This window comes from Phacochoerus africanus, chromosome 1 (assembly GCF_016906955.1).
Source record: "Phacochoerus africanus isolate WHEZ1 chromosome 1, ROS_Pafr_v1, whole genome shotgun sequence".
Classification (NCBI taxonomy): domain Eukaryota; kingdom Metazoa; phylum Chordata; class Mammalia; order Artiodactyla; family Suidae; genus Phacochoerus; species Phacochoerus africanus.
In genome coordinates this window covers 263651101-263723189 of record NC_062544.1, presented here as the reverse complement: position 1 = coordinate 263723189, position 72089 = coordinate 263651101, and the positions used below count along the sequence as shown (strand labels likewise).

Sequence of the window (72089 nt, the reverse complement as noted above, 5' to 3'; positions counted from 1 at the left end):
CCTTTGCCATATACCAGGAAAATTGTATTTCATACTGTGTGTCACTATTATCTTATGCTATCTCAATTTATCAAAATGTTGACACCTTAAGGCAGAACTGTGTCTTTGTTCATTGATGTATTGCCAACACATGTAACAGAGTCTATCACAAAATAAACTCTAAATATGTATATATTAACTGATTATTTACTGATTCGCTATTTTGTGCTTTATAGCAGTTATTGCTATTGCTTTCCTGAAGCAATGAGAGAGATGATGATACTTGATTTTTCCAAGGCATTTCAGGTTTATTTTAAGTCACGTTTGGAATTAAATGAATCATCTTCGAGTAAACATCTCATTAAAACTAAATATGTTAGAAATGCTTTATAGAGTTTTAGAAAGACCAGTTGCAAGTATTAACTTGCATATTTAGGAGTAAAGAGGGATAAGTTCAGGCATACAAATCCCCACTCCCCAACCTCCCACTCAAGGAAAAAGGAACATTACTTGTTATCCCTCTTCCTGGTCCTTCCAGCTTTCTTATTCTATTGGGATATAAGAAGAGGGAGAGTACAAAAAAACAGTCAGGATAAAATTTAGTAGAAAAAGGAAGAAGAGATAATATGTTCTCCATTTTAGCACATAGATTTGGCACTGAGGTAAAATTTGCTGACAGTAGTGCTTGATGCTGGGGACAAATGGGAAGGAAGGGGTTGACTTTGCCAAGAAATGTACCAGGCAATCCGAGCAGAGTACAAACATTTTCCCATTCGGGGGAGTGTCAACTGCAAAGTCAAAGTATAATCCTATTTCCTATTTATCAGCCTTTGAGATTTTATAATAAAGCAAGCACTGGAGTTGCCAAACGTTTAAAAGACCTTTGTGACTTACATCTTAGGAACCAAAAGCAGTAGCATTTTTCTCAGTGCTTGAGTCCTTCTTAGGTACCAGTGAATCCAGTTTTTATAATGGAGAGGAAAGAGTAGCCATTTTAATGTTGTATTTTATTCTTCAGTACACAGTTGGTGATTCCTCAATATTACTTTTCCTTTCCTTTTTTTGGTCTGGCTGCATACTGTTCCTAGTATAATTTTCATAATTAGCATTACTCATTCTATGCAATGAGTGAGAATGCATACATAGTTTTAAAAAATATATTCCCCTTTAAAAAACCTAACAAAATTCCTCATTTCTCCTACTCCCCCAACTTCTGCAGATTTCCAGATGTCATAAAGAGTGGATTTTTTTCTTTTTTCATGATAAATCTTTTATATTTCACTCCCACTTATAATATTGTGATGTTCATGAAATAATCAGTTATCTGTATTTTACTTTCACACTGATGTGTTAATATCTCTTTTTTAAGTATACCTGCCATTGATCAAAATCAGATATTCACTAAACCCTGAGATGTATTTAATTTCTCTTTTTTTGTTTTGTCAGTAAACAGTAAGATCCAGGCTACATTGGAACTATGGAGAACACAAATATCTAAAATTTAAAAAAATACATAAAGTTAAATAGTCTTTGCAAGGACAGCAGTCCTTGCAAAAAAAAATCATTTTATTTTTTCTAAAACTGATAATTTTTTAGTGTTATTTTACTATGAAAATATTTTGTATAAACCAATAATTCTCTTAAATCTCTAGTACAAACATATAGCTTCTCTATTTGAAGTGGGAAAGGAGTCCCTAAAATGCCACCCAGAGGTCTCTTTCCTTCCCTTTCCTGGAGGCACATTGGAAAAAGCTAGAAAATATTGTTTACTGGGCAATTCTCCATGGTGTTTTTGTACATCTATGAGTCTATGACAGTTCCTGTTCAAGACAATCTTTTCAAGGATATTTTGAAATAGCAAAACCCTTGGGAGATAAAGCCTTGTGTGTAATGTAAAAACCCTTATAAGACAGAGGGTCAGAGGGCATAATTATTTCCTAAGGTAGTAAGGACAATGTTAGGTGCATTTGCTTGTAGTTCTCTTTATAAAATCTGGGTGTTCTTAAACTCAGTTTCTCAATGATGACACAGACCCACTAACTACAGCACCTACCTGTGCCCATCTCTGCACATTTTTCTTGGGATTTGTGGAACAAAGGGAACCAAACAAACCTGAAGCTGATACTGACCCAGGAGTCTCAAGTCTCTGCCAATACCTATAAAATGGTGATAGTCTAACTTGCTTGTAAGTAAAGTAAAAATGTCAGACCATTTGTGATGTTTGGGAGACAATTGGAGGGTGAGATGCTAACAGAGACATGAGTTTCTAAAAGAGGAAAATAAAAGTATCTTATGTGCCCAGGTTAAGGGATATGAGCATAATTTCCAGAACAAGCAAATGGTGCTCTCTTTACAAATGCTCAGTGAACAAATGATCTCAGGTTGTGGTGGGGTGTAGTTAGGGGCCATCCCCTACTCTCCTTTTTATTGATGTTGAAGGATGGGGAATAAGCTACACAAATGAATTTTTGCTTGTTTAGTCCTCTAGGAAGGAAGTGGTTGACTCAAGGAGTCCCAATGCTGGTACACAGGGCTTTGGGTAAACCTGAAAATAGTGGAAATTTGATAGAGTTTTTTGCCCGAAATGGAACGTAAGTGTGACTGACTTACTGGTAGAAAGCTGTTCTCTCTTTTCATGCCTCCAATCTTGTTCCTCCACTCTGAGGCTTTGAGAAAAGAGGTTGAGTATCCTGTGGATTTAGTTTGGGAAAAGAGTTTGGGGGAAGAGGAACTCAAACTTTTTGGCTCTGTTAGATGCCGATGCCCAAATCTCCATCCTACCCAGACATCTGATTCACCAGATGGGATTCAGCAAGGTTCAACTATGGAAAAAGAAAGCTAAAGTGACCTTGTATATGGGGCCGTTTGGCCAATTCATTGCACTGTTTTTGGTTTTTGTTTTCTTTTTTTTGGGGGGGGGTCTTTTTGGCTGCTCCAGGGCATATGGAGTTCCAGGCCAGGGATCAGACTGAGCACCTGCAACAACACTGGATTCTTAACCCATAGCACCAGGTCAGGGATTGAACCTGCATTCTTGGAGCTGCAGGGACGATCCCATTGTGCCACAGTGGGAACTCCTGCACTGTTTTCTGTTTGTTTGTTTGTTTTGCTTTTACATGTGCATATGTGGTAGGAATTGGTGGGTTGCTTGAACTTCCTTATCCACAAGTGCCAGACAACCTGATTAAAGAAGAACTGCAAGTTGAGAGAGACTAGTGAGACAAACTTCCTTGCATTTGTCACCAGTGGGTGGGTCATGATTTAACATGAAATCCTTTGCCATCTGATGTCTAATGCTTTCCTTATACAGATGAGGTCTGTGTATGGTGGCTCAGAAGCAGGAGTCTCTGTTGTTTTAACTTTGAATGTTATCATATCTCTGTCAGCAGAGGTAGCCGAGAAAACCCATCCCTTTGATAAAGTATCAACATTTCTTCAGGTGATGCACAATTACCATCATCCAGCAGTCAAGGAAAATTTTCTGTATCTTCAGACCTCTGCCACCAAACAAAAACAAAAACAAAAACAAAAAACCAAAACCAAACAAACAAAAAATACCCATAAAAAGCCTAGTCCCTTGCTGGCAATTTTGGGCAAAAAGATAGAACAGGCACTGAGTGATGATTTATTGATTGGAACCTCTGGAAAAGGGAGGCAGCCTATATCCAGAGGTGCTCTTTAGAGTTTTGGACTTGGAGTCTCCTTGATCCAGCTACCAGGTATACCTCTTTGAAAAGTAGCTATTAGCTTGCTACTGAGTTCTTGTCGAAAGTGAATATCTGACCCAGGGTGCCCATGTGACTCTCTTGCCTGATATATACATTTGGTGGTGGGTCTAGTGGGACTCAATGATTAACAAGGTATGAAGAGACACAAATGGAAGTGGCATGTTTTCAAACACACAGCTGCTGGCCCCAGTTGCATCTTGGCTTTACACAAAAAAATTCCCACAAGTATATCTCAAGTTTATGAGGGCTTTCTGCCCTACCCCACCTCTTGAAGCAAAACTACTCTCATAAGGATGTGTGATTCACAGAAGGTCCCCTAAACAACCTGGGACTGGCTCACCAATGGTTAGTTTTTTAGGCTAAGCAAAAACTTCATGTCTGCTAGGATGCTGCAGCTGTTTTGCCTCATTCTCAGCTCTGCAGAACCAACATCAGATGAGCTCATTCTCTTTACAAGTCAGAACTCTGACTCTGGTTCTTTTGTCTATGACCTAGATATTTGGTCCCTCCAGTGGAAAACTGCTGATTAAAAGTTATCCCTCTTTGTGGTCACCAACTGTGGAAACAGATTACAAGCACTGGCGGAGCTATCTGGATCATTCATGTACATTCTCATGAAGAATAAAGGCCCATTTTCTGATAAGCTCCACCGTAATCAAACCATTGGTTGCAGCTGAATCTGATAGTGACACCGAACCCAAGTTGCTCTGCTTGCCACATGACAGGACAATAAATTCGGAGATGAGTTGTTGGGTCGAGACATAGTGATTTTAATCAGAAAGCTAGCAGATTGAGAAGTTGCAAACCAGTGTCTCAAAAAACCACCTTGCCTCTGTCGGAATTTAAGCTTCTTTTATACAGGGGGATGGGGAGGGGCCAGTGGTCACTCACTAACTGTCACTTGCTTGGGAGAAGGGCTCTCTGCAACACTGACCAGTGGCTGAGCAGGTCCACTAAAGGTTGCTCACCAACAGTTACTCACTTACAGTATTAACAATAATACCTATTTCATAGGGTTATTTGAATATCAAATGGAAAAATATGCATTAAAAAATTTTAACAGTCCAGGGATACGGTTAGTCCATAAGAAGTTATCTCTTCTTGGAATTCCCATCGTGGCTCAGCACAAACAAGTCTGACTAGCTTCGATGAGGACACACTCACTTAGTGGGTTAAAGATCCTACGTTGCCATGAGCTGTGGTGTAGGTCAAAGATGCGGCTCAGATCTGGCATTGCTGTTGCTGCAGTGGAGGCCAGCAGCTTTAGCTCGGATTCGACCCCTAGTCTGGGAACCTCCATATGCCATGGCTGCGGCCCTAAAAAGACAAAAAAAAAAAAGTTAGCTCTTAATATTTTCATTAGACTTCTTATCATAGTTGCTTCTGTATTTTCTTCCTCACCATTGTTGATAGTCTTTAAGCTATGAACTTTATTCCTTATTCTAAAAATGTGACCTTAATTGCATGTTGTAGCTCATCAAAATAGTAGGTATTGTATTTCTGCCAACATCTGCTCTCCTTAAAGTAAGGGAAATGGTGGGCTCTCTTATTATTGTTTTTCCTCCACTGAGGTTTGTTTGTACTGTACTTATCTCAAATTCCTCCAAATTTGATGCACGTAGATTACTTGATTTTTTTTATTGCACTCATAAAATTTCTTCTATATTCTATATTAACCCTTTCACAATCTTAGGACAATTCTGGAAGATTATTTATTTTAACTTTTACATTTAAACTGTTAGTACTAAAGAAGTGATATCTTTAAATTTCTCTACCAATTTTATATCAAAGATAGTGTTAATTATGAAAAGTGTAGGTTCATTAAAATATAGTAATTCACAAAGTACAAAGACCTATATTTAAAATGTATTACTTTTTGTAGAAATATATAGAAATTTATCTGCACAGACATGGCTGCACAAAGCAAGAGACATCACAATATATTTCCATTTGGGGGAGTTATCTCCTACTTTGACCAAGTCTTTATAAAGATGGAAAGCTGCTGCTAACATTCTCTGAAAGCAGCAATTATTTAACAGGCCTAAGATCCAACCTCTCAGCCGTCCTTTGGGGTAAGGAGGGATAAAGAAGAGGAGGGAGCAAAAAAAAAAAAAAAAAAAGCTAAATAAATAATGATCAAGTTTCTAAATGTTATGAAAATTATAAATTTGTGTATATCAAATTGATCCTCAAGCTCAAAAAACATGAGATTAAACTATACCACGTTACACTGTAAACTAATTGCTAAGAACCATGATAAACAGAGAAATTTAGAGAAATAATATGCATTGCTTATGAGGAACAGAGGTCAGAGTAATATGGTTACACATTGGCACAATACAGCCTGAAAACTGGTCTTGTAATACCTTATAAGTATTTATAAAAAGGAGTCACCTCTGTATTGAATAGCTAATGAAAATATTTTCAATATTGAAAGCAAAATAATGTCTTTTTGAAACATAAAATAAAACAATGAATTTATGACCCCAATCCATGAAGAAATGTTAAAGGAAGAAAGAAAAAGATTGAAATCTGTAATGAAGCAAAAGAATAAAGAACACTGCAAATATAAGCATGTGGGTAAATACAGAATAGCATTTTTATTTACTTGCAACCACTGAGAGATAACTGACAATTTAAAATGAAAGTAACAGGAGTTCCCTTGTGGTACAGTAGGTTAAGGAATAGGCATTGTCACTGCTGTGGCTTGGGTTGCAGCTGTGGCACAGGTTAGACCCCTGGCCCTGGAAACTTCCACATACTGCAGAGGCAACCAAAAAGAGAGGAAAAATAACAAAAACGAATTGCAAGTTTTATAAAATGGAAAGAAAGAAAATATAAAACAGCAATAGCCTCAGTGCTGAGATAAGGGAAATGGCTGTATACTGCTCTGATTTTATGTTATAAGTGAAATGGTATATCACTTTAAAGTAGAAATTGATAGATTAAAGATGCTTACTATAAACACTGAAGCAACCATCAAATTAAAAGCTGTTATAGTTAAAAAGCCAACAGAAGACATAAAATGAGATCATATAAAATATTCAATGAATCCAAAAGGAGGCAGAAAAATGGAAAAGAGTACAAAGAACAGTTAGGGCAAATAGAAGACAAATGATCAATTTAAACTTAAAGATATCAATAATCATAGTAAAAGAAATTGGTCTAAAACTCTCCTGTTTATAGGCCATTTCCAAGAGGACTTAGAGATGTAACCACTCTTTCCTTTTTGTCCTCTCAGTGTATCTCTTCTTTATGATGATGACTTTGCTTCATTCATTTCTTTGCCTCATTCCTAATAAAGAGACCCAAAGCTCTATTAGACTCCACTTCTTCCATTTGATGTTTGACATAGAAACAAATTAAAACTAGACACTCAATAAACACACATCAAATAAAATATTTGAGGTATTGTGAGACATGGAGTAAAGCCAGAATAACCATGTGAATCTCTTTTTTTTTTTTTTGTCTTTTTGCCATTTCTTGGGCCGCTCCTGCGACATATGGAGGTTCTCGGGCTAGGGGTCGAATCGGAGCTGTAGCTGCCAGCTTACGCCAGAGCCACAGCAACGCAGGATCCGAGCCGCGTCTGCGACCTACACCACAGCTCACGGCAATGCCAGATCGTTAACCCACTGAGCAAGGGCAGGGATCGAACCCGCAACCTCATGGTTCCTAGTCGGATTCGTTAACCACTGCGCCACGACGGGAACTCCCCATGTGAATCTCTTAAGTTCACGGTTGGGGAATTCCCATTATCACTCAGTGGAAATGAATCCGACCAGCATCCATGAGGACGCAGGGTAGATCCCTGGCCTCACTCACTGGGTTAAGGATCTGGCGTTGCCGTGAGCTGTGGTGTAGGTCTCAAATGCGGCTTGGATCTGACATTGTTGTGGCTGTGGTGTAGTCCAGTAGTTACAGCTCCCATTTGACCCCTAGCCGGGGAATCTCCATATACCTCGGGTGCAGTCCTAAAAAGACAAAACATCAAAAAAATTTAAAAAGTGAAAGCTTACGCTTGGTTCTAGACTGGACAAGCTGGTAGTAAAACAGATTCTAATGTTCTTGAGAATTTGACCTGAAAATAGAAGTGAAGAAAATAGAAGCATTGGAGAGTGATATAGATCTGTAATATCTTCAATAAAATGTAATTTTTCATCAAATTTGGCAATTAACGAGTTGGAAGAACATGGGGAGCAGGGGGATGAATGGAAATAAGGTTTTGGCAATAAAAGAATGTCCAGTGAAGAATGTTGCAGACGTGCATGTTAGTGCACTGCATGTGTAGTGAAATAGTTCCGAAATATTTAGAGATAGACTATCAATTTGGAGAATTTCTTTTGGATCTGTTGTTACTTTCAAATGAAGACTTGTCTTTCATTTTACGTGAGATAAACACAGAGGTCAGTATGAGTAGATAGAAGTCAATAAAGCATTGTCCCTGTCTGTCTCTCAATAGCTGGAGGCTTCCTTAGATAGTCTTCTTTCATGTCAAGAAGTTCCCTGGTATCTTAGCTCAAGTGGAAAATGATTGTCTCCTTTATGGTCATGGAACACTTTTTGTTTGTTTGCTTTTATTTCTTTTAAGATCATACAAGCAACCCTCTCAACTAAAGTGCAGAGCCTGAATATTGCTGGGCTAGAGCAAGTGGCTTCCATAGTCAAAAAATGCCACTTAAAAATCATTATACACACACACCTCCCATGCTATGTTTTATAGCTTACTATATCATACCATTATTCTTTAAGGAGATAACTAATTTAAAAAATAAAAAGTGTAACTGCACATAGCGCAACTAGGCAGTTCAAATTCTCTGGAATAAATGGCTGTGTGAAAAGCCATGCTCAGGAACATTTGGAAAGGAAAAGATAAGCAAAATGGCTGGCAAATAAACTTGCTTTGTAATACCACAGTTCATGCATACAGGTTAAGCTATGTTTATAGCAAGCATGAAAGCTTACATCCATATTTAATATTAGTTTTAGAAATCAGAGACCTATGTTAATCTCTGTAGATTATAACCAAAAATGAAAAAAAAGTACTAGCTATATAAAGAAAAAATGAACAAATTCATTAGTTGAATAAAACGAAAAAGCACAATATTAATAGTTTTTGTTTTGTTATTTAAGATTATTTTAATTGCATCCTAAATTTTCCAATTTTAAGTGCTATAGTGATCAAAAGTTCAAAATAAAATAATTTGAAATGGAACAGTCTGTATCTAGAAATGAATTTATAGCAAGGGATTAGACTTTAATATTTTATTTGTTTTTAAATATATAATTTCATATAATTAACCAGAGAGTCTTACTCTCTTTTGATAGTTAAAAAAAGAAATTTTCATGTGATTCTTTGGTAATCTATTTACTCTCAGAGAAATATAATTTTTTAGTTTGATAATTTCAGATTTATTGTATTAGTCATAAGGTTAAGTGTATGAGTACTTACAGAGGTTGTATGCTGTCTGTGGAGCTATTTAATTTAAGCTCATAAATAAATGCTTTAATAATCAATATCTACCTAATGCACTGCTTAAGTTGTACATATTTCATTAATTTTGCATTAGTTCAACTATCTTAGTGGTCCTGGCCAGTATTGAAAGTGAAAGAATCCTTGATAATGAATGATTTATCACAAACCTAATTTACAAAGAAAACACTCACTTGCCTATTTGCCAGGTTGTAAAAAAGTGAAATACCATTGATAATATTTACATGAATTTATATAAATCCCTTAACTCTCTTTCACTGTATTTCTAAAGCTATCATCCTACTCAGATATGTTTTCTTCTATTTTCTCTGATGCTATCTCACTATCTTTTTAATCTGCTGGTTCTTTGTGGTTTTAGGGACCGTCGCCAACCATTTTATTTTATGGTCTATATGTTACTCTCTGCTCTTTTCCTGTGCATCTCAAACAATAAATTTTCTGGAAGATCTGAGAGCCCCCAAACAACATGATAAACTTTTCCCTATCTTCTTTCTGTCCCAATGCAGTTAATGAAAGAGATTCAATATGTGAGCTCTGTAGAAAAGAATTCCTTGGTATAAAGCCTGATTCCAACATTTTCTTGTTGTGTGATCTCTGTTTTTTAGCAATCTCATCTGTAAAATGGTGAGAAAAACAATATCGACTTCATAAGGTTTGTAGCTTACATGAAGAAACAATGCATCAGGCTTGACGCTATGCTAACACTTGTTATCATTACTCTTATTACCAACATCTTCAACATGGGAAGCCACTCTCACTATTTGGCCTCCAACCTCTATTTATACCTAAACCTGTTTCAATCCAAGTTCTGCACTATTTTCTTAGATTATTTTTTTACAATCACTGATTTTAGACAACGAACCGGAAGATGTGTTTGATCTTTCTGTGGCATAATTTAACATTACATAGGAAAGGCTTTTTAAAAGTTTGTAAGCCTAATATCCCTACAGTTCCATCATAGGCGTATGTTTTAAGGAAATAGACAAGTGAGAAAATTTAAAAAGATGTTTATCAGAAAGTGCCCAACAAAATGCTATCCAAACCTTATTTGTGACATGTTCTAAAAATGGGAAAAACTTGAAGTTCAAAAAAATAGAGTGACTCAATAAAACATCATATAAAAATTTAATGAGAGAGGGTGGCAATATAAAAAATATTTTAGATGCATATCTGTCAACATGGAAAATATGTCTATAATTTTTCTATATTAATAACACAGGTATTGGGGCCAGATGGCTTGTGTTCAAATCTTGACTCATTCAATCCATAACTCTGTGAATCTGGACAAATAGCCTCTCCAATCTTTTTTTTCCTAGATAAAGTAGAAATATTAGACCTTGCCTAATACATTTTTGTAAGGACTTAAAAGATTGTTAACTTGAACTATTTAAATAGAATTTTATATATATATATAAAACTTTATATATATATGTCTTTTATATATAAGACTTTTCATAATAAAAAATGTTATGTTTTTTATCTTTGATGCATGAGCATAATATTTCAAAAATAATTCTAGAACTTTCTTCTTGGCACCTAACTTCTCAAATGATCATTCTAAATTTAAAGATTCATTTTAAAAAATAGAATAAGTATAATTATTTCTAAATCTTCAACTCCAATTCTTATGACCTTATTTCAGATACCTATAATATATTGCTACCTGGTTATTATATAAAGCTCAAACTCAGAAATTCCAAAACGCCCTCATAATTTTCTCCTTCAACTTTTTCTTCTGCAGTCCTTGTATTCATTACTATATTGCTATCTAGGGAGAATTAAAAATGATAGACTCTGATTTCTTTTCAATAAATTTGTCTTCCTAGCTTTCCATATCAAATTAGTACTATGAAGTGAGTGGTATTCCCCTAGATGGCTTTATGTTGAAACCCTAACCTGCAAAATGACTATATTGGAGATGAGGGCTTTGGGAGACAATTAGGTTTAGATGATATTGTAAAGGTGGGGTCCTCATGATGGGATTAATGGCTTTACAAAAAAGAAAAGGAGAGAGAAACAGAGACTGTTCTCTCCGCCATGTGAGTAGAAAACCAGAAGGCAACAGCCCAGGGAGCGAGGTCTCAACCCGGAAACTAAGCTGCCAGCACCTTGATCTTGGACTTGCCAGTTTCCCAAATGTCTGTTGTCTAGTCACCTAGTCTATGGTATTTTGTTATAGCAGCCCCAGTGGACTAAGATCCTGTGCCTTGATTTTTTTTTTTTTCTCAACAATCAGCTTAATGCAGATAAGTTCAAGGTTTCTGTGTCTGTAATCAGAATATCATGGCTTACATCCTCCTCATGGCCTTTCTATTATATGGATCTTTCCATTACAGTTTATCTACCAAATTTCACTAAAAATTTTCTTTCAGAAAATAATCTGATATTATTCCTCTAGAAAAAATAAACAAAAAAAGAAACAAAAAGCCAAATTTCTCTTAGGTTCCTCTTATTTATAGTAAAAAACAGTCTATACTTCTTACTCTTAATATTGATTAAACATGAAATGGTTATACATATAAATATTAGCTTTAGTGGTGCCTAGAACGTAATTAGAACATTATGGTTATTGTATGAGTTATCCCTGCTTAACTTAGTTGCTAAAAACAATGTAGCATGTGCTGCAGGTGCCCCAACACAATTCTCTTCCATGGCAGGTGTGCTCAAACCCCAGCTTCTGTGAGTTTTGGCTGATCATTCATACTTTCCCCCTCTAGAGTGGACATCCCTTGGCCAAACAGCAGTCCTCTAGCACTCAAGGTTACTCCCCACCTCTCTCCTCCAGTCCTATCTCCTTTGGAGGAAATGCCAATGATTTGCTTACACTGGGGCAGGAAGTGACTTGTCTTTCTTCAGTGCGGTTTAATTCTGTGGTGCACAAACATGTGAGTTAGGCTTCCTTTTTGGCTCGGAGGGGAGACAGTCTCCAGCTGACATCTCTGCTTATCTTTATTTTCTAACGTGCTTCCTTGAGTCTTCTTTTTTCTAATAGCATTTCCCTAGTAATCATTTGATGAGAAATCCACGTCTGGGGCTTTGCCTCTTAGAAACCCCAAATAAAAGAATACTAATTTTATTGTCCACAAGTTAAAAGGTCAGTTGGATGGTTTCTTGGGTCCTGACTGACTCAGATTTATATCTGTGATTAAATAGCCTACCTATTTCCTGTAGGCTAGGAAAGTAGCTCTGCTGGTTGTGGCTGGACTCTCTCACATGTTTGCGGATGGCTGGCTGTCATCTGCTCCTGGATGGCTCATCTCTTTTCCATGTGGTCTCTCACATTTCTTCAACAGGCTAACCTAAACCTGTTTTCAGTAGATCACAAAGTAGCAAGAGAAAGCCGAAGTATAAAAGGCCCCTTGAAGTCTCAGAACTGACTTTCCATCACCTCTGACACTCAAATGAAGAAAGCAAGTTATAAGCCAGTCTATCCTTTATTTCTGATCATAAAGTAAATGAGCTTTTGTGCTTGAAACTTTCATGTCTTCACTCAGCTTATACTGTACCTTTTGTCAAGAATGTCTTCAAAAGGAGTGAAAAAAGTGACAGGTGGAGAGGGAATCTCCTCAGTGAAGAAATCTGGAGCTGGGTTATTGTTTGCATGCTTATCCTTTTTAGTGCATTGGGTAACTTTCCCTCGGAGAGCAGATCCGTTATATTAATTATTACGTTGAATTTATTTGTTTATTACTCAAACATACATTAAAGTCCCAAACATTCTATTAGGCACTGTAGATTTAAATTTCAATCAATTTTCCCTTGCGGATTTTCCTTCTACAATTCTTTTGAATTCACATCTACTTTACTTCTCTTTTTTTTAGAAAGATGTCACATCCATTTTACTGTCAAACTCTTCAAAGTTGTATTACAAATCTCACTCCCATCAATCCCAGCTCCATTATAGGTATATTTTGAAGCGGGATCTTTTAAGTTCAACAATCATATTAACTGACAAGGTAGAGGCAGGAGTAATTAGAGCATGAAATATATACTGCAGGGTCACCTTACATCTCCAGTGTAAATCATAATTCAAAACACTAAGTCAGCCACATTTTGACAAGGAGCCTTCAGCTAATTTCCTTATCTTTGGAGCAGCTCACCTCTTAGCTAGTTAGTAGAAGTTGTTAATTAGAAATATTTAAACAATGCAAGCCTATCTATGCATATAGGCACCTTCTTTTTAATGTGGGGATTCTCTCTCTCCCCTGAATAACTGCCTATTGAAAACTATGTTTTATGTTCTCTAGTTATGTTCTGAATAAAGGGAAAGAAGGATCATATTCTCTTACTTTGTATATCTGAAATAGAATGTGAGCAGATTGAATGCTAAATACAACAAAGTCAAGTTAGTTTTTATTACTGCTATAGATTTTCATACTAAATTGGAAAACTTTTCTTCTGAGGTGACTTTTAGAAAGGACAAATAAAAGATCACTCAAAACTCATGTAAAAGACTGAAACAGTGATGAATCTGCCCGAAAACCCAACCCCTTATGCTTATTGTTGTTGAGTTGAATAGTATGTGAAAGAAAAGTATCTCAGAGAGTGATATAAAACTTGATTAAGCAATACTTCTGAATAGTCCTACATCTAGCCAATACAGAGGTTTGGTTTAGTTTTACTACAAATTTAAATATAAATATCACTCTAGAAGAGGGAAATGGCCACGATGTCAGAACACCCAGACAGCATAGACTGTTGTGATAGAAAATGAATTTTCCTTGTGAGTATAGACTGTTTAATTTGTATTTACAATTGAGTGAAAAGAATGTAGGTTTTAGAATTAGGCAACGTTAAGTTTTCTTTTTGGATGAAATTTTTACCAGCTGAGCACTTTAGTAAAATGGGTTAACCTCCCTAATGTTCCATTTTTTCCTCTGAAAATGTGGCCACTAATAACTATTTTAAGAGATTATTGTGAGGCAAAGAGCAATGTATACAATACACCTAGCTTAATTTCTGGCATAGGATATGTGCTCTTATTGCTGTTATTATTATGATCATTATTTTATTGATGTTATTATTGAGAAAGCAGGTCAAGATAATAACTCTTAACATGCAATTTAATATGTAATTCTTTTTTTTTTTGCTTTTTAGCGATGCACCCACGGCATAATATGGAAGTTCCCAGGCTACAGCTGCCAGCCTACCCCACAGCCACAGCAACAGCAATGGGGGATCCAAGCCATGTCTGTGACCTAACCACAGCTCACAGCAATGCTGGATACTTACCCACTAAGCGAAATTAGGGATCGAACCCACATCCTCATGGATCCTACTCAGGTTTGTTAACTGCTGAGCCACGAAGAGAACTGCTAATATGTAATTCTTACATAAAAAAAAGTAAGTAACTACTTGCAAAATATTTGATAGCCTCCCCTCTGTTTAAAGAAAATCAAGGATGGCACTGGGAAGAAAAGAGATTTCTCTCTAGCAAGTAGTTATACACTCCAAAAATCTTGACCTCTTGAGTAAAAATAATTTAATAAAAGTCAAAATGGTATTGAAACTGAAATGATTTTGATTTTTGAAACTGAATGCCTTTTGCCCAGTTAAACAAATTGTTAGCAATGTTTATTTAACTGTATTCTAGCAGCATTGGTAAATTCAAGAGACTAATTCCTAAAAAGAGCCCCCAAAAGAAAAAAGTATAGTTTAGTATGTCGATGACTTAAATGTGGCATTTGTTCAATCCTTCTAAACCTGTTTGAGGAAAACAAATCAGGTTTCACTTTAACACCTCCTTTTCTGTGAGATGCCTTATGTCAATTACTTGCTCTTTTATTCTCTATTTGAAAATATATGAAAGGAAACTTTTCAGTGGAATAATGAAAAAGAAATTATATACAATCATCTTATTCATTAGTGTAACATCAACTTTATTTTCTGTGTTGTTGTAGAATGATCAAATGCTAGAGGCATACACACATTTAAATAAAGGTACTATAGGTGGAATTTCAAAAGAAAATAATATTCTAAAAGTAATCGTGCTTCTGATAATGTTTAAAAATAAAACTAGAAAACATGTTATCAAAAATAATTCTGTGTGTAAAGAATTTCAATAAATTAAGAATAAAGTGTGCTTATATACTACTTTAAACTTAGAAAGTAACTTTCTATTATCTAAATAAGCATAGTAATATTATTATAAAATTATTATTATAATTTCCTTATTAGATTATTAGAATATTAGAATAGTAAGTTCTGGAAGTGCAGAATAAAATCAGTCACCATGATTTTATTGCCTGCATATAGTTTAATGAAATTTTGTAAATGTAAAACACATATCATAAGGAAAAGTAATTTGTTATAACAGCATAAAGACAACTGTTATTAGATATATGTGTGAAAAACAGCTTTTCATCTCTTTAGACCATTTTATTGATTACCATATTATTCAAGTTTAATAATTAAATTAAATTATAAGTCTTTACATATTTCATAACTCAGTAGCCAGGCTAATCAGTTCGAATTCACAAAGTATTTTTCCATTTTCTACTGTATTAGGACATATTCAAGATTTGTACAAGATATTCTTATAATTGCTTGTGAATGTATCTTTTCTTTTAGATTGGAACAGTATCATCTGAAATATGTAAAACTCTTAATGTTTTAGAAATTTCAAAAATAATATGCAAATGAAACTTACAACTTTTTGTAATATCTTGACAGACATACTAATGTACTGTCCTTTATGAGTGATCATTTTCCTTTATGAAACATCTTCGAATGTCTTGACAACTTCTATCATCAGGGCACAATAGGATTTTTCAGAATGATCACCTGCCATTAGAAGGATTTTTAACAGAAAACATGTTCTAAAGCTAGGAAGTAAGGCAAAAGGATGTATGTATGTCCTTTCAGTGTCCTATGCACTATTAACAGGCCCACTCAAGGATTATTTGATTTTCTAGAAGAATGGATCTTTGTTTTGACTTTACATGCAAATTGGTTAATGCCTAGACACTGGAAAATTACATGTTTACTTGTTAATATCTGTCCAGTAGAAAAGATATTGCCAAAGATTGTGGTTTCATTGTCCTTCATGATATAAATCAGTGTTATAGGTAACCTAGTGATCTTATTCTAATATTCTACTTAAATACCTTTCCTAATAGACTATGCAAACCCTTATTCCTCAGATGTTCTTGGAATCAGCCTTTTCATGTGAAGAGTCTTTTCATTGGTTAATGAGTTGCACAAAATCTTTGACATGTATTAATTCTATATTTAAATGAGTATCATGTTTTTAAATTCTGAAAATTATATTTTGATAGAATAAAGTTTAAAAGAAGACTGACTTCCTAAATTGAAAATAATTTAAAATGATTAAATTTTAGTAATGAAAAATGAATGCTTTTTCTTAAAGTGAAATTAATTATTAAAATTAATGTTATAAAGAAGGTTTTACACTTTTAAATTTTAAAACACTGATATAAAGGGAAAAATCTCATTGTTTTTAGTTTCTTTTATATAAGTTTATATTGTTCTTAAGATCAGCTAAATAATCATTTTGCTTTGTATTATTTATTACACAGTACTTCCTAATGTCACTACTAATCTATTTCTTATCTTAGTATGTGCCTGTTTATAAAATGTCCATTTTACTGTATTCTTACAGTTTAGAACAAGAGAGACCTGAGAAAGAAAAGAGATCTGTTGTAGGGAATCTGATTGCTTCTGGAAAGCAAAATGGAAGTGTGGCCGTGAATGTTAAGTGCTGCTGGCTACAGCTCTTTGGAGCAGTATTTCTTGTCCTGTCAGGTGAGTTCAACAAGGCAGAAAAGTTATGGTCTATCTGGAGGTTTCACTTGTAAAGGATTTTACTTGTAAGGCCATTTGACTGCACTTAGTGCACTGAAGAGCAAGCCTTTGACCTCATGACATGTAAAGGAGGGACAGAGTGAAATGCTACATTCAGAGGACACAGCATTCTGTCAGAGGCCTGGGCCAACTCCTCTCTAGTTATTACAGAAATCACCATTCAAATCTTCATGTTTATTGAATCTAGGTGGAAAACAGTGATTTAGAGAATGAAAAAATAATTGTGCAATGTCACAATGCCTTAAGATTTAATTCAAAATAATGGATATGATTTATTTATGGATTGACATATTGTACATTTGCCAATATATTTTATATTGTAATATAACACTTCAGCTGTGGGGAGAGGGCATTAATAGTTATTAAAGAGTTAATACTACTAATAATAGTTACAACCTCAAAATACTAGTCAGAAACTTAAACGAGGTAATGTATGTAAAACTATTGGTAGTTGACCTGGCAAATATCAAATGCTTTATATTGTATATTGCTTTACTAGAAAATATAGTTGACTAAAAATAGTTTTTCTTATTTATATATTCTATCAGCCTTTTTTGACTTTATCTTTAGTACCTAACTCTCATTCTTTTGTGACATGTTTTCTACATCTGTTCTTGTCCTTTCAACAGCATTTATTAAGCAAAACAAAATTTGAGCATAAATTCACTGGAACCTTAACAATACTTATCATTCTCCCATACACCTGTCAGAACCACAGCTGTTATATAGCAATAATAATAATAGTGAAGAAAAATGCAATTAAGGGTTTACTAAGAATTATTATTCAACATTTTGAAAATTCTTAAATTTAATATATAGTGAATATGGAGAATGTTGAATATGATGCTGAATGTATCAATTGTTTGAAATGATGTATTTTCTTAAAAATATACTATATACCATCTCTATGGCACAAAATAATTTTACACTTCTGAACTATAATTGGTTTTCTGGACCAGATGACAGATTTCTATTGATCCACGTTCACTTATTAGCTCTTTGATCTTCAGGCTGCTGATAGAAGAATTTGAAGTTTCTGAGAAAGGGGATGGATATAAGGAGAGAGACTAGCCTGAGTTAAGAATTTGATGCTTTCACCATCATGATAAAAGAAGAGGAAAGAACATACTGTCATATATGCATAAGATGAATATATCAAATCATATTTTATATGTGTGTATATACATACACACACATTTCCAAGAGAGGTTATATGTGCAAACTTTCTTTTTTTTTTCCTTTTTTGGCTGCACTTGCGGCATATGGAAGTTCCAGGGCCAGGGATCAAATCTGAGCCACAGCTTCACTGTACAACACAGCTATGGTAATGCCGGATGGCTTAACCCTTTGCGCCTGGCCAGGAATCAAATCCTTGCATCCTCAATGGCTATGCCGGATCCTTAACCCACAGTGCTGCAATGGCAACTCCAAGTACAAACTGTCTTGAAACTATGTTCTTAATCTAAAACACCTTTTTTTTCTGATTACAAATTAGCTTATGAACAAACTTTAAAAAAATGTTTTACCAAGGCAACTTTGGAGAATGATAGTTGAAATGTTACAAAATGTTATTAGGACACAAGAAGAATTATATATATGTCCTTCAATTGGAAAGACCTTATTCTCTATATAGTACTTTTAAATCAAGTTTACAAATTGAAGTACTTAATAATATTTACCATTATTTTTTATTCTATCTAAGCATTACAAAGTTATTTTGAACTCTTTCTATAAATTTACTAGTTGTTTCAGTGCATTTAGATGTTACTGTGGTTCATACAAAATCTACAAACCTACTGCATTTTATTAATGCACTGTCTCTGTTCTTTTTATTGATTTATATTCTTTAATGTTACTTTGTATTTCTTCTCCACATGCCTTGTTTTAGTTCTACTTGTTGTTTCTTTGCTAATTCCCACATGTTCAATTATTTTAAAAGAATCATTTTGTATTCAAGATATTTGTTTCTGAATATAACATACCTGGTGGTTAGGTCTTAATCCAGTATGGCAGTCTTTGTCTTCTTGTGTGTCACTTCCTTCCTTCTTCCTTTCTCTCTGCCATATTCCCTCCCTCCTTTCCTTCCATTCCTCTCCCTCTCTCTTTATTCTTTTAGTTTCATTTTATGCTACAAGCTTTTTTACATGATTTCCCAACATTTATTCCATTGTGAAAAGACATCAAATACATTAGATCATAGCAAAGTACAAAACAGTCAAGACCAGTTCTAGAATTTAACACATTGTGATAGTGACAATGGTTGCTATTTTTAGAATATTCTTTGGGGGATTATCTATTAAAAGACAACATTTCAAAGTAAAGTCATATTCAAAATTAGACTTCTGAAGAGAATCAAAGTATATTCAATATTTTTGTAGGTGTTATTTGACAAGTTTGAACAGCCTCAAACTATTTCTACACCTTTTCTTCAAAAAACTTAGATGATGAAGATGAATCATTACTTTTAACACTACTATACTAACATAAAGTTCTAACGGCTTTCAAAGTTGACTAAGGAGAATTTGAACAAGTCCCGGATATGTTTTATTTCTTTGGTAGTTCCCTTATTCATCTCAGTACATTGATGAATTTGAAATTGATCATATACTGTACCAGGAGCTCAGAAATGGATATACTCCTGTTTAGAGCCCCTTATTAAATCACATCAGAGAGAAATTCATCTAACATTTCAGGAAATTTAATTTTATGATTATAATAAATGGTTTGGAAATCTAAATTTAAAATCTAAATTTAAACAATCTAAAATCTTTTAGAAATCTGCACTTGGTTTAGAAACATATTTATCAGCTGAAATGGCAATTTCCCACAAGTCATCAATAGAGAATGGATCCTAGAGATCAAACATCACTTTTGAGGCTTAACTTTGACTTTGATTTCCATTTTCCTCTTAAAGAAAATGTATTTTATATTGATTCTGATAGCCTATAATTAATTGTACCAACCTCACAACATTTATCAATATTTGTTAAATTTTATTTATCAATACTTGGTTACATACATTTGCTATCCAAAAAATCAATTAGCTTTAGCATTCCATTATTTATCAGAAAGTCAGCAGGTTTCAGGTCACTGCTAATAATGCTATGTTGATGAACTGTGTGACAGTGCCCAATATATTTGTTTAGTTTCTTTAGTATACCTGTGATTGCTGGAATATTTTTTTTTCTTTTTAAGCCAATTATTAAGATCAATATTCCACACTCATTACACTATAGATGTGGTCTCTGACTTTATAAATCTAAGTCAGGTAATTTTATCACTGTGTTGTTGTAATTTATTAAAATAAGCTACATATCCCCATAACTCTCAAATTTTTGGTCATTTGCTTCTTCTAAGTTCACATATTTATAGCCTGTATCAATTTCTTTTCATTCAACACCCAAAATACCTTATGGGAATTCTCATGTCCTGTTTTTAAAATCAAATTGTTTTTTATATTGTTTGAAATGTATTTATTTAGATATTGAAATCATAAGTAAAATTTATCAATTTCTTAATTCAGTTCTTTCATTTTATTTATTTTATTATTTATTTATTTTTTGTCTTTTTCCCTTTTCTAGGGCCGCTCCTGCAACATATGTAGGTTCCAAGGCTAGGAGTCTAGTCGGAGCTATAGCTGGTGGCCTACACCAGAGGCACAGCAATGCATGATCCCAGCCACGTCTGCAACCTACACCACAGCTCAGGAACCACACTGGATCCTTAACCCACTGGGCAAAGCTAGGGACCAAACCCACAACCTCATGGTTCCTAGTCGGATTCATTAAACACTGCGCCAGGATGGGAACTCCAGTTCTTTCATTTTTTTTTAATTATTTATTATTATATTTTTCCCACTGTACAGCAAGGGGGTCAGGTTATCCTTACATGTATACATTACAATTACATTTTTTCCCCACCCTTTCTTCTGTTGCAACATGAGTATCTAGACAAAGTTCTCAATGCTATTCAGCAGGATCTCCTTGTAAATCTATTCTAAGTTGTGTCTGATAAGCCCAAGCTCCCGATCCCTCCCACTCCCTCCCCCTCCCATCAGGCAGCCACAAGTCTCTTCTCCAAGTCCATGATTTTCTTTTCTAAGATGTTCATTTGTGCTGGATATTAGATTCCAGTTATAAGTGATATCATATGGTATTTGTCTTTGTCTTTCTGGCTCATTTCACTCAGTATGAGAGTTCCTCTAGTTCCATCCATGTTGCTGCAAATGGCATTATGTCATTCTTTTTTTATGGCTGAGTAGTATTCCATTGTGTATATATACCTCATCTTCCGAATCCAATCCTCTGTCGATGGACATTTGGGTTGTTTCCATGTCCTGGCTATTGTGAATAGTGCTGCAATGAACATGCGGGTGCACGTGTCTCTTTTAGGTAGAGTTTTGTCCGGATAGATGCCCAAGAGTGGGATTGCGGGGTCATATGGAAGTTCTATGTATAGATTTCTAAGGTATCTCCAAACTGTTCTCCATAGTGGCTGTACCAGTTGACATTCCCACCAACAGTGCAGGAGGGTTCCCTGTTCTCCACAGCCCCTCCAGCACTTGTTATTTGTGGATTTATTAATGATAGCCATTCTGACTGGTGTGAGGTGATATCTCATGGTAGTTTTGATTTGCATTTCTCTTTTAATCAGCGATGTTGAGCATTTTTTCATGTGTTTGTTGGCCATCTGTATATCTTCTTTGGAGAAATGTCTATTCAGGTCTTTTGCCCATTTTTCCATTGATTGATTGGCTTTTTTGCTGCTGGGTTGTATAAGTTGTTTATATATTCTAGAGATTAAGCCCTTGTTGGTTGCATCATTTGAAACTATTTTCTCCCATTCTGTAAGTTGTCTTTTTGGTTTCTTTTGGGTTTCCTTTGCTGTGCAAAAGCTTTTCAGTTTGATGAGGTCCCATGGGTTTATGTTTGCTCTAATTTCTATTGCTTTGGGAGACTGACCTGAGAAAATATTCATGAGGTTGATGTCAGAGAGTGTTTTGCCTATGTTTTCTTCTAGGAGTGTGATGGTGTCCCATCGTATATTTAAGTCTTTCAGCCATTTGGAGTTTATTTTTGTGTATGGTGTGAGGGTATGTTCTAGTCTCATTGCTTTGCATGCTGCTGTCCAGGTTTCCCAGCAATGCTTGCTGAATAGACGTTCTTTTTCCCATTTGATGTTCTTGCCTCCCTTGTCAAAGATTAATTGACCATAGGTGTCCGGGTTGATTTCCGGATTCTCTATTCTGTTCCATTGGTCTGTCTGTCTGTTTTGATACCAGTACCACACTGTTTTGATGACTGTGGCTTTGTAGTATTTCTTGAAGTCTGGGAGAGTGATGCCTCCTGCTTGGTTTTTGTTTCTCAGGATTGCTTTGGCGATTCTGGGTCTATTGTTCTTCCATAGAAATGTTTGGATTGTTTGTTCTACTTCTGTGGAAAATGTCAGGGGTAATTTGATAGGGATTGCATTGAATCTGTAGATGGCTTTGCGTAGGATGGCCATTTTTACAATATTGATTTTCCCAATCCAGGAACATGGAATATCTTTCCGTTTCTTTACATCTTCTTTGATTTCTTTGATGAAAGTTTTATAGTTCTCGGCATATAGTTCCTTTGCCTGTTTGGTCAGGTGTATTCCGAGGTATTTGATTTTGTGAGCTGCAATTTTAAAAGGTATCGTATTTTCGCATTCCTTTTCTAATGTTCATTGCTGGTATACAGATAATCTTCTATCCTGCTACTTTGCTGAATTTATGAATCAGTTCAAGGAGTTTTGGGGTTGAGTCCTTAGGGTTTTCTATGTATAGTATCATGTCATCTGCATACAGTGACAGTTTGATCTCTTCTCTTCCTATATGGATGCCTTTTATTTCTTTGGTTTGTCTAATTGCTGTGGCTAGGACTTCCAAAACGATGTTGAAGAGCAGTGGTGAGAGTGGGCATCCCTGTCTTGTTCCAGATTTGAGGGAGAAGGCTTTCAGTTTTTCCCCATTGAGGATTGTATTTGCTGTGGGTTTATCATAAATGGCTTTGATTCTATTCAGGAATGTTCCCTCTATACCCACTTTGGCGAGGGTCTTGATCATGAATGGGTGTTGGACTTTGTCAAATGCTTTTTCTGCGCCTATTGAGATGATCATATGATTTTTGACTTTTCTTTTGTTAATGTGGTGTATGATGCTGATTGATTTGCGTATGTTGAACCATCCTTGTGAACCTGGGATGAACCCAACCTGGTCATGGTGTATAATTTTTTTGGTATGTTGTTGGATTCGGTTGGCTAAGATTTTGTTGAGAATTTTTGCATCTCTATTCATCAATGATATTGGGCGATAGTTTTCTTTTTTGGTGGTATCTCTGTCTGGTTTTGGAATGAGGGTGATGGTGGCATCATAGAATGTCTTTGGGAGTATTCCTTCTTCTTCAACCTTTTGAAAGAGTTTAAGGAGGATGGGCACCAGTTCCTCTTTATATGTTTGATAAAATTCACCTGTGAAGCCATCTGGTCCTGGACTTTTATTTGTAGGGAGTGATTTTATGACCTCCTCAATTTTATTTCTAGTCATTGGTTTGTTCAGTTGGTCTGTTTCTACTTGATTCAGTTTTGGCAGGCTGTAAGATTCTAGAAACTTGTCCATTTCTTCCCGATTGTCAAACTTGTTGCCATAGAGTTGTTCATAGTATTCTCTTATGGTTTTTTGTATTTCTGCTGTATCCATTGTGATTTCTCCTTTTTCATTTATAATTTTGGTGATTTGGGGTCTTTCTCTCCTCTTTTTAGTGAGTCTGGCCAGGGGTTTGTCAATTTTGTTTACCTTTTCAAAGAACCAGCTCTTGCTTTTATTAATTTTCTCTATTGTTTTTTGAGTCTCTATTTGATTGATTTCTTCTTTGGTCTTTATAATTTCCTTCCTTCTGCTGACTTTAGGCCTTTTTTGTTCTTCTTTTTCTAATTCATTTAGGTGGAGGGTTAAGTTGTCAACTTGGGATCTTTCTTCTTTTTGGAGAAAGGCATATATTGCTATAAATTTCCCTCTGAGCACTGGTTTCGCAGCATCCCATAGGTTTTGAGCGGTTGTGTCTTCATTATCATTTGTTTCAAGGTAGTTTTTCATTTCCTTCTTGATTTCCTCATTGACCCATTGGTTTTTTAGTAGCATGTTGTTTAGTCTCCATGCAGTAGTTTTTTTCTCTTTCCTTTTCCCATGGTTGATTTCTAATTTCATGGCGCTGTGGTCAGAGAAGATACTTGAGATAATTTCTAGGCTCCTCAATTTATTGAGATTAGCTTTGTGTCCCAAGATGTGGTTGATTCTTGAGAATGTTCTATGAGCATTTGAGAAGAATGTGTATTCTGCTTTTTTTGGATGTAATGTCCTGAAGATATCAATGAAGTCTAACTTTTCTATGGTTTCCTTTAGGATCTCTGTTGCTTTATTGGTTTTCTGTCTAGAGGATCTGTCCCTTGATGTGAGGGGGGTATTAAGGTCTCCTACTATGATTGTCTTCTCATCAATCTCTCCCTTTATGTCTGTTAATATTTGTTGTATGTATCTGGGTGCTCCTATATTTGGGGCATATATGTTGACGATAGTAACATCCTCTCCTTGGATGGATCCCTTAATCATTAAGTAGTGTCCTTCTTTGTCTTTCTTTATGTCTCTTGTTTTAAAGTCTATTTTGTCTGATATGAGTGTTGCGACTTCTGCTTTTCTGTCATGTCTATTGGTGTGAAATATTTTTCCCCACCCGTTCACTTTCAATCTATATGTATCTTTTGTCCTAAGGTGAGTTTCTTGTAGGCAGCATATTCAAGGTTTTTGCCTTTGTATCCACTCAGCCACTCTGTGTCTTTTGATTGGAGCATTCAGTCCATTGACATTTAAGGTGATAATTGATAGATGATTATTTATTGCCATTTGAACCTCATGTTCCAGTTGATTCTATGGTTCTCCATTCCTCCTTTCTTTTTTTTTTTTTTTGGTTGGATGGTCTCCTGTTATTATCTGCTTGAGTGTATGTTTTTTTTCATTTATTGCAAATGCAATATTTGGTTTTGGCTTGTGGTTGCCCTGTTTTTTAAGTATGCTAACCCCTTCCCATAATTGTGTGTTTTAGCCTGATGGTCCTGTAAGTTCAAACACTTCATTACTATATTAAAATTAAGAAGAGAAACACACAAACAAACAAATGAAAAGGGTTATTTACTTCCTAACATCCCTTGCCCACATGTTATGGTTTTGATGACTCTTTTTTATTTTTTTCCTTTTAATTTTATTTTGTTTGAGGCCTGTTCATGATTAAATGTGTATGCTGGCTTATTTGAGTGACTGCTCTCTGATTGCAGGTTCCTCAGTCCTAGTTCTTCCTCTTCTTCTTTTCTTTTTTCTTCCCTTTCCTTCCTTTCTTTTTGGTTTAGAGAAGCCCTTTCAATATTTCCTTTAACCTGGGTTTTGTGTTGCAGTATTCTTTAAGTTTTTGTTTGTTGGAAAAAATTTTTATTTCCCCTTCTATTTTAAATGATATTCTTGCTGGATAGAGTATTCTAGGTTGCATATTTTTTCCTTTTAGCACTTTAAATATCTCTTGCCATTCCCTCCTGGCCTGTAGTGTTTCTGTAGAGAAGTCAGCTGATATTCTTAGGGGGGTTCCCTTGTAGGTAACATTCTGTTTTTCTCTTGCTGCCTCTAGGATCCTCTCTTTATCACTAACTTTTGCCATTTTTATTATGATGTGTCTTGCTGTGGGTCTGTTTGGGTTCAGTTTGTTTGGGGCCCTCTGTGCTTCTTGTATCTTGAACCCAGTATCCTTTAGATTTGGGAAGTTTCCAGTGATAATTTCTTCAAATATATTTTCCATCCCCTTATCTTTTTCTACTCCTTCTGGAATTCCTATTATGCATAGATTGGCCCGCTTTATATTATCCCATAGGTGTCTTATATTGCTTTCCAGTTTTTTGATTCGGTTTTCTATCTGTTGACCGGATTGAGTGATTTCCATTATTCTGTCTTCCATATCACTGATTCGTTCTTCTGCATTATTCATTCTGGTTTTGACTGCCCTTAGTTCCGTTTGCATCTCTGCCAATGAATCTTCTAGTTTTTCTTGGCTCCTTCTTATATTTTCTAGTTCCTTTCTGAGGGTATCTGCATTACTGTTCATATCTTCTCTTAATTCCTTCAGTATTTTCACTCTTTCTCTTTTGAACTCCAGGTCTGTCAGACTGCCGAGATCTGTTTCATTGTTGAGTGTTTTAGGTGAGTTCTCCTGTTGGTTTGACTGGGGGTGGTTTCTCAGCTTCTTCATCTTGCTTGTTGTTTTGTTTCTCCTGAGGGAGTTGTACTCTCCGTGATCAGGCAGTGTTTGCCTTGTCACTGCCGTGGAATATTTCCTGAGGGCTGGCGTTGTTGGTCAATCTTTTTTGAGGCAGTGTGGCTTTTCTGGAGTGTTGATGGGGCTAACAGTGTTTCTTTGAAGCAAAGGAGGACTTCCTGAGGGCAGACAGGACTGGGAGGTCCACACCACGATGGTAGCAGATTTCACTTGGTCATGCAGAGCTTGCTCTGGTGTTTTTAGGCTGTGGGGTTCTTGCAGGGGGTTGGTGGTGTTGGGCAGCTGTTACTCAGGAGTGTAGCACCCCCCTGGGGGCTGGAGCTGCTATCTGGGTCACTGAGAACCTAAGAGGCTCTTCCCTAGGGCAGCCCAACGCAGAAGGATGGCCTGAGAATGTAGGCAGATCTTTTCACAGTCTGGCCAAGCTTGTTGCAGCTTTTCTGGGCTGCAGGGCTCTTCTTGGGGCTGGTGGTGCTGAGCAGCTATTCCGCGGGAGTGGGGCACCCCCTAGTGGCTTGGGCGGGTAGCAGAGCCACTGGAAACCCTAGAGGCTCCTCCCCAGGGCAACCCGACTCAGAAAGACTGTCTGAGATCTTTTCCCGGCTTGGCCAGGCTTGTTGCAGCTTTCCGTGGCTGTAGGGGGTCCTTCCTGGAGCTGGCAGTCCTATACAGCTGAACCACTAGGGCACCCCCTGGGGGCTTGGGCGGGTAGCAGGGCCGTTGGAAACCCAAGAGGCTCCTCCCCGGGGCAGCCCAACTCAGAAAGACCATCTGAGATCTTTTCCTGACTCAGCCAGGCTTGTTGCAGCTTTTCTGGGCTGTAGGGGGTCCTGCCTGGAGCTGGCAGTCCTATACAGCTGATCCACTAAGGCACCCTCTGGGCGTTTGGGCGGGTAGCAGGGCTGCTGGAAACCGAAGAGGCTCCTCCCTGTGGCAGCCCGACTCAGAAAAACCATCCGGGAATTAGGCAGATCTATTCACTGCCTGGCTAGGCTTGTTCTAGCTTTTCTGGGCTGCAGGACTTTTCTTGGGGGCTGGTGGTGTTTGGTGCTACTCTGTGGAAGTGTAGCCCCTCCAAAGGGCAAGCAGGCCTGTGCAGGGACAGCCCCCACGGTGGTAGGCTTCAGGCAATTGTTGAGGCCAACCCTCCTGGATGGCAGGCAGCCCCAGGTTCCGCGAGAGCGCAGGGGCTGGCAGGGGTGGGGGGAGGGGATGTACTGGGAAGCACAGCTTTCTGCTAGCTAGCGGGCCTGTAAGCTTGCTGTGGCGTGGGGGGTATTCTTTGGGGACCCACCCCTTCTTCTCTCCCCTCCCCAGCACGGGCGCAGACCAGGCTCTTTTCCCAGGTTCCCTCTGATGCGGCTTTCCACTTCCCTGCCCCTAGAGTATTGCTCCCTTCCTCTGCGACAGCTTTGTTTTCTAGTCTCCCAGGCAGTCTCTGCCCTGTCAAATGGTTTCTAGACCTCCCAAGCAGTTTCTGCTCCACCCCGCCCCCCCAGCCTGGGGACTAACCTCTGGAGCCAAGGTCTCGGTGCCCAGCCCCCACCCAGGTGTCTCAATTTTTGGTGACTGTGCCCGTAGTTCAGATGGTCCGTTCGGTTCTTGATCGGCTTTTCCATACTCCAACTTACTGCTACACTCCTCTCTGCATCTGGAGATTACTCCAGTTCGTTTGATCTTTCCCCGGATAGGTGACTTTCCAGGGTGTGGGATCCCTTTCTCCTCCGCAGTTCCCTTTTGGGAGCACCGGTCCCGCTCGGATTCACCTTCTCTCATTCTCCTCTTTTCTCCCGTTCTGCCCCGTAATGTCACGAACTTCTTGCCGTTATTGGAGTTTAGGTTCTTCTGCCAGCGATTGGTTGCTGTTCTGTGCGAGTCATTTATTCTGCAGATGTGCTTTTTTTTGTTGTGTTTGTGGGAGAGGGCGAGCATGTCCCTCTACTCCTCCGCCATCTTGTCTCCTCTCCAGTTCTTTCATTTTAAATTTACCTATCCATATACTTGATTTTCTTCAATTTTTATTGTTCATTTTAGATCAGAGCTTCTTTTATCAGTGCTGACTTTATCAGTTCCTAAACATTCTATTTTCATCTTGTGTTAATTTGTATTTTCTTTTTAACTGTACTTCTTTCTCATTCATTAATGTCTGCCATTCCTCTGTCTTTATCAGATGATATTACTTTTGTTACAAAATAGAAATTGCTTCTCTCATTGATCCACTGTTTCTACTGATTCATGCTCTTTCATTCTCTCTTACTCCATTTCTCCATAGAAAAATACATTGAGAACACTTCAAAACTCTCTCTGCACCCCCTTTCACACAGTGAGACCTTTGGAAAAACTTGAACAAATTTTTCATGCTTCATGCCTATATTAGATTTTTGTCTAAGATAGTATAGTTTGTTAGAACTATCTTTCTGTAGTCTTATGAAGTTCTCAAACAATACCAGAAAGTATACATTTATCCACTACAAATTTATTCCAAAGATAAAGAAATACATTTATTTATATATATTCATATATTACATAAAATGTTATATAATTTATATCAAATTTAAAATATAAATAAAAACAGTATATAATATGCATTATATATTATGTCAATTTACACAGACGTGTGTCTGTGTATAAGTATCAATTTATTTATATCAATGTTCATAAGCCCTATTCATCTGCCATTTGAGTTTCTCTGCTATGTTTTGAGGTCTCAATGTTGGTTAATTTTTAATTTGATGCTAGTTTTTTTTTTTAATTTCCAAATATTTTTCTTAGGCGTGATAGTGGAGGAATAAACTTTCAAATGCTGGCATATCTTCAAACTTCTTTATGTATCTGAGATGCAAATGACATTGTGAGTAAATTTGGAATTCCTGTGCTGGAATCCTTTTCTTTCAGTGGTTCATAAGTGGTATTCTGCTGATTATGCAAAGATGTCAGTCAGATTTATTTTCCTCTGCCTGTAACTTATCTTTACATATGGAGAACTGTAAAGTTATTTCTTTATCATTAGAGATAATACATTTTATCAGGATAGGTGCTCTTTCTCATCAACATAGCCTGGAACTCAATGACCTTTCTCAATGTGAAAACACAGTGCTTTATTCAGCTCCGAGAATTGTCTACTATCAATTCTGTTGCTAACCCTGATTCTCCATCTGATATTTTCTTCCATTTAAAACTCCTATACTCAGAGTTCCTTTTGTGGCTCAGTGGGTTAAGAACCCAACATAGTATCCATGAGGATGCAGGTTCAATCCCTGGCCTCATTCAGTGGGTTAAGAATCCAGCATTGCCACAAGATGCTGCAATGGTCTCAGGTATGGCTTGGATCTGGTGTTGCTAGGTCTGTGGTATAGACCTGAAGCCGCAGGTCTGGTTCAGTCCCTATTCTGGGAACTTCCACATGCTTCAGGTGTGGCCACTATAAATAAATAAATAAATAAATAAATAAATAAATAAATAAATCTCCTTTTCTTGCTAATTTTCCTGAACTTGTTAAGTCACTAATTTCAGTCTCAATTTCTTTTCATTTAACCCAGTTTCTGAGTGTGTCCTCTTGAGTGCTTAAAACAATTCAGGTATCTCTCTCTCCTCCTGCCATTCTTTTTCATGCCATGTATTTCAAATTATCCATCTTATCTTTCTCTCTGCCTCCTGAGGCCTGTCAGTTAAGTGGCAATTTTACCCAACCAGTGAGTTGAGACTTAGTTTTTAATGTTTAAATATCTTCCTAGGGCAGAATCCTCAGTGTCTCAGAGGTGAATGGGACTCCTTGTCTGGGGAGCTGTGATTTAAGCACAGGTGGTCATCACCCTCCTGAAATCAAAGGAAAAGTCATTTCTGCTCTCTGGTATTTGTTTACTTTCAACCTTCCCAACAATGAAGAATCAGCTCACTTGTTGTTTCCAATCTGGGCTCACTGAGGCCAGGGATTTCTGGCCCACACTCTAGAGAAAAAGTCACACTTCAGCCTCCACTTGGAACACTTTCCCTCCTGGTGTCCGCAGATCTATGGACACCAAGCACTTAGAAGAGTAAGTCATAGAACCCTAGATTTTCATTTGTGGAGATAATAAGAAAAATGTGGATGAATTTGAGTGGGTAAATTTGATAACAGAGATATGTTGACAGATACTGAATAAATCCAGGTGATATATGATATTATAGAAATGTACTATAGAAATTGGCAATATTAATAGCAAAGATATAGAGGATTTTTAATCTTTAGGAGGTATAAAAATAATCCATGGGCATTTATCAAATATAGAGAACAAGAAAATAAGAGGAATCTTTTTTATGACAGCAACATGATCAGATTTTTTTTTCTTTTAGATGGATCACTTTATCAGCTATTGTGTAAATGGATCCAACAGGGATAAGATTGAAGTCCTTTTAGTAGTAAAACTACTCAGTATCCTGAGTAGTATCTGCCCTGATGTTAGTGGTTCTGCCACCATATGTTTTAAACAATATTTTTTAAAACATGTTGACCAGTGTGGTTCTTCTAAAATCTTATTGTACTAAAATTATTCAATTGTAGGATGAACTTAAGCAATAATTCCATTCGACATGCTCATGAACAATATTTTAGAGTCATTCTCTTTGCCTAGTATCTTAGTTTATATTTTAACTAATTGCACTAGTTTTTCTTTTTATTGCTATATACCAAATATCACAAATGAAGTGGCTTAAAACAACACAAATTTATCATCTCCCAGTTTCCATTGGTCAGGACTCTGGCACTACCTGGACAACTTCTATGCACATGGTCTGAAATCAAGATCATGGTTGGGGCTGTTATCTCATATGAAACATAAGGTCCTCTTTCAAGCTCATCCACATTGTGATTATGAACGCAGTTTCTTTGGATTATAGTACTGAGGTTCCAACTTTCTGCTGGCTATTGGCTAGAGGCCATTCTCAGCATTGAGAGGCTCCCTGCTGTTTCCTGTCCTTGCCATAATATGGTAGTTGCACTTTTAAGGCTTAGAACTCATTTCCTCTTTCTTTGATTTCAAGAGCTCATAAAGGTCAGGCCCACCTGTATAGTCACATTTTGGTTCACTCAAGGACAACTGATTAGTAACCTCAACTATAATTACATCTATAAAATCTCCTTTGTAACATAATCATGAGGGTGATAGTCCATCAGATTCACAGGTTCTGAACACCACTCAACGTGAGGAAATTATATAGGGCATGTAAAACAATATATAATCTTGAAAGACACGTTAGAATTTAATTATACCACCAACACTAATAATCAATACACCTAAATAGTAATGAAAATATTAAAATATGGCATTCCAATCCCCATCTTCTTGTGTCTTCTAATATTATCACGTGATAATTTTTCTTTAATATTTCCTTATTTATTGAATTAATACACATCCTACCTTGAAATCCATAAAAATCATTTTGATGTAGAAAAGAAAGCATGAGATACTGACTTCAGCCACAGGGGGGCAGACATCAGAAGTAAGAGAGGCTACAACTCTATTATCTGTAAGAAGGTCACCACACCAAAAACCTATCAAAATGAAAAGACAGAGAACTATAACTCAGATGAGGGAGAAAGGAAAAACCCCAGAAAATCAGCTAAGCCATGAGGAGATTCTCAGCCTCCAGGAAAAAGACTTTAGATGGTTGATGCTGAAGAAGATGCAAGACATTGGAAATAAACTGGAGGCAAAGATGGATAACTTACAGGAAACACTACCAAAGAGATACAAGATATAAAACTTAAGAAGAGATGCAAAATACAATAACTGAAATAAAAAATTCACTAGAAGCAGCTAACAGCAGAATACAGGAGGCAGAAGAATGAATAAATGAGGTGGAGGACAGATTAGTGCAAATTACAGATGCAGAACAGAAAAGAGAAAAAAGATTGAAAACAAATGAAGAGAGTCTCAGAGAACTCTGGGACAACGTGAAATGCACCAACATCCATATTAGAGGGGTGCCAGAAGGAGAAGAGAGAGAGAGAAGGAGGCAGAAATAATATTCCAAGAGGTAACAGCCGAAAACTTCCCTAACATGGGAAAGAGACCACTCACTCAAGTCCAGGAAGCACAACGAGTACCATATAAAATAAACCCAAGGAGGAATACCCCGAGACACATATTAATCAAAGTGACCAAAATTAAAGACTAAGAGAAAATCTTGAAAGCAGCTAGGGAAAAGAAACAAATAACATACAAGGGAACCCCGATAAGGCTATCAGCAGATTTTTCAATAGAAACTCTGCAGGCCAGAAGGGAGTGGCGTGATATACTCAACGTGATGAAAGGAAAAAACCTCCAACCAAGATTACTCTACCCAGCAAGGCTCTCATACAGATTTGAAGGAGAAATCAAAACCTTCTCAGATAAGCAAAAGCTGAGATAATTCAGCAACACTAAACCAGCATTACAACAAATACTAAAGGAGCTTCTATAGGCAGAAAAGAACAAGAGAAGAAGGAAAGGAAAAAGAGTAGCAAAAACAAATCCAAAGTAATTAATAAAATGGCAATAAAAACATACATGTCAATGATTACCTTAAATGTGAACAGACTAAACGCCCCAACCAAAAGACATAGACTGGCTGAATGGATACAAAAACAAGACCCATATATATGCTGTCTTCAAAAGACCCACTTCCCTTCTAGGGACACATACAAATTGAAAGTGAGAGGATGGAAGAAAATATTTCATGCAAACGGGGATCAAAACAAAGTTGGAGTAGCAATACTCATATCAGACAAAATAGATTTTAAAATGAAGAATATTTTAAGGGACAAAAAAGGACATTACATAATGATCAAAGGATCAATCCAAGAAGATGTTATAACAATTTAAAATATCTACGCATGCAACACAGTTTCACCACAATATATAAGGCAACTGCTAACAACCTTAAAAGGAGAAATTGACAATTATACAATCATAATGGGGGACATTAACACCCCACTTACAGCAATGGACTGATCAACCAGACAGAAAATCAATAAGGAAACACAGGCCCTGAATGAAGCATTAAACCAGATGGACTTAATAGATATTTATAGGACATTTCATCCAAAAGCAACAGAATACACATTCTTCTCAAGTGCACATGGAATGCTCTGTAGGATTGATCACATCCTGGGCTACAGATCAAACCTCAGTAACTTTAAGAAAATTGAAATCATATCAAGCATCTTTTCCAACCACAATGCTATATGACTGGAAATCAACAACAAGAAAAATAATTGCAAAAAACACAAACACGTGGAGACTCAACAACATACTACTAAACAACCAATGGATTACTGAAGAAATTAAAGAGGAAATTAAAAAATACCTAGTAGTGAATGACAACGAAGATAAAACACTCCAAAACCTATGGGATGCAGCAAAAGCCATTCTAAGAGGAAAGTTTATAGCAATACAGGCCCACCTCAGGAAATAAGAAAAAGCCCAAATAAAAAAGCTAACTTTCCATCTAAAGCAGATAGAGAGAGAAGAAAAGACAAGACCTAAAGTTAGTAGAAGGAAAGAAATCATAAAAATCAGAATAAAAATGAATGAAATAGAAACAAAGAAAACCATAGAAAAGATCAATGAAATGAAAATCTGGTTCTTTGAAAAGATCAACAAAATTGATAAACCCTTAGCCATACTTATCAAGCAAAAAAGAGAGAGGACTCAAATCAATAGAATTAGAAATGAAGAAGGAAAAGTAACAATGGACATCACAGACATACAAAGGATCATAAGAGACTACTATATGCAACTATATGCCAATAAAATGGAAAACCTAGAAGAAATGGACAAATTCTTAGAAAAGTACAATCTTCCAAGACTAAACCAAGATGAAATAGAAAAGATGAATGGACCCATCACAAGAACTGAAATTGAAACTGTGATTAACACACTTCCAACAAACAAAAGTCCAGGACCAGATGGCTTTGCAGGTGAATTCTATCAGGCATTTAGAGAAGAGCTAACACCTCTCCTTCTGAAATTATTCCAAAAAAATCACAGAGGAAGGGACACTCCCAAACTCATTCTATGAGGCCACCATCACCCTGATACCAAAACCAGACAAAGATACCACAAAAAAAGAAAACTACAGGCCAATTTCACTGATGAACATTGATGCAAAAATCCTCAACAAAATACTAGCAAACTGCATCCAACAATACATTAAAAGGATTGTACATCATGATCAAGTGGGATTTATCCCAGGGATGCAAGGATTCTTCAACATCCGCAAATCCATCAGTGTGATACACCACATTAACAAACTGAAGAATAAAAACCATATGATCCTCTCAATAGACATGGAAAAAGCCTTTGACAAAATCCAACACCCATTTCTGATAAAAACCCTTCAGAAAGTGGGCACAGAGGGAACTTACCTCAACATGATAAAGGCCATATATGACAAAGCCACAGCAAACATCATTTGCAATGGTGAAAAGCTGAAAGAATTCCTGCTGAGATCAGGGACAAGACAAGGATGTCCACTCTCACCACTACTATTGAAGACAGATTTGGAAGTCCTAGCCACAGCAATCAGAGAAGTAAAAGAAATAAAAGGAATCCAAATTGGAAAGGAAGAAGTAAAACTATCCCTATCTGCAGATGACATGATACTATACCTAGAGAATCCTAAAGACTCTACCAGAAAACTGTTAGAGCTTATCCACGAATTTGGCAATGTTGCAGGATACAAAATCGATACACATACATTGATAGCGTTTCTATATACTAACAATGAAAGATCAGAAAGAGCAATTAGGGAAGCAATCTCATTTACCATCACATCCAAAAGAATAAAATACCTAGGAGTAAACCTACCTAAAGAAACAAAAGACCTGTACTCTGAAAACCACAAGCCACTGAAGAAAGAAATCAAAGATGACACAAATAGATGGAAAGATATACCATGCTCGTGGATTGGAAGAGTTAATATTAGCAAAATGACTATACTACCCAAGGCAATCTACAGATTCAATGCAATCCCTATCAAATTACCAAGGACATTTTTCACAGAACTTGAACAAAATATTTTAAAGTTTGTTTGGAAGAACAAAAGATCCAGAATAGCCAAATGGAGCTGGAGGAATCAGGCTCCCTGACTTCAGACTATACCACAAAACAACAATCATCAAAACTGCATGGTACTGGCACAAAGACAGACATATAGATCACTGGGCAGGATAGAAAGCCCAGAATTAAACCCCTACACTTACAGCCAACTCATCTATGACAAAGGAGGCAAGAATATACAATGGAGAAAGGACACCCTGTTCAATAAGTGGTGCTGGGAAAACTGGACAGCCACATGGAAAAGAATGAAATTGGAACACTCTCTAACACCATACACAAAAATAAACTCCAAATGGATTAAAGACCTAGATATAAAACCAGACACTATCAAACTCTTCAAGGAAAACATAGGCCAAACACTCTCTGACATAAATGACAGCAACATCTTCTCAGATCCACCTATCAGAGTATTGACAATAAAAAGAAAAATAAACAAATGGGACCTACTCAAACTTCAAAGTTTCTGCACGGCAAAGGAAACCCTAAACAACACAAAGAGACAACCCACAGAATGGGAGAAAAATCTTTGCAAATGAAGTGACTGACAAGGGATTAATCTCCCAAATTTATAAACACCTTCTGCAGCTCCATACCAAAAAAACAAACAAACCCATCCAATTATGGGCAGAAGATCTAAACAGACAATTCTCCAAAGAAGACATACAGATGGCCGAGAAACACATGAAACTATGTTCAGCGTCACTCATTATTAGAGAAATACACATCAAAACCACGATGAGGTACTACCTTACACCAGTCAGAATGGCCATCATCCAAAAGTCTACAAACAGTAAGTGCTGGAGAGGGTGTGGAGAAAAAGGAACCCTAGTACACTGTTGGTGGGATTGTAAATTGGTGCAACCACTGTGGAAAGCAGTATGGAGATTCCTCAGAAAACTAAACATAGAACTACCATTTGATCCAGCAATCCCAGTCCTGGGCATCTATCCAGAGAAAACCATGACTCGCAAAAACACATGTACTCCAATGTTCATTGCAGCACTATTTACAATAGCCAAAACACGGAAACAACCTAAATGTCCATCAACAGAGGAGTGGGTGAAGAAGAGGTGGTACATATACACAATGGAATATTACTCAGCCATCAAGAAGAATGAAATACCAGCATTTTTAGCAACATGGATGGACCTAGAAACTATCATGCTAAGTGAAGTCAGCCATACAATGAGACACCAACATCAAATGCTTTCACAGACATGTGGAATCTGAAAAAAGGACAGACGGAACTTCTTTGCAGAACAGATGCTGACTCACAGACATTGAAAAACTTATGGTCTCTGGAGGAGACAGTTTGGGGGGTGGGGGGATGTGCTTGGGCTGTGGGATGGAAATCCTGTGAAATCAAATTGTTATGATCATTATACAACTACAGATGTGATAAATTCATTTGAGTAATAAAAAAATGGAAAAAAAATAAAATGAGAAACATGACTGAAACTACCTCTGTCTACCTAACATAATGAACACACTTAAAAAAAAAGAAAAGAAAGCATGAGAGAACAAAGGCTTGCATGGGAGGGAAAGACAAGAGGAGATATTTTCACATAAAGAAAATGAATGGTTCTGTGAGTTCCTATAACTGACCCAAAAGGATATTTTTTTTATGTCTTATAACCATGGTGTTGATCTAAAGAAAAAAGGCAGAGATTTTTGATTTTGCAAGTAGAGGATTAAAAGCAGAGATTTTTGATTTTGCGAGTAGAGGATTAAATTCAGAACCTCTCTGGAGTGAAAGTGAGAACGATGATTAGAAAAATTTGTAATGATGGAATTCATAAGGATTCTGATAGACTATGTACTTACACCACCACCTACAGTCCTCTTTAACTTTGCTTTTGAAAAGAAAAATCTCAGTTTTTACTGAGATCATTAGCATTCTTTTGCTGAGAGACTCTTTGATATCCTCATTTGGAGCAGATGCCCTCAAGTGGATGCTGAAGTTTTTAAGATCCACAAGTACCATCCATCTTTTATATCTTCCCAACCAATATCCTCAGAAGAATTAAGATGAATTACAACTTGAGAGGAGAATGACAAAAATATGGCAAGTATTTTGGTGTTTACTCTGCTATTTATATAAACCAAAACCTGGGAATTCATGTAAGAAAGGATTGTACATATTTTAGAGAGGAAAAATCATAATATTAGATGGAGATCAAATTATTAATAAACATTATAGCCTGAGTGGATAAATTAAATCTGGACTCAATATTGACCTACATTAGGTGAAGTTGAAATATTATAACTTAGTAGGCACATAAAGTAAGAGTACATGAAAATGCTTAGAGAGAAAAATCTATCTGCAAAGGATTCTTCATGGGTTATTCACTGAGCCAAACCAATCAGGGTTTTCTATTGGCTTTCCCTTTTCTCTAGATCTTCCTTCAATTTTATGACTCCTGGACCACCCTACCTGATGACAAATGGCTTTGGTTTTTATAGGATGCCCTCACAAGGTCAGAGGCAACAAGAAAAAAGTATGATTTTCAGTCTGTCCTGCTGTGTTTCCAATTTTCTTGTCATCTCCTCTTCCTGCCTGTGGAGTTTAGCCTTCAGTATTAGAAGAAGAAACACCCTTGCAGGCTATTTAGTCAACTTTCATACTTTCATAAGTCGTTTTCTGTAATAAATACTTCACTGGCTCAACTCCTCTGAGTGGACACTGACTGAGACAAAAAAAAATCTAATAATTTTTTCTTAATATTTATAATAAAAAAAAAACAAGAAACACAAACAACTTTAAGTGGTGAGGCACCAAATTGGAAAATCAATGGCCTCTAAGCTAATTCCCAGAGTTGAACCAATATATAGACTCTAGAACTCCCATGGTAAAGGAGAAACTGGATTTCTTTAAAGATGGATTCTAGTAACAAAAATGCAAAGATGTATTGGAAATAGTCTTCCCAGTGTCCCCCCTAGGGGACCTGTGAATATTTTTAGGATAACTTCCTTTTGACAAAGAGAAATATCTAGACTTTTTAAGTGTTATTCAATGCACAATTCTGAACTAACAAGAATTTTTGATTATCCAAAAGCCCACTGCACTCCTTTATTCAGAGTAGGCTTATGGAGGTCAGCTGAGAAGTTAAATTTAGCCATCTTTTAGTAGGTTGGTCAATTTGCAAAAACACTCTGTAATTATCTTTACAAATCCCAAATATATAGTTAACATATCTCCATAACTGGCAGAATCCCCACAGTAGTTTCCTGGCCCATGGGGTATAGGCTGTTTTGGTACAAAAGAAAAGTGGAGGTCTCTGATCCCATTATATCCAAAAATGGGGGAAAAAAGATTATGTATGATGCAATTTCAAAAAATTATGCTGTCATAGAAGACTTGAAGGATATAAGAATAGTGAGGTCTAATTTATCTCCATTTAAAATGCCACTTTGGCTTTGAAGAAATATTAGTGCTAGAGAGTGAAAGGGAATTATTATAAACTTAATTAGAAATTTCCTCCAATTGCAACTGTCATTTGAGATGTGGTCTGCATACTGGAGCAGATTGTATGAACGTCGGTGGCTGGTGAAAAAAACTATGAATATGGTAAGTGCTGGCATCTATGTTTTAATTAGGAAGGACCACCGGGGTTTGCTTTCATATGGTATGGAGGACAGTATTACCTCAGCTCCATTCTATGTCATAATTAGTTCACAGGAAAATTGATTGTTTCATCAAAATACTATCTTACCATACTGATATCATAGAAATTGGATCATGGCATTCAAGGAATAGCAAATAAACTTTAATAATATTTGCAAGAGTTTTGTGCCAAATGGTGGAAGATAAGTTCCATGAAAGGAGGAGGATTTTGCATGAAGTCACTAAGAAGGACTTCCCTTAAGGAGGGCCTGTATAGCTGAGTGACCAATCTCCAACTTCAAAAACTAATGGTAGATTCCTGATAGAATTCTGTTCCCAAGAGGACCACCCTGATACCTGATGGTAGTTGAATTATATTTAATCTCTTTCTTCCATCACATACAGGAGAAGGGTAAGGACAATTAATAATTAATTAATATGGTGACTCAGGTTATAGATGTTTTTGCCTGCCCTAAATTCTTTCAGCACCCCACTTTTTGGATTTATGAAATACTTCATTTAACATTGTGGTATTCACACAACACAATTCCTGAACAAAGAAATCATTTCACAGCCAATGAATCAAAATAAGTTGCTTACTATCTTGAAGTTCATTGTTTTTTTGGACATAGCCCCATTCCTAGAAGCAGTTGGACAAATACAAGGAAAATGGCTCTACTGAAGACTTAGTTACTATGCTGGTTGGATGACAAGCTGTCATGCTAAAATGACTGCTATGGAGCTGGAGAAGTATACTAAATATTTGAATAAATGTAAAAGTTGTGGATTCTATTCTTGGCTCTATCTTTAATTAATTGGATATATTGAGGCAAATCAATATAAGTTTCTATATTAAAAAAAAGAGAGGTTGTTTCTAGGAATAACAGAAGGATCCATAGTGTTTTGGAGAGATCCAGTTGTTAAAAGTTTACAACAAATATTTTAAAATCTATTTAGTTTAAAATACAGTTCCCCTTAAGAAAATATCTGAAAAAATTCTTGTGGCTATTAGGTGAGCATAACTGTGATTTCATCTGTCAGTTTATCATACATACAGTGTTTGGCATCTTAAAATTTTGAATGTTACATTGTTGTAACTTTTTTTGCTTTTATTTAAATATATGTTTAATTTTTATTTATAATGGTCAGAAGTGGTAGAAATTCTCAGTGGTTTTGGACAAAATGTCATGCTTTACAAAAGTTTTGAATATTATTTTGAATTTACAAAACTTTAAAACAATTTTATGATTAAAAAATGATTAATGTACAATAAGATCCATGGTTCTAGTGACTAATGAGGAATAACTCTTCTTTCATTTATGGTTGATTAAGATCTTATAGTAATCCTCTACTTTTGGCATGCAAGTGAAAATCAGAGTTGAATAATTATGATGACAAAAGAACCAGCTGCTAAACATTCCAAAGTGAGCATTACAAGCCTAATAAAACATCAAGTTTTAAAATTTAGTATCTGTATAGGATTTTTACAGAACTAGTAAACAAAATTACAAAACATGAGAGATATGTATTTTTAATGAAGTTGGGATGAGAATCACTGTAAGACAATCAAAAGAAACTGAACATTATAAATCATACATTATTGGGTTTTAAGTGTGACTGACTTTGACAAGACTAAGTAAATGCTGAGAAGCTCTCTTAAACACAACAACTTTATCAGACGATAAATAAAACAATCATACATTTTATTTATCGTCTCCTCAGGTTAATTGCAATGGAATTGGTTCTCTGCCAAAAGATTCCTAATTCAATGGAATTTTACTGATAGATATAGAACACTAACATTTAAAAGTATAGAATTATCATAAAAGGATATTGTTTCTTCCCTCCCACAATTTAGAGTCCTCTAATGAGGGCTGCTATAATTTAGGATTCAGTCTTCTGAAGGGAGATAATCTTGTTGTCTGCTTGATGAAAACTTTATGTGGATATTTCCCAAATTTAAAAAATATAGATAGATAGATAGATGGATGTGGTTAGCAATGCCAACAGGCAAATAGTAGGTAAAGTCTCATAAACAAAAGTTGTTGAATCACTAAGGTAGAAATTTGCTATTTTTTAAAAATCCAAAGAGCTTTATCTTGTACTTTTCAAAATATAATATGTAAAGAAATTCAAGTCTGTTCTGGATGAAGTTTGGGTGGGAACGCTATAGTCTGGTCTACTAAGTCTCATTTACAAAAAGTTCTTACACATGTTAAATAAACTAGTATAAAGGCTTGACAAAGCAGTATGCAGAAACTAAAACATTTTAAAACATCTGTGTATATTATAAGAAGTGTTGGAGTTCCGGTTGTGGCTCAGTGGGTTATGAACCCAACTAGTATCCGTGAGGATACGGGTTCACTCCTTGGCCTCACTCAGTGGGTTAAGGATCCCCGGTATTGCTGTGGGCTGCAGTGTAGGTTTCAGACATGGCTCAGATCCAGTGTTGCTGTGGCTGTGGTATAGGCTGGCAGCTGCAGCTCCAATTTGGGCCCTAGCCTGGGAACTTCCATCATATGCTGCCGATGTGGCCCTAAAGAGAAACAAAAAACAAACAAAAAAAACCCAATGATAAACAACTGTATGAGGATATAGATTTGCTCTCATTCCAGAATGCATGCGCGTGCACACACACACACACACACACACACACACACAGACTCCTACAGTCAGTTCAGTTACACAAGTGTCCTTAAGTCCCTAAGTCTTGACAGAGAAAGAAAAAGAAGATCCAGTATTATTCTGCATTTCTGTATATTTGCTTACTTCTATCATCTCCCTCTACATAATATTTTATGTTTTAGCCATTCATGCTCTCATATTATTGAAGTAATGTTATTATTAATTTCTTCAATAACAATGGTGACAGCAGAAAGGACAAATGCAACTAGAAGAAATCTTTCAAGAGTCCTGCATTATTATCATACATAGTGATCACTTCCAACATTTGAGAAAAGATGAAGTAAGTTAATGGTTTATATTTCAAACTTCTAGACCAACATTTCTTAAATTTGTTACTCCTCTATTTATATCTCCTCCATCCACATGATTGGCAATATCGCTCATGAAAACTACCCATATATGTTCTTTTCAATGGCAGATGCTTCTGACATAACTATTAAGAACTCCAAAGGCCCTGAGATTTTATCCTACTTACAAAACAAAAAGTTAGTGACAGCGATTTGGCGTTATTAGCAGAAGACGTAAAACTCCAGGGTCATCAACAAAGAACGGCTTATTGCTTATTGCAGTTAAAATTGCCAGAATATCAGCATATGCCTTGGTTCTTCAATCCCTAACTTCTAAGAGCTGACGTGAAGAGAAGTGTCACCTGCCTGCACAATGGATTATATCATACAGAACTCACATTTTTAAATACTGAACAGTAGACAAGCCTGTCCCTTGTTCTACAGAGAGGTGCTTATTTCTCCAAGGTTCTAAACAAACCTGCTTCTGCTTCAATGGGGGGGGGTAATTTGTGAAGAGCCCTCTGTCTCCATCATCTGAGGCTGTTTCCTATTCAGACATCCTTGAAAAGAGAGTTCAGAGCAAAAGCAGTTTTGCCTCTGTTTACATCACATTCAGCAACACAAGATACCCATGGAGAATTTCCTCCCAGTGAAAATGTCACCGTTAAAAAACTGAAAATACAATTGAGGAAAGGCAAAACTCTCTATACTTCACAATCCCAATGAAGTGAAATCCTATAGAAATAACACATTGTAATCAGTATCCCTTAATTAAGAAACATAAACATTTATTCTTCACATTCCTGCTTTTGAGTTCCAAAGAGTCAATGCCTGTGTATAAACAGAATCAAACATTCTACATATATTACTAAATATATCCTTGCAATCCCAAGCACATTAACATAACTGAGCATGCAAGGCTACCAGCCTACTTTTTTCCAGCAAATATTAGCATCATAATGCCTGCAGATAATTTTCTTTCATAATTTGGGGGAATTATCTCTAACCATGACTTTTAAGGTTAAATAAAATATGTGAAAATCTGCAAATATGTTTTTAAATGGAGTTCCTAATTGATTTAGGTTAACACTATAATCACATAACTGTTAGCTTTATAATTAATTCTTAATTGCTCATATATGTAGTACATTCTTTGCTAATTGTCAACATGATGATACAATATTAATAAATTATATATTGTTACTGTTTAAATTCCTTATAAAACCATGACCTGTGACTCATTTTATTTTTTTTTGTGAAAAGTTTTTAGGATAGGTTAGGTTTTATCATACACTTTTGGAAACGGTGGACAGGAATTGATCATTATTTGCCCATTGCATTGGAAGTTAATTGAAGACTCAATGAATATAAATCCAACAAACCAAATCAGCAGATTCTATACTTCCTAATGCTGGAATTCAGATTTTTCTGATCTTTCATGGGCCCTCACTTACTGGAGCCTAGGGAATGTGGTACCTGTGTTGGCAGTGCAGATCTCATTGCCTGGGGAAATTTGCAATAGTTAGTGATCTGTTTAGGAGTTGGAAAATTTTGAGACTCATAAAAACAAAACTTTAGCATTGATAAAGGTTATCATGTTACCGTAAAGGACTTAATACATTAAAAAAAGTCCCTGCTTCAAATAGCTAGAGGCCACAAGCATAAAGAATAGTTAAATTCTACAAAGCAGTAGATCTAAGCCCCCAACATAAGACCTGTTATTTTTAATCTTGCAAAGGTTACACAGATTTGTTTACTTCATGATCCTGATGGAACTTCGCTCATTGTGTAAATTTGATTAAGAACTGGAATCAATTCTAAAAAAAATATTTAAGTCAGTTATTATTTTACTTGCTTAAGCAACAAATGTAAATGTAATTCTGACCTTGATAAGTTTATAGTATGGGGCACAAATAGCAAGTAACCAGAAAAAATAAAAAGAATTGTCTATAAAATGGCAAATGATCTTTCTTGTATAAACCCACTCGTTTTGCCCAATTTTATTAGTGGTAGAATTTCACCAATTTTTTATCTCTTTTATCCTAAAATAATTTTTCAATATTTAAGATTAATGGTACTTTATGTCAGAAGTGCATGCACCTTTTTTTTTTCTGAAAACTTCAACTAGAAAAAGATAATGATTGAAAATTATATGCTGTCAGAGAAACAAAAGTCATTGCAGCCAAATTTGCTCTATTTTAAAAGTTCATAGAGCAGTAAGACATTGTAAGATATTTAGTGATTGACAGCTTGACTTCAACTTTTGCTTGCCCTGACTCTATTAGGACAGCCTCAGCGTCCTGGTCAGAATACCATTATTTTCCCAGTTGACTCTCTGATCTTATGACTGAGTGAATCATAAGTGATTGAATAAATAACAATCCTGATATTAAATTACCATACAATCTGCATGGTCGTGAAATCGGGATATAGGGAGTTACCTTTTCTTTGCTTTGCAGAAGTATTTTAAAAAAATATATCCATTGATAAAATATCTCAACTTCAAATATCACTAATAATGAAGCAGGTGTACCAATTTTTTAACTAATAAAACAAATTTTACCCTCTTCAACCAAGTAAGTATATGCTTTCACACCTGGAATAATATCATTATTTCCATATATCAAAAGTGTTGAAAATGAGTAATTTAGTTGGTATCATTGTTTTTCCAGTGTCATCATTGATATTAATAAACATTTTTAAAACTGTAGTAAATTCTGGTTACTATGTGTGTTGCTACCAGTAGTAATATGTAATTATTCTCTGAATTTGACCTTTAGTTTATTGCAGCCTAAAATATAGTTCTCAATGAAATTAGAAGTAATCTATAATGTACTTTTTAAATTCAATACCACATAATCACTAGCTCCTATCAAATAGAAAACTGAATAAAAATCATTCATTTTACTGTATTTATTACAACATTATATATCTCTAAAAAAGCTATTATATTAAAACAAAATCTATCTTTAACTTCATATATGCTTTTATAGTCCATAAAATTTTCAATTAATTTTGTTGCAGCTCCATTAATATAGTCCAAATTATTTTCTGGCTATAAGTGCTCAAATAATTTTGGCTGAAAAGTCAACTTATCCAAGCTTCTGTCAAAAATTGAAATAATGGAATATCATGAACCCACAGAAATAAAATAGAAAATTTATAGGAAAGTTTAAATGATGATATCCAGAAGTGTTATGGAGCAGAACTCATCGACATTAGTGTTTTTGCAAATGGGAATCATTAAGATGTTTTTACTTAAGAAGCTATTTTTGCCATATGATTGTCACTTCTATTTTGACCTTGGCACAAATCAAAAATTGATCATATGTACTCTATAACATTGATGACCATTTAAGAAAGGGAATGTTTATTTCATCTCTTGTTCTAAGGTTAGCACTCCATAAGAACCAGCACAGCTTCACATTTGGCATGCATCCAGGCACATATAAAGGGATAACAGTTCCAATCCACTGTAACTTAAATATTAAAGTCAATCATCCTCTTGACTTTTTAATTAGTATACTCATAGCCCCTTATGGTAGAGGAATGATCATTTAGCCAGGAATAAAAAAGGCCTGAACTCCCATCTGGCTCTCTTATTTGCTGATTTATGTGATTATGAGATGAATTCTTTACAGGACCACCAAATAAGAGCTCACAAAATGTCTGTTGATTCCAAATGTGAAATTGACTATTGGAGACCGATATTGTAGAAAAGGGAATGATAGCATATTAGTTTTCTATGCTGTATAACAGATTACCACACTTTTAGCAGCTTAAGATAGCATCCATTTATTTTCTCAGTTTCTGTTAAGGTGTAAGATGTGGAACATCCTAGCTAGGTCTCATCAGGTTCAAATTCATATCTTGATGGAGGCTCTGGTCTCTTCAGAAGCCTCACTGGAAAAGAATTAATTTGCAGGGTCTTTCACATTTTTGGAAGAACACATATTTGTGGCTAGTACAAGGTCATTATTTTCTTGTTAGCTCATGGCCAGTGGCTGTACTCAGTTCACAGATGTCACCAACAGTTCCTTGCCATAGGGCCCTCTCCATATGCCCTCTCACAATATGGAAACTTACTTCTTCAAAACAATCATCAGAGACAGAGACTCTCACCTCAGAGATGGCCCATGCTCTCTTTTATGATCTTTAACCTCATTAAATCAGACCCACCTAGAATAATCTCCCATTCGATTAATTTATTTTTTATTTTTAAAATTTTTATCTATTTATTTATTTATTTCAGGGTCGCACCTGCAGCACTTGGAATTTCCCAGGTTAGGGGCCAAATTGGAGCTGCATCTGCTGGCCTACGCCACACCCACACAGTGCCAGATCCAAGCCACAACTGCAATCTACACCACAGCTCATGGCAATGCCAGATTCTTAACCCACTGAGCGGGGCCAGGGATCAAACCTGCATTCTTGTGGCTCCTAGTCGGGTTTGTCACCACTGAGCCACAAGGGGAACTCCTCCCCTTTGACTAATTTAAAATCAACTTATTTGAGCCCTGAGTTCCATCGGCAAAATCCCTTCACCTTTCCATAGCCTGTTTCCTAGAAGCAAGTAACATTCAAGGAGGCAAGATTATGCAGGATTGTGAACACTAGAAGATGGAAAGGATGGGATCCACTCTAAGGTGCATCTGCCAAAGATGGAATTGTGGTGATCAAGTCCAAAAGATGACCAACTTATCATTGTTAACATATGAAAAAATGGAGAAGAACTCCAATGAGGTCACAACATCCTAAGAGAATGTAGTAAGTGCTGGGATGAGAGTAAATCAAAGTGGTTAACATAACACTGATGACAGACAATAGCAAAGATGGTGGTCCTTAGTGTTCTCTTACTCCCTGGGTAGCTGCTTAGCAATTATTGTTGAACATAAAATTGTGTAGAAGGGGAGATACAGGTTGCTAAAGGCAAATTTACACTGATACCCCTGGCTTATATTTTTTTCTGTGAACTTGTCTTTTTCTAAGTTGCTGAGCTCAGCTAGACAATAGTGGCTTTTCACTTTTAGCAGTGACTATTTTTTTCCCTATAAGAATCAATTCAGGACAAATAAAATTACTTATTTGGAGCAACCCATCCCCAAACCTTAGGAGAAAATGAAAGTTTTCTTAAGCTCTAAAGGTGGGGGGAGGTATTCTTAAAAATTAGATTTCCAACATTATTCAGTTTATTTTTAGAAAGCCAACATAGTTTGGGGACTGCTTTCCCTTGCTACAATATAAATAAAAGAACACATTGGAAGAGTAGCAAGAAGCTTTCAACTCTTTCAACCTGAAATTCTGTCTTCTGCTATTTTTCCAGAATAGGAGGGCAACACCTTTGAACCAAGAGTTGTTTATCACTCATCGACTGGAAAGACAAGTTTACCCAGCAGTCAGCTGCTAACTTCTCCCTTTCAAAGTTTTAGGCTGTGGTAGGGCTGCATCTAGACCCCAAATGCAACCTCTAAAGTACAAGAATAGGAAAGAAAATGCCCTAGTTGTTGGATTCCCTTTTCCTACAAAAGTCTTTGGGATATAAAACAAAAAAATTGTCAGGTAGTCAGATGGAAATGTATGGTTAATTCTATTTGAACCATTAATCATAACAATGAATAACTAGAAAGTCAATATATTAAAAATGCCCCTTTTATATCCTAGGCAATGTGCTAAACTCTCTATCAGAGAGTTTTTAGCATACCATGGTGTATCTATATTATTAAATGTTACATAATCACTACTATAGTATTTTGAAAAAAATGAGATTAAATATTTTAAATAAAAAGTATTAAAATTAATAGTAGCATAGAAAAATTATAACATATTTATCCAGTGGGATGGAATATAATAGTAGAAATGAAGGATCTAAACTGACACATATCAAATTGGATTGATCTCAAAATAACATTAAGCATAAAAAATACATTACTATAAGAGGAATACTTACAGCATAATCACATAATACTGTGTAATAAAAGCGAAAGAAATATGTAGAAATGATGAATAAGAAATTCTGTCTAGTGTTTAAAGGTGTAAGAGAAAGAATAAAAGGGATTCCAGAAAGGAACAAAAGAGGCTTCAATCATTTAGGTAATGTTTTTATTTCTTTCACTTTGGGCACATGCGGTGTAGTAATTTTTTTCTTGAAACATGTTTTTATTCACAATTAATTTAAAAAATAAACACAGGAGGAATTCCTGTCGTGGCACAGTGGAAATGAATCTGATTAGGAACCATGAGGTTGTGGGTTCAATCCCTGGCCTCACTCAGTAGGTTAAGGATCCGGCATTGCCATAAGCTGTGGTGTAGGTTGCAGAAATGGCTCAGATCTGGCATTGCTTTGGCTGTGGCATAGGCTGGTGGCTATAGCTCTGATTAGACCCCTAGCCTGGGAACCTCCAAATGCAGCAGGTGCGGCCCTAAAAAGCAAAATAAAATAAAATAAAATAAAATAAAATAAAATAAAATAAAATAAAATAAAATAAAATAAAAAACACAAGAGTAAAACTTCTAATAGGAAAAAACAACACATAGTATATAATTCCATTTATTAGGTAGTATATTTTTTGTATTTTTTTCTCCTTTCAATTCTTGTCTTTCTCTCTTTCTATTCAATATTCATGTGTTTGTTTTGTACTTAGGAAAAAAACCTGTCACTCAAAAGAGTTTAAATGAGTCATTGCTCAAGTATGCAGTGAAGAGCACAAATTTTTAGTCTTTAGTAGGACTGGGTTGTCATTTGGTCCAAACTAGAGCTTTCTCTTTCTATCAAACTGATTATTTATTTATTTACTTAGCTGCACCCACTTCATGTGGAAGTTTCCAGCCAGGTATTGAACCTGAGCCACAGCAGTTACCCTGGCCACTGCAATGACAACACCACAGCCCTAACACACTCTGCTAGAAGTGTACTCCTAACCAATAACTTTTTAATTTCCAATCTTGTTTTTCACTTTCTGAGGCCACATTTCCATCCATTTTACCTAAATTATTGTTTGAGGAAATATCCCTTTGGTCCAAAACAGAGGTTTGATTCCTTGAAGGGCAATATTCTTTGCAGAAATTTCAGCAAGGTGATTTCCCCTAGCTTCCAGAGTCAAGTTTAGAATGCTGCAGACTCCTAATAATCGCTAAAGCTATGGATATTGCATCCAATAATTCCTGAACATAGGGGCTGTTTTAAATATTTCCACTGGAAATAAGGAAGCCACATTGTTTCCTCAACATTCCAAAATCATTAACTACTCTGGAAGCATATATGCTATCAGTATAAATATTGCCAGTTTGCCCTTGCTTAAAGTACAGAGGCTTATAAGAGAATATAATTCAGCCTGTTGGGCCAAAGTAGACTTGGATAAAGATGCTGACTCAACTACATCAAAAGGAGTTATAATAGCATATCCAGCGCAATATTTGCCATTGTCACCTTTAAATAGGAACCTTCAGTGAACCATGAGAAGTAAGTATTACTCAAAGCAATTTCCTGTAGATTATCAAAGGAGTCAAGAGGTGGTGGGTCAGCATTAAGAAATTGTAAGGGAGTGTAAAAGAGTTATGTGGGGAGCACTTAAAAAAGGACTTTATAGGAGATGTGATGGCCCACTGATAAATGTTGAGTGTTATAAGAATTCAGGAGAGCTTCTACAGCATGAGGTACAAAAATAGTTAAATGGAATGCTACAATGATTTTCTTAGTGTCCTTAACCAAAATGGCAGTGGCTGTGATGGGTTGAGGCAAGAGGGGTATCCCTGAACCATAAAGTCCAGTTTCTGGCTATAATACCCTATGGGTCCGTGGTGGTCCTTGTGTTATTGGGTGAATATTCCAAGGGCATTCCCCTCCTTTTCATATATGGAAAAGAAATAGGGAATCTGATAACTGGAAGGGCAGATGGATTCCTCAGACTTTCCTCTTTAGGCCTTGAAGACTGTAATTTGGCTCTTCCCATAGAAATTGGATTTAGGTTTTTAATATTGATAAAAGACACGATTAAGAGAGAAATTTAAAATCCATTTTCAACAAAAATCTACTAGCCTAAAACAGCCTCAACATTGACACCTAGTTTTGGTTTTGTGAAACTTAGGACACCATGAAGTCCATCTGTGTACAGGTATACTTGTTTAGATGCCCCAAACACTAAACCCAAGCTTGAGAAAACTATAATATTTTTTTGGCAACCTTATGTCTCTTTAAGGCTAAAAGCTTTAATGAGTAGATATTCTTTTCCTGTGAAGAAGAAAACCATTCACACATTGCAACAAAGTAGAACTTAACCCTGGGAAACATTAATCATCCAGACCAGCCTTCAGAATTTGAAAGAAATAAGAAGGACTCTCAGTAAAACCAAGAGCCATTATCGTTCAGGTGAATTGTTTTCTTCCCAAGTGAAGGGAAAAAGGTATTGGTTAGCTTCATCAAATGGAATACTAAAAAATGCACTGCATGAATCAATTACAGTTGAGTTCATTTCTGGTGGGAAGGATGTTAGTAACATGAAAGTGTTACAAACGACAGGGTGTCAAGAGATAACAATGTAGTTTATTCTCAGAGGTCCTAAACAAACCTCTGCTTTCAATCTTTAAACTTTCTCCCTGATAAATGGGAATGTTTTAGGGGCTAATACAAGGGACAATGAGGCTTTGAGAATTGTAATCTTCTTTTATGGGCTTTATAACTTAAAGGACTTCTCTTAGGATATTGATTAATTATTGCAACAGGTTTTGAGAGGTCTATTTGAATCTTGATGGGTGATGCTAGGTGAAATTTGTCAACATTAGTTGGAGATTATGCATAAGAACAGTTGTCACAGATTTAATAGTGACAAATGATTGGTGTTTCCAGAATCAGCTCTAGCACTGTCAGAGACAGAATAAACAAGAGATGTCAAAAGGGTCTTTTAATTCACCTGGTGGGTTATTTTGATAACTATGGTCAATTTCTAGAATTATATCCCACTTTTGGGAGAAAGAAATTTAGGCATGGTATTCTGTAAGAAATCTCAGATTAATAATTGGATAAGAGAGGAGGAACTAAGGCAAAAAGAGTGTATACCCTTCAGAGGGTCTAAACAAATGGGAATAGGTTCAGAGAAAGTTCATTAGAGACCCCCACCAGCTGCACTCTTTCAGTACTCTGAGGCAGGAGCCGTTTTAGAGTAGTGGAGTTGAGCACTAGAATGTGGCTCCCTCTGGTGTCACTTAGGACTAGAAGGGGTTTATCTCCATCTGGAGAAATGTTTCTCCTAGTCCATCAAGAGGGAGAACTGAGAATAGCCCCTATAGTTCCTTGGAGCCGCATCTTTGGTCTTTGAAAATTGAGAAAGGCTGGACAGAGGGCTGAAGGCACTTAAAATGCTTAAATTTATAACTATCTATTTTACAATGCCCTGAGTGCAATAATAGCAGAACCTGGGTAGATTTTGGTTTTCTATAGAAGATTTCTTTATCTGGAGTTGAAAATTAAGAATTTTGACAGTCTTCTTTTGAGGTGGTTCATCTAGAGTGTGAGAGAGCTGATTTGACAAATTAACTAAATATAGAGTGGTCATAGTTTTTCATCTGTCCTTTTAAAAATATTATTATTATCATTATCATCATTATTATTATTATTGCTAGAAGGGACAAGTGTTAGCACTGCCCATTAGTAAACATATTGTTAAAAGTTATCCAGGTGGAATCAACATCTTGAGGAAGACCAGAATTTTCTTTAAAAATAATCTTTAGTTGATTATGATAATCATGAACAGGTTTATCAGATTTTTGTGTGCAAGCCTGAATTTTGCTCTGATCAGAAGCCTTTGGAAAAGCTGTTGAGATTGCTGGAAGAAGTTGCCTAGTGATTGGCCAAGCCTGATCGTATTGTAAGTTAGCAAGCTGGCCTCCTGTTGTAACTCTAAAGACTTTTCAGGTTGTCCCAAATAGAGGTTTTCAACCAGTTATGGAACATAGTATTCATAGACAAGTATGTGAACTAGTTGATATAACTCAGAGAAACTAGACTGATGAGTTTGAATGACTACATTAAATTCCTCAATAAATCTGTGAGGAGCTTTGATTACCTTGGGAAAATCTTACTGAGCCATCCTGGTTCAGCTTCAGTGCAGTGAATATAAAAAAATTAGCCTCTGGATCCTTAGAAGGCTTTATTTTAAAGGGACAGGTTCTGACAAGTTCAGAGGAGAAGGATTGGAAAGAATTTCAGGTAAAAGTGGAAGGTTGGAGATAATCATTATGGAAGTTATTGATGAAAAAAAAGTTGCCTGCCACATCAGTAAAAAAAGATGCTGCATCCATCATGCCATCACATTACACCCACCTGATAGTGAGCCCTGAGGGAACTCAGAAGAGAGACACAATGCCCTCCAGCGAGCCAGCAACCACTGTGGCCACTCCCACCTGCAGCCACACCCAACCACCCATGTGCACCCTGAAGAAACTCAGGATGAGAAAGCACAGGGTACAGGCCCCAGATAGCTGAAGGACATATCAAAGGAATGATTTCAATATGCCCTGATTTTGGCATCTTTTCCTACCCAGAAGAGCACTAAATATCAGTTTTTCTTTAATTGGCTATTCTTTTGATGTTCTGACTACCTGGTCTTTGTTTCAAAAACTCTTAGATATCCTGGGTCCTCCCTTACCATTTTGGAACAGTTTCTTAAAACTATCTGAGAAGCCATCTACTAGGCTTAAGTCCTCAGTTTTGTCTGCCAAATAAAATGTAATTCTAACCTTTTAGATTGTGCTTCTTCTTCTTTTTCCCCTTCTGTTGATAGCAGATTGAGGGTATAGAGGAGTAATAGGCAGGGTAGAATGGAATGCAGAAGATGGCACTGGAGGTGGAGTCTAAAACAAAGAAGCCAAAGAAGAAGATCCTGAAGCTTTGGGATCCATTTTACCTCAAACATTTATGTACCTCAGTGAATCTTAAAGTCTTTTTCAGTGGAGAGGCAATTTAAGCTTCTAATAATGTTGGGAAACCTCAAAACATCTAGTGAAAGAATCATTTCACTGTTTTGGAAACTTTTGAGCTATTATAGTCCAATTCAGTTTTAAGGAAATTAAATTTGGGGATTTAGAAGTTCTTGATAATGGCCATAGACATTCTGAATTGCCTTTAGTTGGGTTGGTCTATTTAGCTTTACAAATGCATGTAAGGAAGGAATATGGTTTTTAAACATAAAATCAGGAGTTCCCTTTGTGGCTCAGTGGTAATGAACCTAACTAGTATCCACGAGGATATCCATGAGGATGAGTTAAGGATCCAGTATTGCCATGAGCTGTGTCATAGTTTGCAGATGCGGCCCAGATCTGGTGTTGGTGTAGCTGTGGCTGTGGCATAAGCCAGCAGATTCGGCTCCAATTTGACCCCTAGCCTGGGAACTTACATAGGCTGTGGACGTGGCCCTAAAAAGACAAAAATATAAATAAATAAATAAATAAATAAATAAAATCATTCACAGTCCCTGTAGGGTGGGTGTTCTCAAAATACTTAGATAACTGTGACCCATTTTTCATAGTTTTTTCTCTAGAGTAAAGAACAATTTTCACACAAGTCCAATAGCTTATTTCATAAACAACTCTTTTCAAACAGCTTGCAAGCCTGAATATTAGCCAGTTCTAAGGAAACAGCTTGCTCCTGGGAAATCCAGGTCAAAACCTTTTCCAGACAGTTTCCAGAGAATAGCTCCTTCCAAAGGAATGAACTGAAGGTGAAAGGCATTTTCAGCCAGCATTAAGTGAAGTGGTTTTATCTCAAAATCAAACCAATGTGTCAAATGAGTAATTATATACAGAACAAGACCTTAACCAGAAAGACATAACCTTAACATAATTCCCAAATAAAACTTGAGGAGCTTCAAATGTAAAGAAGGAATGCACTTGAATTTAGGAGAAGGATACATATTCAAATACCAGGGTAGGCAAGAAAGCAGGGAGTGGCAATGACAGTGAATGAAAATGCACTCAATTTCAGGTCCCACATGCATTTTTTCACCAGCCCTGGAAACTTAGGGGGTCTTTTTTGGCCCCTGTAATTGTCACCAAAATGTTGAACTGAAATAAATAGGCTACCAGATATTTTTCAAGCAAAGATTGGTTTATTCAGGATGAGTAGGAAGAGTAGAGATCTGCAACCCTGGTGAGGCATGTGCAAATCCCCACATGGCAAGGGACAGAGAACACTTTCATAGAGAGGAGAAAAAATTGGGGAGGGCCAGAGTAAACAAAGAGTCCATGGCTTTTCACTGGCTGACTTCATATTAAGGAAGAAGAGGAGTCATTCTTCCCATTGGGTTCTGCTATCACAGTGTGTGAGAGCTCCCCTTTCTGGTCTCCTGACTCTACTTAATTAAAATTTCTGTTTATTCATTTTTTTATAGGAGAAACTAATACAACCACCTCCTTGATCTTAGATTTCTTACTTCCAGAACTGTAAGTAAATAAATTTCTCTTGTTTAAGCCACAAGTCTACATTGTTTTGACAGGTTAGCCATAATTATGCAAACAAAAATAGTGTCACAAAATATAACTGAATGTATCACGTGAAATAGCAGTAACAATAATAAAACAAGAAGCAAGAAACAGATTAAATAAAAACTTCTTTAGAAGCATTGAACTATTGAAGAAATCAATAAGAAAATTATTTCAATAAAATGAGAGCACAAAAGAGATGGCTAAAAGGTAAGATATGTAGAGGTAAATGACAGAATTAAGTCAATATACTGAAATGCAGAATAATGCCAAATCTATTAAATAAATTAGAAACAGAAAGAAATAGAATGTATACAGTTGAAACTTAAACTGCTGTTTTGGGAAGAAGGTGTCAGAAATCATACCGAACATGGAAGGAGTGTCAAAGTTATTAAATCAATACAAATAAAATTATTTATATAAAAGACAAAGATGATGCTAACACAAAATAATTGGTACCTCTGAAGTAATTCATACAAATAATGTTCACAGAGATACAACAGGGAAAATCTCTTAATTTAACCTTTCAGGATATATTATATACCAAGAAAAGGTGATTCCAAAAAATCAATATTGAGATTTATGCTCTTTACACCAATACCACTGAATTTCAAAGGTAATTTTTCAGATCCTAAGTAGTAAGAAAAAGTCATTAATATAAGCAAAATCAAGCTGGCCTTAAGATTTTCCCACAGAAACACTTCACTAGGAGGTAAATAAAGCAATGATTGCAGGTCCTGAATGAAAGTGTGATCCAAGCATATGAGAGCTATCTCAATAGTCATAACAGAATTAAAGCTGACACTCAGTAATATAAAAGATTCAGGAAGTGTAAACTGAGTGTTTCTGGAAAAATGTCCTTGATAATTAAATTCAACAATCTAAAAAATAACATGAAGAACTCAAGGATGATTTAAATGATTTGTTAGTAAAGACTATTAAATTCACTTAATTAGACAACCAAAATAAATCCTGGAAAGAAAATGACTAGCTAATACAGTCTTAATTACTGACAAAATAAAATGTATAGGTATAAGATACCAAAATGTATAGGTCAACAGAGATGTTGAAGAAATGTAGGTGTCGTAAGTCCTTGACATCTTTCATTCTAGAGAGTCATTAGATTCATATACAGGAGTTCCTGTCATGGCACAGCAGAAATGAGTCCGACTAGGAACCGTGAGTTTGTGGGTTTGGTCCCTGGCCGCACTCCGTGTGTTAAGGATCCGGTGTTGCTGTGCGCTGTGGTGTAGGTCGCAGATCCCATGTTGCTGTGGCTGTGGTCTAGGCCGGCAGCTATAGCTCCTATTAGACCCCTAGCCTGGGAACCTCCATATGCCATGGGTGTGGCCCTAAAAAGACAAAAGACATTATGATAAAATTCATATTTAGAAAAATTTGATGGGACACATAAATATGTTCATATACGAAAAAGAACTACACATTTAAAAGTTATTTCTAAATATTGGGATCAATAATTTTGACTTTGTTTCTTTCTCTCTCTCTCTCTTTTTTTTTTGTCTTTTTAGGGCCACTCTCATGTCATATGGAGGTTCTCAGGCTAGGGGTCCAGTTGGAGTTACAGCTGCCAGCCTACGTCACAGGCACACCACAGCTCATGGCAACACTGGATCCTTAACCCACTGAACAAGACCAGGGATTGAACACATGTCCTCATGGATACTAGTTGGGTTTGTTAATTGCTGAACCACAATGGGAACTCCTGTTTCAGTTTTTCTGTGTTTCCAAAATCACTAAATAGTGCCTTAAGCTGAAATAGGTTAAATGAAATATAAAAGGTAATGAAATATAAAAGGTGATGGTAAAATGTTAAATAAAATTAATCATAGAAAATTAATAGTTTTTTTTGAGTTAGGAGGCCATAAAAATTCATGGTTATATATTTTATAACATATGCACATTTAAGATTGATAAAGTACTTTGCCATGACAGTAATCCTGGCATAATAAGTCAAGGATGTTGGATGGTGGAGCTTTCTCATTAGTGTGTATCAATGCACCACACAAACATCTCTTTGCTTGGGGAAATGTTCTTAGGGGATGTTTGAAGCTCTTTGGACATATATTACTCTTGTTATTCAATCAGAGTTCCACGTATTAGAATGAGATCTGCTATCTTAATACTTTCATTGTCTTTGGTAAGCTAAAATACACAGGAAATTGTTCACTTTGGGGAAAAGATTAATTCAAGCCACAGAATCCAATTTAGTAAGGCAAAGGTCATTTGTAAACCGTGTTCTAAGTATCTTATTTAAAAACTTGGGCTGGGGACAAACTAATCAAGACTAATCAAGAGAGATGTTTTATTTTTTTTCTCTGTAGAATAATACACATTTTGATGAGGTATGCCATACATTATTTTCTTTTCTCATTTGACTCCAGATTTTCAAAAATGCTTACTTACACTTTTATTTATTCACTACACTAATAGATCTGACACCATATTTTTTCTCAACTGTTTATAGATCATTCAAATTTCTTAGACCAAGCCAAAATTCATCTACAGATAAAGCAAAGATGTTCCATAATTGTTACCACCTAAAAATGTCTTGTAAGCTCATATATACCAAGGATAATTTAATTTCCTTTCATTTTCTAAATCTCTCCCTCCTGCTACTATCACAATATTCAAAGCATTTGTGTGCCAACTTTTCCCCAGAACACCTGGTCAATCCTTTACTGCCAGATGGAGCTGCTGATGCAGAACAAAACAGGGAATAGTTGTAATAAATATGTCTGTGGGGGATATTGTTGGTAACATTATTGGTTGAGTCTGCCTTGACTGAAAATTGCAGCAATCCATAGCCTCCATTTATCTGTCTACAACTAGCAAATTATTTGGAGGTGTCAGAAGTCAGGGTGATATAATGAAAGAGCACGGATTTGTAAATTGGTAGATTGCACAGTCTGTGATACTTATTCTACTTCTTTGGGGCTCACTTTTCAATCTCTAAAATGAGTGAATTAAAGATTGAGAGAATTGAGTAAGATGTTTTTGTACTTTGTTCAGTTTTATAGTTCCAAGTCACAATGTGAACACAACATTTTTTCATCAAAAAACCAAATAGACTTTTAAATAAAGACACAATTTCTAAATAAAAAACATATATGTATATAAGTTAAAATGTATATTTAAGTAAAAATATAATTTTCTATACCATCTGGATTTTTAAAAAATTTTGAAAAATAATCCTATTTTTTAAAAGTTACATTATTTTAATAAGATTTGGTGAATAACTACTGGTGAATTTTTTAAAAAACATTATTACTGTTGAACATGAAGCATATTACTATGTGCCGGGCACCATGGCATGGCATGAGACCCTATTAGGCACTATTAACTAGAACTGATAAATGTAGATTAATGGATTTCCAAGTTCATCTCTAATATCTAAAGAGTTTAGAAGTCATTACTCCCATCATGATAATGAGAAATGGTTATACAAACTAAAATCAATGATGCTTCTGGACCTGTTGGAGAACTTATGTCGCAAGGCAAATTGCTACCTTGAAATCTGGAGACAAGCATGTAACAGAGAGTTGATTCTAATACACACTTGCCAGGAGAAACTGCTGAAGCCAAAAACTGATGAGGCCACTTCAATGTTAATATTAACCAATTTCTGAAGCTGAGTATGGACTAGTTTGAGAATTGTAAATAATTGGGGGGCTGTAGTTTAGGGAAGGTGGCATACTTTAATGAACTTTCTCTCTATGCACCCATGATAAAGATCTGTGAAAGATCTAGTGGTTTAAGGGAGGGGAAGAGAAATACTTCCAAAATATAGCCAGAGACATATATATAACAAAAGCCTTCTCTCCAGGGAGAACACTTAACCAGAAACTATCCCATCCTGGCAAGAGCATTTTCCCCATTCTACATTTCCTGCCTCACCTAAGGGGAGAATGTGAGAAAAAGAATCTGTGTGTGTGTGTGTGTGTGTGTGTGTGTGTGTGTGTGAGACTGGCTCACTTTGCTGTACAGTAGAAAATTGACAGAACACTGTAAACCAACTATAATGGAAAAAATAAAAATCATCCCAAAAAAGAAACTCTTGTAAAAATCACAACACAGAGAAATAGACCCATTGAAAGAATGAGATGCAATCACGATATTATCATATGTGGGGCTTCCTCTGCCCCACAACTTATCCCTATATGATTCAGTGGATTACAGTTGAAATGGCTGTGAGATACCTCTGAGAGAAGTTCCTAGAGAAGCACCAGATACACAAGGGAAATAAAGACAATGGAATTTGAAATCTATGACACCTATAGCTACATTAAATACAGCCCAGGTCCTAACCACAGGGATCTGCGGGCTGTGGAGTCTGGAAGTGATCCCCAGCTGCATGCTGCCACAGAAGCAGATGAATTCCTGGGCCTGAAATGCCATAGCATGGGAGCCCTCTGCCCTCCAGGTGACCAAAGCCACAGAATGTCAGTAGCTCGTGCATCTCTCCATGCCTATTGGGTCATGAGGAAGGTGATGAGAACACCAATGCAAAACCTGCTAAAGCGAGAGTGACTGGACTTGTTCTGGGTCCCTATTTAATAGCTAAAGTATTTTAATAAGTGAAAAACCTACTTTTCCGTGATGCTCTTCAGCAGTGAACCATTAGGATGTCATGCTTCTCAAAGCTTTGTCTGGTGAAACAAACATTTGAAACATGAACTGGCTGAGATCATTTTCAAAGTTGAACAAGTCATAGACCCAATGGCCAGAAAGCCTTGTGCGGGAGCCACTTAACCTGAATAACCTAGTCAGCCTAGAAACTATCCACCTAACCAAAAATTTAGAAGAACTTGATCTCTTTTCAACATAGTGAAGGAGGACAGAAGAGGAGCCAAAGGGATGGATTTATAAGTTTGCTTTATGGAAAAATTTTCTCAAAGTTTCCTCATAAATTGACCAGTTTCTCTTAAATATTTATGAAATAGTAAAAGTAAATAAAAAATACATAACATACAAAACATAAAACCACACATTAAGATCTCTTACTTCAGTTTCTTTTACCCAATGTATTCTGTTACCCAATATATCATGTCCAGCTTTCAACAAAATATTATAAGACATACTAAAGACAAAAACAAACAAAAAAAGAAAACAAGAAACAGAAAACAAAAAGTAACCCAGCCAGCAAAGAAAAAGCAAGTTGAAGAACCAGAATGGGTATGACCCATGCTTTGGAATTATCAGGCAGGGAATTAAAAATAATTGTAATTAATATGTGGAGGGTTCAATGTAAAAGCAGACAAAATTCAAAAACAGAGGGTTGATACAAACAGAGAGAAAAACTTAAAAACAATTAAAAGCATATGTGGCTGTGGTGTAGGCCAGCAGCTACAGCTCCAATTTGACCCCTAGCCTGGGAACCTCCATATGCCTCAGGTCCGGCCCTAAAAAGACCAAAAAAAAAAAAAAAAAACCTAGTAAATATCAAAGTAAAAAAAAAAAAAACATAGTAAATATCAAAGTAAACTAGAAGAAAACGAGAATGTCCTTGATGGTTTTATCATTAGATGGGACATGGCCAAGGAAAGAATTGGTGAACTTGAAGAGCAGTCAATAGAAACTTCCCATATTGGGAAAAAAAAAAAAAAGAAGTGAAAATATCAGAATGAAACATCCAAAAACAAAAAACAGTTGGAGATTTCTAAAAGGTGTAATGTTCATATTGGGAATACCAGAAGGAGAAAAGTTGGAGTATCTGAAATTTATAAATGCCAAAAATTTTCAAAAATTCATGACAGACACCAAACTATCGATCTGCAAAGCTCAGAAAACAACAATCGGTTTAAACACCGATAAATTTATACCTAGGGGTAAAATATTTAAACTGCAGTAAATGAAAGACAGGAAAATATCTTGATAAAAGCCAGATGGGGAAAGTCTTACCAATAGGGTAACAAGGTAAGAATTAGAATCAACTTCTTAACAGAAAGCATGCAAGAAAGAAGGGAATAGAATGAAAACTATAATTCTATATCAAATACAATTATCCTTTAAAAGTGAAGGAGAAATAAAGACTGCCACAAACAAAAACCACAGGAATTCTCTAGGAAGCTGATCTGTCCTTCAAAGAATGTTAAAACGAGTTCTTCAAATGGAAGAAAAATTACAGAGTTGGAAAATTGGATCTACATTAAGAAACAAAGGGAACTGCGAAAGGAATTAATAAATGTAAAATATAGTTTTAATTTTCTTAAGTTCTTAATTGATGAAAATTACTGTTTAATGTACTAAGAGTAATAATATATTTGATGATTATAACATATGGGTAGGTGAAATAATTACATCAATAAAACAAGGGACAGGAAGGAAAAATTGAGCATACTTTGTTATAAGCTACTACATGTGAAACACTGTAGTGTTATTTCAAGATGGACTTAGGTAAGTTAAAACTGTATATTTTAAACTCTAGGGAAATCACTGTTTTGAAGAAGTTTAATTGTTCTGCTAAGTATGGAAAGAAAAATGCCAAATTTTTTAACTGGGTTATTTTTATTTTTGAGTCATAAGTGCTGCAAAAATTACTCCTATGCTTATTTCTAAGTTACTTGTAATTTAATTAAGTATATTAAATTATAATTTAATTAAATATAATTTATTATACTTAAATTTATTACCATTTTGAATTGCTTTTTCTCTGTGATGTGGCATAAGAACCAATTGTTCTAAATATGGATATCAAGATGTCTAAGTAGAAATTATGAAAAAAGCTATAATTAAGCATTGTATTTTCTTTTTGTTTTGTTTTTACTCAGTGAATTTTATTATATTTATTGTTGTGCAACATCATCACAACCCAATTTTATAGCATTTCCACCCCAAACCCCCAGCCCACCCCCCTCACCTCCCCACCTGTCTCCTTTGGAAACCTTAAGTTTTTCAAAGTCTGTGAGTTAGTATCTGTTCTTCAGGGAAGTTCATTGTATCCTTCTTTTCGACTCCATATGTAAGTGGAATCTATATGATATTGGTGTCTCACTGGTCTAACTTCACTTAGCATGATAATTTCCAGGTCCATCCATGTTGCTGCAAATGCCATTATTTCTTTCCTTGGAATGGCTGAGTACGTAATCATGTATGTGTACTACATCTTCTTTATCCATTCCCCTGTCGACAGACATTTAGGTTTTTACCATGTCTTAGCTTTTGTATATACTGCTGCAATCTTTTTGAGTCACGGTTTTCTCTGGGTAGATGTGCTGGAGTGGGATTGCTTGATCAAATGATTATTGTAATTTTAGTTTTCTGAGTAATTTCCATACTGTTTTCCACAGTGGTTGTACCAATTTACATTCCCACCAACAGTGTAATAGGGTTCCCTTTCTCCACATCCTCTCCAGCATTCATTGTTTGTAGACTTTTTGATGATGGCCATTCTGGCTGGTGTAAGGTGGTACCTCAGAGTGGTTTTGATTTGCATCTCTCTAATGATGAGTGATGGTGATCATCTTTTCATGTGTTTTTTGGCACCCATATGTCTTCTTCAGAGAATTGTCTGTTTAGATGTTCTGCCCATTTTTTGATGGGGTTTTTTTTTTTTTTTTTTGGTATTGAGCTGCAGGAGGTATGTATAAATTTTGAAGATTAATCCCTTGTCAGTTGCTTCATTTGAAAATATTTTTCTCCCATCCTGTGGATTGTCTTTTCTTTTTGTTTAGGGTTTCCTTTGCTGTGCAGAAATTTTAAGTTTATTTAAGTCCCATTTGTTTATTTTTGTTTTTATTTTCATTACTCTAGGAGGTGGATCTGCGAAGATATTTCTGTGGTTTATGTCAGAGACCATTGCATTTTCTTGATGCTTTTGTCAAAATCAATTGACTGTAATGTGGTTTATTTCTAGATTCTCAACTGTGTTTCACTGATCATTATGTGTATTTCTGTTTATGTAAATATGATTGTCTTGATTAGTGTGGCTTTATAGTAATATTTATAATAGAGAAGTATCATGTCCAACTTTGTTCTTTCTCAAGACTATTTTGTCTTTTTGGGTCTCTTCCTTTTTATATGAAATTTAGACTCAGCTTGTCAATTTCTGCACAAAGACAGCAAAGATTTTGATACAAAATCTTCGAATCTGTAGATCACTTTAAGTAATTTTTCCATGCTAATAATGGCAAGTCTTCAAAATCATTATAAGATGACTTTGGTAAAAAAGAATTTTCTTAGTTTTATTTGTAATTTTTATTGATTACAAAAATACTATTGATTTTTGTGTACAGGTCTGTTATCCTAAAACTCATCTGAAATACTTTATGAATCATTCTAGTATATTTAGTGGATCTCTTATAATTTTGTATATACAAGATTACTTCATCTGCAAATATAGATTTTCTTCTTCTTTTCTGCTCTGGATTTTTTCCCTTATCAAATGGCCTGGGAATCTGTCTCTCCAACAATGTTAAGTAGAAGTATTTAGAGCAGATGTATGTGTCTTTTTCCTCATCTTTGGTGGGAAGCCTTCAGTCTTCCACAATTGAGAATGTTATTAGCTGTGGATTTTTCATAAATATCCTTATTAGGTTGAAGGAGTGCAATTTTATTCCTATTTTATTGAGTGTTTTTTATGACAAAAGGATGTTAATTTTTTTCAAATATTTTTTGTGAATCTACTGAGATCTTCGTATGTCTTTTTTTTGTCATTGATTCCATCTTGTTACATATCATGTTCACTGATGTTCAGATGTTAAATTCATCTTACATTCCTAAGATAAATTACACCAGGTCGAGGTATAAAATACTTTTTATACGTTGCCATATTTGTCTTGCTTATATTTTATCAAGGATATCTGCATTTAAATTCTTAAGGGGTATTTTCCGTAATAATCTCTTCATATGATTTCCTTGGTTTTGATATCAGAATAACAACGGTTTTATGGAGTGAGTTGGGAACAGTTATCTACTCATTTTTATGAAAGGCTTTGTAAAGTATTGGTATTTATTTTTATTTATATATTTCATAGAGTTAGTGAAAACATCTAACACTGGGCCTTTTTGAGTACATAGAAAGTATTTAAATCACTAATTCATTCTCTTTGTTTGTTATTGGTATATTTAGATTTCCTATTTCTTTTAAGCCAGTCTTAGTAGTGTATGTCTTTCTAGAAATTTGTCCATTTTATGTAGATTAATTTGTTGATGTACATTTTTTCATAGTCTTCCATTATAATTATTTTTCTTCTATAAAATACTGGTTTTCTCTTTCATTTCTGCTTTTTGGTAATATGAGTCTCCTCCCCCCCCCATCTGATAGCTAAAGGTTAATCAATTTTATGAAGCCTTTGAAAGAACCAACTTCCAATTTTGTTGATTTTCTCTATTGTTTTACTATATCGACTTTATTTCCACTTAAATTTGTACTTCCTTCGGCTTAATTTCAGTTCAGTTTGTTCTCCTTTACTTAGATAATTTTTTTAGTAGAAAGTTGGATTATTTATTACGTGTATTTTCTTTTTTAGAAATAAGCATTTATAACCATAGGTTTTCTTATTTATTTATTTATTTGGTTGCTTTTTAGGGCTGCACCTGTAACATATGGAAGTTCCTAGGGTAGGAGTAAAATTGGACCTGCAGCTATTGGCCTACACCACAGCCACAGCAATGCAGGATCTGAGCCATGTTTGTGACCTACACTGCAGCCCACTGCCGGATCCTGAACCCACCAGGCAAAGCCAGGTATTTAACCCTCATCCTCATGGATACTAGTGGGGTTTGTTACTGCTGAGCTGCTATTGGAACTCCCTATAAGTTTTCTTCTAAGCACTTTGCTGCATCCCGTAAATTTTGGTCTTTATTTATCTCAAAGTTCTTTCTAAAGTGCCTTCTAATTTTGCTTTGATTCACCAATTATTTATAAATGTGTTATTTGATGTGCAGACATTTATGAGAATCTTACATTTCCTCTGTTGTTGAATTCTAATTTAATTCCATTGTTGTCTGAAAATGTATTTTGTATTGGTTTTACCCTTTTTTATTTATTCAGTCTTGTTTCATGACCTAGAATATGGTCTATCCTAGAGAATATTCCATTAGTACAGGACAAGACTATTCATTCTACTCTTGTGTTCTGAAGGTGCCTGTTAGGTCAACTTGGCTTAGTATGTTTCAAGTCTTTTATTTCCTTATTTATCTTCAGCCTAATTAAAAAAAATCACTATTGAAAGTGAAAATTAAAATTTTCAACTATTGTTTTTGAGTTGCCACTTTCTCATTTCAATTTGGTAAGTTTTTGCTCCATGTATTTTTGATACTCTGTTGTAATTTGCGTATATGTTTATAATTTTAATGTATTCTTGATAAGCTGACACTTTTATTAAAGTATCTTTTTATGTTTCTAGTTACAGAGTTTGTTCTGAAGCCTGTTTTATCTGACATTAGTATGCCAGTTCTCTTTGGGCTACTGCACTTTGAAACCTATTTGTATCTTCAGTCTCAAGTGTGTCTCCTATAAGAAGCACAGTTGGTTGGGCATTTTTAAAAATCCATTATTTCAAAGTTGACCTTTTGATTAGAGTGTTTAAATCCATTTACATTAATGTAATTATTGAAAACACAGGGTTTGTGTCTGTATCTTTTTTTTGCTTTTTTTTGCATTATTGTTGTTTTTGGCTAAATGAATACTTTCTAACATACTATTTAAATTTTCTTACTTTACTAAACTATTTTAAAATCACAATTAGTGATTTTCTGGGTGATTACAGTTAATACTTTAATGTGAACAGTATGGTTTGGATTAATACCAACTTAATTTCAACATAATACAATAAGTTTACTGCAATTGCTCTCCATTCCTCTTTCCTTCTTTCATACTATCAAAATGATCTAAATTATAGCTTTATATATTACAAGAGCATCAGCACAGTTCTATAATTACTGCTTTATGCAGTTTTTTTTTTTTTCCAATCAGGTAAGGGAAGAAAGGGGAAAAAAAGATACATTCTTTTTTGTTGTTGTTTTTATTTTGTTTGGGTTTTATTTTTTATTTTTTTATTGCTCAATGAATTTATTACATTTATAATTAGACAATGATCATCACAACCCAATTTTATAGCATTTCCATCCCACACCCCAAGCATATCCCTCCACCCTGAAACTGTCTCCTTTGGAAACCATAAATTTTTCAAAGTCTGTGAATCAGTATCAGTTCTGCAAAGAAGTTCATTCTGTCCTTTTTTCAGATTCCATATGTCAGTGAATGCATTTGATGTTGGTGTCATTGTCTGACTGACTTCACTTAGCATGATAATTTCTAGGTCCATCCATGTTGCTAAAAATGCTGTTATTTTCATTCCTTTTAATGGCTGAATAATATTCCATTGTGTATATGCACCACCTCTTCTTCAGCCACTCCTCTGTCAATGGACATTTAGGTTGTTTCCATATCTTGGACATTGTGAATAGTGCTTCAGTGAACATTGGACTACATGTGACTTTTTGAGTCATGGTTTTCTCTGGATAGATGCCCAGGAGTTGGTTTGCTGGATCAAATGGTAGTTCTAATTTTAGTTTTCTGAGGAAACTCCATATTGTTTTCCACAGTGGTTGCACATATTTACAATCCCACCAACAGTGTACTAGGGTTCCTTTTTCTCCGTACCCTCTCCAGCACTTATTGTTTGTAGACTTTTGGATGATGGCCATTCTGGCTGGTGTAAGGTGGTACCTCAGAGTGGTTTTGATTTGCATTTCTCTAATAATGAGCGATGTTGAAGATCTTTTCATGTGTTTTTTGGAAATCCATAAGTCTTCTTTGGAGAATTGTCATTTAGATCTTCTGCCCATTTTTTGATGGGGTTGTTTGTTCTTTTGGTATTGAGTGGTAGGAAGTGTTTATAAATTTTGGAGATTAATCTTTTGTCAGTCAATTCATTTGCAAATATTTTTCTCCCATTATGTGGTTTGTCTTTTCATTTTGTTTAGGGTTTCCTCTGATGTGCAGAAACTTTTAAGTTTAATTAAGTCCCACTTGTTTATTTTTGTTTTTACTGTCATTACTCTAAGAGGTGGATCTGAGAAGATGTTGCTGTCATTTATGTCAGAGAGTGTTTGGCCTGTGTTTTCCTTGAAGAGTTTTATAGTGTCTGGTCTTATATCTTGGTCTTTATTTGGAGTTTATTTTTGTGTATGGTGTTAGGGAGTGTTCTAATTTCATCCTTTTCCATGTGGCTGTTCAGTTTTCCCAGCATCACTTATTGAACAGGGTGTCCTTTCTCCATTGTATATTCTTGCCTCATTGTCATAGATGAGTTGGCTGTAAGTGTGGGGGTTTAATTCTGGGCTTTCTATCCTGTTCCACTGATCTATATTTCTATCTTTGTGCCAGTACCATACAGTTTTGATGCCTGTAGCTTTGTAGTGTTGTCTGAAGTCAGGGAGCCTGATTCCTCCAGTTCCGTTTTTCTTTTTCAGGATGTCTTTGGCTCTTCTGGGTCTTTTGTGCTTCCAAACAAACTTTATAATATTTTGTTGGAGTTCTGTGAAAACTGTCCCTGGTGATTGATAGGGATTGCATTGAATCTGCAGATTGCCTTGGGTAGTATAGTCATTTTGCTGATATTAACTCTTCCAATCCAAGAGCCTGATATGTCCTTCCATCTATTTGTGTCATCTTTGATTTCTTTCATCAGTGTCAAATAGTTTTCAGAGTACAGGTCTTTTGTCTCTTTAAGTAGGTTTACTCCTAGGTATTTTATTCTTTTGGATGTGATGGTATATGGGATTGCTTCCCTAATTGCTCTTTCTGATCTTTTGCAGTCAATTTCTGTGTATTAATTTTGTATCCTGTGACTTCGCCAAATTCATTGATGAGCTCTAAGAGTTTTCTGGTAGAAAAACTTGAGGATTCTCTAGGTATAGTATCATGTCATCTGCAAATAGGGATAGTTTTACTTCTTCCTTTCCAATTTGGATTCCTTTTATTTATTTTTATTCTCTGATTGCCATGGCTAGGACTTCCAAAAGTATGTTCAGTAGTGGTGGCGAGAGTGGACATCCTTGTCTTGTTCCTTCTCAGTGTGAATTCTTTCAGCTTTTCACCATAAAGAATGATGTTTGCTGTGAGTTTGTCATATATGGCCTTTATTATGTTGAGGTAGGTTCCTGCTATGCTCACTTTCTGAAGGGTTTTTATCTGAAATGGGTGTTGGGTTTTGTCAAAGGCTTTTTCCGTGTCTATTGTGAGGATGATATGGTTTTTATTCTTCAGTTTGTTGATGTGGTGTATCACACTGATGGATTTGCGGATATTGAAGACCCCTTGCATCCCTGGGATAAATCCCACTTGATCATGATGTACAATCCATTTAATTGATTTGAGTCCTTTCTCTTTTTTGTTTGATAAGTTTGGCTAAGGGTTTATCAATTTTGTTGATCTTTTCAAAGAACCAGCTTTTTGTTTCATTGAGCTTTTCTATGGTTTTCTTTGTTTCTATTTCATTGATTTCTGCTCTGATCTTTACAATTTCTTTCCTTCTACTAACTTAAGGTATTGTGTGTTCTCTCTCTAGCTGCTTTAGATGGAAAAGCTTGTGTGTGTGTGTGTCTTTGATTTGTTGTATAGTGTCATTTTCTTTTTTTAGCCTGGAGGAGTCCTTTCATTATTTCCTGTGATGCAAGTCTTCTTGTTATCTTAGTCACTGATTTTCTGGGGATATTTTCATTTTTAAAGATTTATTTTGATGTACATAGAAATCTTGGTTGACATTCTTTTTCTTTATGACTTTGGATATGTCATTCCTCTGGCTTCTTGTATCAACAGTTTTTTTAAATTAGAAGTCACTTGTTAATCTTTGTGGAGATCCATTAAATAAAATGAATCATTTATCTTTTGTTTTAAAAATTCTGTCTCTCAACTTTTGACAGTTTGACTATTATGTGTCTACTTGTGAATCTCTATGAGTTTATCTTATTTTCAGGTTTTTGAACTTTGCAATGAGGTTTTTCTTTTTCAGATTTGGAATGCTTTTTTCTACTAGTTCTTCAAATATTATTTTTTAATCCTTCTCTCTTCTGACTCTTATACATATGTTAATATCATTAATGTTGTCTCACAAGTCTCTGGGGCTTTTTATTTTTCCTTATTTTTTTTCTTTCTGTTCCTCAGACTGTATCATTGCAATTGACCTATATTACAATTGTCTTATTCTTTTTCTGCCAGCTAAAATTTTCTGTCCAGAAACTTTTTTTAAAATTTTTTATTTGTTTCTGATTCTTTTTTAAAAAAAATGTATTTCTTTTTATTGATACCTTTTTTTAGTGAAACATCTCATTTATGCTTTTCTTTAATACTTTTGAAAAGGTGTCTTTTAGTTTTTGAATATATTTATAAATAGCTTTTGTGAAGTTTGTGTCTTAATAGAGACTTAATAGAAGTCCAATGCCTGGACTTCCTCAGGAACATTTTTATTGACTTGTAATTATTACTTGTTTTCTTATTGAAACACCATACATTCTTGTTTCTTTGGTATCATAATGCTTTGTTGAAAACTAGACATTTTCAGTAATAAAATGTGGTAAGTCTTGTACTAAAAACAGCTATTTCCCTGACCCCAAGCCAGTGTTCATTTCTACTGTGCTTTTTGTTTTTTGTTTTGTTTTGCTTTCCGCTGCTGTTTCTGTACTTTGTGACTTTCTTGGAAGATTCTGTAAAGTCAGTGCTCTTTGTCATGTGTAGTCATTGAAGCCTCTATTTTCCTCCCACCTTTTACTGAGGAGCTCTGTATTTAGTTGAGCCATATGTTTAATTATCTGGTAGTTCACAGCTTTGGCTTAGACTCACCTTCCTGCTTATTTGGAGCTTCAGTATTGGCAAGAGATGATGAAATAGGGGTTTATTAGAACTTTCCTGGGCATGCCCAAAGCATTTGGAAGCCCTTCATTTTTCATCTCATTACTCATTAAACATTACTCTAAGTTTTTTTTGGCCAGATTTTTGATTGCCATGATTGGTAGCACTGCCTCAGGCAGCTATTATGTTAAACAATTGTCACATTATTTTTTTCTTTTGACAAGTTCTCCAAGGAAAAGATTATTTATACTGAGCAAAAAAGTTTTGGTCAAATAAAGACAAATAAATGCCCTAGGGATAGACCATTTCAGGGAGCTACCAGACAGGTTTAACAGTGACAGTTCTCAGGGAATGGAGCATTTGTCACACTCCCTACCCATTCTGCACCCTCCAGTGGCTGCTGTTTTGCTGGTCTTCATACATGTGGTTATATTGATACTGTATTTCAAGGCTACAACAAAATTGAGGAGAATAAGATTGAATAGAGTAAGTTAAATTGCCACAAAAGTCACTGCTCTTAAGAGACTTAGAAATTTTCTTGAATAAACACAAAGGCTTTTAGTTTATTTCAAGAGAGCTCAATAGAATGATTTTTAGAAGCATGCCATTGTTCTCATTGCTTTTATGGAGGAATGGATTTTTGGAAGTCCTTTCTTTGCCATCCTGGAAATCCTACAATACAATAAAATGTTAATAACCATTGTGAAAAATTGCTTCAGAGATCTTCCTACCTACCTGAGTCTGACATTCAACATAATAAGATGTTTTTTTCTGTGATGTTTTTGAATTACACAAAACTCAACTTTGTTTTTTTTTGCAATTCTAAGCTCTAGAAATGGGTTTTCTAAAAAGTTATCTCTATGATCTCCTTTTTGGTACCCTATTGACTCAAGGCCAAATATCTTTTAAAGTAAAATATCTGATTCTGTTCAGAAGGTAATCTTTAAATTGGTAGCATCTTCTAGTCTCCTTCACTTATTTTTGGAAGAAGTAGTTATATTGTCCTGAGGCCAATGTCTTGAAAGTGATTTTCAATATAGAAATGATCTTGTAATGAAGTGGAAATTTAAAAAGACTCATGTCATGATCAGATAAAAAATAATCATTCATTGAACTTTGGGGCTTGACCTTTGAATTGTAAACACATTCAGAGGAGAAAGCCTATTTCTCTCACTTCTTCCTAGTGGTACTCTATAGGACTAACTTTCTAAAGAATTCTTAGTCTCTGTTTAATCAGTCATTCTTTTATTTGTTTCATTTGCTATTGTTGGGAAAGATGAATATCTTTTGTTCTCAAGGACAGAACTAGGTACTGACTGTTTTGCATTGCTAATGTCTTTCCAAATGCGTTGATAAAATACAATGCACAAGTACAAATATTCACTGATGATTTAATTTCACAGGGTGAATAATCCATTCTTTTCTTATTATTCAATTACTCAGGGACAGTATTGTCAACACTAAGGGAAAATTGAAAGCAAACTTGCCCGTAAGTCTCAAACTCTATTATAAAATATCAAAATTTCAAAGGGCACTAGTTTCTTCCAATTGTTTTCTCATCGTAATTGAGTAAAACATGTTCCTATGTAGAGGTGAAGGACCAATATCCATTTGTTTGGAAAGCAGTTAGGAAAAAATAAAGAGAAGGATGAGAGCCCTAAGCTAAACATGAATATTGTTCATTTACTTTCTATCTAAATCAAATCCTTGATCTTTCAGATAACCTAAAACTAAAACACAAGTATAAGCACTCTTTGTACAACATTGATATATACAACTTAATATCACAAATGACTATAAGTCTGCTTAGTTTCCTAAGGCATAATACTTAAATCTTATAGAATTAATCAAATGCTTGATTTATAAATTTTATACCTTTATTACACTTTTTACTTTCATAAAAAAATCTGTCTAAAGTGTATTAAATTGATGAATGAAATGAACAAAAATATTTAACTAAGAATGGATTGTCACTGAGTGGAAGAAACTGAACTAAAACTCTTCTTCTAATTTTAAAAGCCAGTGTGTTTTATATTACTTTTATTTAAATCTAAATCATATGAAGACAGGAAAGAAATGGTTTGCCATTATTTGAAATTTTAGGCAAAGCTTTTATAAGCAATTAAAGTTTTTGATGCTCATTCTTTTCATTTCATGTGTCTTAAAGTAATAAATGCATTAAAATTAAGGAAATAATTTTTTAAAAATCAACTATTTTCCAAGGGTAATAATTTGCTGAATATATTTTCAATAAAGTTTTTAGTTTTATTTTTACCGATTCTTCTGTTGTGTACCTAAATGTTAAAAACTGATACTGGACTCGCACAGAACAGCAACCAATCGCTGGCAGAGGAACCTAAACTCCAATAACGGCAAGAAGTTCGTGACATTATGGGGCAGAACGGGAGAAAAAAGGAGAGTGAGAGAAGGTGAATCCGAGTGGGACGGGTGCTCCCGAAAGGGAACTGTGGAGGAGAAAGGGATCCCGCACCCTGGAAAGTCACCTACACGGGGGAAAGATCAAATGAACCGGAGGAATCTCCAGATGCAGAGAAGAGTGTAGCAGTAAGTTGGGGTACGGAAAAGCCGATCAAGAACCAAATGGACCATCTGAACTACGGGCACAGTCACCAAAAATTGAGATGCCTGGGTGGGGGCTGAGCACCGAGACCTCGGCTCCAGAGGTTAGTCCCCAGGAAAGGGACGGGGGACACCTGGATGGGGGCTGGGCACTGAGACCTCGGCTCCAGAGGTTAGTCCCCGGGCTAGGGGGGCGGGGCGGAGCGG

The 72089-nt window shown here is 35.6% G+C and overlaps 2 pseudogenes; one reads left to right on the top strand and one right to left on the bottom strand.

Annotated features, from left to right (window-relative positions):
• Positions 1-19785: 19785 nt before the first annotated feature.
• Positions 19786-53738, bottom strand: LOC125111342 (dual specificity protein kinase TTK-like; annotated as a pseudogene).
• A 5207-nt stretch (positions 53739-58945) lies between these two features.
• Positions 58946-59333, top strand: LOC125113507 (28S ribosomal protein S17, mitochondrial-like; annotated as a pseudogene).
• Positions 59334-72089: the final 12756 nt, after the last annotated feature.